Below are 72,089 nucleotides of genomic sequence, written 5' to 3'. Positions count from 1 at the left end.
TATGCCCAATGGTCAAAGAAATTACTGCCCATGTTCTCTTCTAGGAGTTTTATGGTTTCAGGCCTCAAATGTAGGTCTTTAATCCATTTGAGTTTATTTTTATGTATGGTGTTATAAAGTTGTCCAGTTTTATTCTTTCACACCTAACTGTCCAGTTTTCCCAGCACCATGCATTGAAGAAACAGTCTTTTCCTCATCGTATAATCTTACCTCCTTTGTCACAGATTAATTGATCATATATGTAAGGGTTTATTTCTGGGCTCTCTATTCTATTCCATTGATCTGTGTGTCTGTTTTTATGCCAGTACCATACTGTTTTGATTATTACAGCTTTGTCGTATATCTTAAAACCTGGGATTGTGATACTCTCAGTTTTGTTCTTCTTTCTCAAGATTGCTTTGGCTATTCAGATTTGGCTATTCAAATTTGTTGTTCCATACAAATTTTAGGATTATTTGTTCTAGTTCTGTGAAAATCAGGTCAGGATTTTTTATGCCTCTAAGAGGAGTTGCCTTTTAAACACCCCATTGCTCTTTTCCACAATTTGGCCTTTATCAAGGTCATCCTAATCCATCAGATATATTGCAATAACTTTCTTTGAATCTAAAGAAAGAGTTAGGTCCAATCTCTTTTCTCTAGAAGCTCTTCCTTCTCATGTAAATTAATAAATGCAAAGAAATTCAAGCAAGAGTGATATTGCCTAGTTTTACCCTGCAGAATTCAAGCTGCAAAAGTCAATAGATATTTGAGAAAACTGTTAAAGCAATCCTCTCTACCAACAATGTTTGGGCTCTAGGGCCTAGCCAAAATGTCTTCTCTCCCTCATTCTCTCTTTCTCTCTCTTCCCTTACCTCTCCCTCTCTCTCTCTCTCTCTCTCACACACACACTCACAGCTATCATCTACAGAAAACAATATTCAAAAAACTGTAGTGCTACTGAAAGTGTACCAAATGAAAATCTAGACTGAAAAATGGTATGAACAATATAGACATCAAATGAGCAAGTAGGCTACATAATGAGCTATTGGATAGAGCTTGGAAATTTAATGAGCAACTTGAAAAATAATTTAATATCTGGTTGGGAAAGAACTTAAAAGATCATTTGGTTCAACCCCTTTATTTTCTAGCTGAGGAAAATGGAGACATATAATGATGAAGTGACTTGCCCAAGGTCACACTGCTTCTCTGAGATAAATTTTGGCCTAGTTTTTCCATGATCCCCTAATCACCTTTGAGTCCTTTGTATGTCATATTTGCTTGAAATCATTTCCTTCTGCTGCTAATAGATAAAAGGGAAGGTATCATTTTCATTAAATCAATCAAATATTATGAATCATGATGCAGTTCTTTGGCTTAGAATATGCTGAAGGGGAAAAAAAATACACTGGAAAAAAGTTGTGTAGAAGACTCATTCCTCCCTATAGCATTAAACTGTTACTTGGAGCTTTCACAAGTAATAAAAGCAATACTAACAGTTATTACCAAGCACTGTCTATTTCCCACTCATCAAGCACCATGCCAAATATGTTAGTTTTTTTCCCATCAATCTTCATATTAAATATATGGAAATGAATTTAAAGGACTTAGTATTCACTTAATTTTGGACAAGTTACCTAAGGGGCAGACTAGGATTCAGGACTGGGCAGACTGATAGTATTCTGGAGGGAAAAGCAGATTGAAGCTAGTTATTCAGGGTATTAAACTGTTAAATAATGTTTGTATCCTTTAGACACCAGTTCTTTATTTGTCCTGTCACTGGTATCCATACCTTCTCTCTACCCCTTCCACCAATCTATACTGCCTCCTGCTACCACCTTCACCTTCTTGAAGACTAATTTCTTATCAATACATGCTCACTCCAAAACCTTAATAGTTCCGCATAGTCTATTTAATGCCTCCATAACCCATCCCAGTCTACTTTTCTAACATTAGATCCCACTTCTCTATCAAATCCTTGCTCCTGTCAAACTAGATAACCCTATCCTCAATATACACTTTGCAATTTATCCTTCATTCTTTAACACTTACTGAGTACCTACTATGTGCCTGATATCATGTTAAGCATTAAAAATGCAAATAAGAGGTACCTCTCCCCCATCTTCTTGAAAAAAATGTAGAGTGTTACAGACAGACAGGCAAACAACTGATTACAGTCAAGAAAAGTGGTTGCCATAACTCACGCTGGTCAAAGTGGAGTGAAAACCAAGACAAACTTTGAGTTTTCAGTAAGTACAGATTTCTTTCTTTTGGTTTTTGTGGGATTTTTTTGTTTGGTTGGGTTTTTTTTGCCTGATATGCCTTCCACAATCCACAATTCCATCATCATAGAAGTATATCCCATAGCATTAAGTTCAAATGCCTCATAACCATGTGGATATGTTTCTCCCCACTTTTTGTGAGTGCCCTCTCCCAAAAATGTAGTGAAAGGTCCTAATAAATTAACAAAACTTTACTTTTTGTAAACACCTTGAATATCCATACTTAGAAAAACAAGAGAAGCAGAAAACAAGTGTGCTGAATCCTGATGGTGATTATAGGGGCCCAGTGGTTGCAGGCAGAACACTGTCTAAATTTACTTCAAATCTTCTGACCTTTCTTCCTCTATATAGACTTAAGCATGATTAGGGTCCTTTACTGGGTCACAGATGGAATGAGAAGAAGGAAAAAAAGATAGATCCCCCCTGGCATAGCAGGAAGGAAGGAAGGTGGAGGGGAAGGAGGATGGGGGGGATGGAGGGCACAGAGGGAAAGCACTAAAAAGGATAGGGGTCTATTGTGGCAGCAAAAATGTGTGAAGTAAAGTAAATTAGATTTTAGCAATAAAAGGTACAGGAAAATGAAAGTACAAGTAAAATAGACTCTTGTCCTGAGATAGAGCCAGAGATGTATTGAAGAAATGAAAAACCAAGTAGTTCCCAAGACCAGCCCCTAGGCGTCCCAGCCTACTCATTCCCTCAGGTTTTCCTCTAGGGAACAAGCACATCCGGAAGCTATGTCTAGGCAGCCAATCATATTGCTGGTATCTGGATACACCCTAACATGAGGCTTCTTCAGCTCAGGGGCCTCATTAAAATCATTTTCATGTTCCACAATGTCTAATACACTCTTGGGCACATGGTAGGTCTCTGAAACATGTGCCAAGTACGTGTTAAATAAACAACCAGGCACTTACATGGTTGTAACGAGCAAACCTAAACCACTGTATTGATAATTTTCCAGGTTTTTTTCCTTAACATGCTATATAGGTCGTGTTCTGGGGGTTTCATCATCCCAGTCAACACTGCAATAAATCTCTGGGCATGTCTACCCTACGGCACACCCAAGAAATTTGCTCATACCTCTCCTCCATCCCTTTACATAGAAAAGGAACTAAAAGATGTTAACTCTGAGGGTTGATGCAGAAAGTCAAGAGGTAGAATGTGCCAAAAGTGTTCCTGGACTTGAACAAAATGTAAAATTTAACAACCACTCTAGACCAGGTTCCGAGTTCAGCCCAGTGACAGACAATCACTGCCCGAGGGCTCTGAGTGCCAATGAGACCACAGTGAAACCAATCCAGGGAGCCTTTGATCTCCTACTCACTCTCTAGTCATTGGCCCCCAGGGCTTTCTACCCTAAGCCATGAGAACATTTTGTAAAAGAGAATATGACCCTGGAAAATTAACTGGACTCTTCCCTGTGCCCAGATGGTAAATCATGAGCCTGGATAGCCTACCAAATCATCAGCCCTGGTTGGAGGCTGTGATGCAAAGAACAGTCATTTCTGTGCATAAAATAACAGCCCCACAGAGTAATAGATTTTTAGGATGGGAAATATCCGTACAGTAATCCGAGAACAGCAGTTTCCAAGCTGTTTTAGTCATAGAGTCCTGGTTTCAAATAAAAAATTGTTCAGACCTTCAGTATACATTTGTAGGTAAAAGTTAGTCCTGGGGAATGGGTATGGAAGACAATGAAAGCAGAATTTCTAGAGCTGCAGAAAATTGGGTTTGAGCACAATCATGCTAATCCACCCCCTGATTTTATAGATGCAGAATGTATGAGAAATCGATTTGCCTGTACTGTATAGATGAGGGTACTGAAGAACAATGCAATTTCTTTTTTTGTCAACATTATACAGCTAGTTCATCAGAGTCCCTTTAGAAACCAGATGGCACACCCAAATTCAAGATAATTTAAAGAGTTAACAAAGGGACTATTTACAAAGTTGTGGACAGGGTTTCCAAAACCAGTAAGGGATAGTGCGGTACCCTGGAGTTGGGGATTTGGGTCTGAAAAGAGGAGAGGGAACCATTACATGTAAGGAGAGAATCATGGGCCACCTTAAGGGGAGAGGAAATCTATAGTAGGAAGATAAAGGCCTCAACAAGCCCACAAGAAGGAAACAAGAGGAATACATATACTAGCCTCCTCCTCCTCCTCCTCCTTGATGTCCTGCCAGGGCTTCCACAGGCTAAACTAACTAGAAATCAGACAACAAAGTGACTATCAGTGTAATCCATGCAGATCAGCCTCCTGGAACGAAACAGTAGGATAGAAAAGAGCAGAGAGTGGACATGAAGCGGCAAACTGAAGTTATCTGCCATAGTCGGAGAGTCCCAGAGACAGAATTATTCAGATATCTAATGGCAAAATCTATATTCTTGACCACTGTGGTGTTTTAGGTTGCAGGAATTTTTTTTCACCCATATAGCTGTTAGATAACAAAGCCAATATTGAATAGGATTACCTCTTCTGTCGCTTACAAATATATGTCTTATCTCCTATTATTCTATAAATCTATTGAGAATGGTGCTTCCAAATATTCAGCAATATTTCCAACTTCTTAGGTAACTTAAATCATGTTCTTTTAATATAAAAATATAATTATATTTGTCCTAATGTACCATATAACATTAAAGTGGGAATCCGTGCTTTATTCAATACTAAACTATATTTCAATTCAGTGTGTGATATTCACCACATGAAGCATTCGCATTCACCACACAAAGTGTTTAACGTCCTAAAGAAAGTCTGGCAAACACACAAGACCCCACTTGTTCCACCCATGCCTGCAGCAGACATCACTATTTGATAATGGTCTTCTGTCTTGCTGAGAACATGTACAATACTGGATCCTTCTCAGTACAGTCAACGACTTCCAAATGATCAGTTAGCACATGAGAAGAAGTCCATATTTATCTCAATAGTGAAGAAGAAAAATACAGGAGTACAGAAAAAGTCTGTGAGACTATAAGAAAACAAAACTGAATGCCCCAAGACACTGAATGCCATTTTTAAAAAGCTCTCCTCCTAAGTGAGTTACTTTTAGAAAGGGCAAGAGAAAATAAATACATGTTGAAACAAATTACCTGTTTATCTAGAGAACAAATCTACCCTTAGTTAAGTCTGAGAATATACAACAAAGTGGGACAGATAGTTTTAAACTGTTACAATATGAATATAATTAATTCCACAATGGGGTAGTTTTAAACTGTTACAATTTCACAATGAAAAACATCTCCAAAAAGCTGTTGGATGGACTGTTTAACACTCTTAAGGTTATATAGGAATTCATTGTGGAGGAAACCTGTGAGAAGGATTTTGACACAAGAAGCTGTTCTTTCAGCAAAGAAAGGGAAAAAATGTAAACAGAGATGAAAGGAAGAGGAGGGCAGAGGGAAGAGGATAAAAATATGAACTTCGCTCAGGAAACAAAAAGTGATATGAAGTTTCTATAAAATACAGAACAGAAATCCTCCCTTTCTAATGCCTCACTTTATTAGATCAAGGGTGTTTAGAAATAATCTAATGTCTTTCCTTGATACTTGAAGAATAAAAAACAAATTCCTTACCATGAGTAACAAGATCCCGCAAGGTCAGCCCACTGCCTAGTTCTCCCATGTAATTCCTCCCTATCCCTCCCTTGTTCACCATACTCTAACTCATGTGGTCTACTTGGAGTTCCTTGAATATTCCAAGCTCTTTTCTACCTCAGGATCACTGCATGTTGCTCTCTGCCTGGAATGCTCCCACCCTTCCAACTTCGTGACTAGCTCCTACCCATTCTTTAGAAATCAGCTTAAATAAAGACCTTCTCTGAAAACTTTATTTAAAGTAGGTCCCTTCTGTTACTCTCTAACTCTGTTTCTTGTGGGCTTTTTTTTTCTTTGAACTTTATAGTTGAATCTATTTTATTTATACTCCTATTTGTCTGTCCTTTGCTTGGCTCCTACACTAGGATACAAGTTCTGTAAGGGTGAGAACTATCTCAATCTTAAAACCCACACTGCCTACTACAGTGGCAAATACACACTGAGCATTCTATAAATGTTTGTGAAATAAATGAATGGCAATGCTTGAGAAAGCCGTTTTGTTTCTAGCCTATAAATCATTCCAATCTTACCTCTAGGACTCACACATCAAGAATATATGAAATTTTGAAAAAAAATATGAAATTTTGTGGAGATCTGATTTGTAGGTAATAATCGCTGAAGTTTATTGAGCACTTATTTGCTACCTCTAGACACAATTCTAACCAAATATATACATATGCATATATGTATACATGGGTGAGTGTTTATAGGTCATTTTAAACCTCACAAAATCCCAACAGATTATTAATGGCACTATTTTACAAAGAAAATGAGGTTCTTATATTTAGCTATTAGAGTAGAAAAAAGTACATTAAAATGGCAAGTTTTAGAAACATCATGATAGAGGATCCTCAAATATATACCTTTAACATACCAAGCAACCAAATATATACTTTTAACATATCCAAGCAACCAAAGTGACCCAGGCACATTGTCTGGGTGTGCTCCTGAGAGACAACTACAACAAAATGAAAAGGAAATGAGCAGAGTTAAGGACACTGGAATCTGTTTCTCTTCTATTTACTGCTTGTATAGTGGTATTAAAATCCTTTCTCTTACCTGACCTCAGATTCTACATCTGTCTAAGGAGGAGCTGGGACTAGATACACAATGTCCTATTTATGTAACTTAGAGACCTCCTAAAAGGTCTAAGAGGTGGTTAATATGTTCTGGTATGATATCAATTGATATCATATATCAATTGCCAGGGCCCATGCTTCATGATAACTGCTCCTCAATAAGTAGTACGAGATCACAGGCTATGTTTTGACTGTAGGGAATTTAAAATTAATGCTAAGCAGGCAAGAGGAGTTGCTAGCTGGGATTAAAGTGGTGGTAGTAGAGTTGAGAATGGAAAGATTGAGGGATATGTTTGAGTCAACAGAGAATTGAATGAAAAGAAATTTAAATTCACTTTAAATATACCACAGAGGTATTTGTTTTGCATTTCAAACCACCTGAACTAGGGGAGAAAATGTAATATTACATCATCAAAAATAAAGATAACATACTAAAAATAAACTCTGGTATGTTTTTGTATTCAATAGCAAGCTATGGATATTTGAGAGAAAATACGGGAATGAGAGATTTCTCACCTCTAAAATATAGGATTAGGGCACCTGGGAGGCTCAGTCAGTTAAACAGCTGCCTTTGGCTCAGGTCATGATCCCAAGGTCCTGGGATCAAGCTCCATGTCAGGCTCCCTGCTCAGCAGAGAGACTGCTTCTCCCTGTCCCTCTGCCTGCTGCTTTGCCTACTTGCGCGCTCTCTCTCTCAAATAAATAAGTAAAATCTTTAAAAAATAAAATAAAATAAAGGAGCTAGAGAGTATAATGCTAAGTGAAATAAGTCAGTCAGAGAAGGACAAATACCATACGAATTCACCTATGTGTGGAATTTAAGAAACAAACAGATATAGGGGCGAAAAAAAAAAAAAAAACAGGCAAACCAGGAAACAAGATTCTTAAATATAGAGCACAAACTGATGGTTACCAGAGAGAAGGTGGGGAGAGGACATGGGGGAAAAGGAGATGAGGATTAGGGTGTGCACCTGTTGTGATGAGCACTGGGTGTTATACAGAAGTGATGAATCACTGAATTCTAAACCTGAAGCTAGTATTACACTGTATGTGAACTGGAATTCAAATAAAAACTCAGAAGAAAAGAAAAAAAAAGCAAATTCAAACTAGAAAAAAATTAAAAATAAAGTAAAATAAAAGAAGTTGAAGCAGATAATACTATAGACCTCCTCAGAACCTCTATAATTCTTTATTCAGAATATTTTAAGTGCTTATTAAGCATTTCACATGGAATCCACCTTATCATGGACAGAGTAAGTCATACAGAATAAGAAAATATCATCCAGAAAGGGGAACCCTCCTACACTGTTGGTGGGAATTCAAGCTGGTGCAACCACTCTGGAAAACAGCATGGAGGTTCCTCAAAGAGTTGAAAATAGAGCTACCCTACGACCCAGCAATCACACTACTGGGTATTTACCCTAAAGATACAAATGTAGTTACCCAAAGGGGCATGTGTATCTGAATGTTTATAGCAGCAATCTCCACAACAGCTAAACTATGGAAAGAACCTAGATGTCCATCAACAGATGAATGGATAAAGAAGATGTGGTATATATCTATAATGGAATACTATGCAGCCATCAAAAGAAATGAAATCTTGCCATTTGCAACGACATGGATGGAACTAGAGGGTATTATGCTGAGCGAAATAAGTCAATCAGAGAAAGACAATTATTGTATGATCTCCCTGATATGAGGAATTTTGAGAGGCAGAGTGGGGGCTTTGCAGGGTAGGGAAGGAAAAAATGAAACAAGATGAGATCAGGAGGAAGACAAACCATAAGAGACTCTTAATCTTACAAAACAGACTGAGGGTTTCTGGAGGGGGGTGCGGTGGAGAGGGTGGTTGGTTTATGGACATTGGGGAGGGTATGTGCTATGGTGAGTGCTGTGTAGTATGTAAGCCTGATGATTCACAGACCTGTACTCCTGGGGCAAATAATACATTATACGTTAATTAAAATAATTAATTATAAAAAAGAAAATATCATCTGTGTTTTCAAAGTAATGCTAATCTAATCATAAAATCACTATAGATCAAACTGATCTTCATCAAAATATATAATTGCAATATAATACATAATTTTAATTTATCCCTGTTTTATTATATAAATTGAAAGAACTAAAAGCCTCATTTTTTGAAATTATGGAAAGCTTTAGAATTAAGACATTAAAAATAGTAGCATATTTGGGGGTTAATAAAAAAGTGAGTAATTATTTTGTAATGTTGACCAGATAAATAGAAATACTGTATTTTAATAGGGGTGGGTTTAGAATGTGATTGGAAAGGTACATTTGCAGGAAGTAGAATTCTCTCATAATAGACATGACAACAATGAAAAGGGAACAAATGCCTCTGGTTTAGAAAAGGGGGAATAGATGTGTTACTAGCATTAAAACTTCAATCATTGCCACAATCAAAGTGATTGCCACAATACTGATACTGACCCGGGATAAGTATCAAATATGAGAGACAAATTGAAAGATAAATTTTTCCCAAATATATACATAGTAAGATGGATAGCAGTAACACAGAAGACATATTACCCTCATTAATTTCCTTTTTTAAGAACTTCTGTTTATAAAATAGAAAATTCTTGTAGAATTTTCTCTAGAATTCTATTTCTTTCTGTTAATGGGCTGCCCATAAAAATCAAGATTTTGAAAAATAGTTAAATTAACAAAAACAAAGATAAATATTAAAATGGTAAATATTCCTAGTATCTTAATGGAAATATAATGCACATTTTAAAATTAAATTAAGCTCTTAAACGATCAAATAGATGAATTATATTAATCAGATCTAACTTTCAAATGAGGGCAGAAAAAGATAATCCATTGTCACCATAGGACAGAAATTCTCGTACTGTGAATAAAAACAGTTTTTGAGAAAAACTTCCCAGATAACCTTTATAAGGCATTTTACCCTCACTGAGGAAAAAATATGTAAGATTTCAACAAAGTAAAAATAAGATTATATGTATAATGGAAACAAAAGCATAGAAAACTATTCATGTTCTCATTCTTCCAATACTTTGAGAGCATGTCTATGTGTTAGGTACTGTGTCCAGTGATCATTTAAGATATAATATGTATAGGACATGAATTTCAAAATCCCAAGGGACTTACAGTGAGGAATGGGTGCAGGTAGCGCAAATAAATATACAACAAACATTAAGAAGGTAATCCAACTGTATCCAATAACGATAATACAGGCCGTAAAGGTTATAGGAGATACAAGTTAATGATCAGTTCAGATGACTAAAGATGGCTACCAAAATATACCTATTTTGAGATATAAACTGACAGAAGAGACTGAAAAGGTATAAAGGGGTCAGGAATTAGAAAACCTTCACTGCTATAGTAGATATTTTATGCCTTAAATTTATAGGCAATCACAAGCCACTGTCATTTTTTTCCCGGCATATCTATGGCATAAAGTCGTAGAATCATAAAACTGTTAGAGACTGGTGGGGAGCAAGGTTGGGGGGGATAGGGAGTATTGAGAAGAGCAACATCATCCTTCTCTCCTCCCTTGTCCCTGGAAGAGTTCCATAATTGAGAGCAAGACCTCAGCAGGTAAAAGAAACAGTAAGAACAGCAACACGCGTATAAGGCCAAACCGTACGTGTATAGCAAAAGCCAACCATCTCCTGCAGCCCCCTAATTAATCCCTCACTAGGACCCTGGCTGATAGTCACGTATGCAGTTCCTCGCTGCCCCTCACGTGATTGCTTGCTTTTTCCTTGCTTCTGCATACTGCACATCCTACGATAATAAAACCAAGAGCCCACCAGGCACTTGGTGCCTGCAGTTCTTGGCGGTCCCTGGGGAGGCAGCCCCTTCCAGCTGCTCTTTGTTCCAAGTTATTGGACTCAGAATAATCATTTCATCTCTCAGCAAATGTGCTATGTGACAATTAACCACTACACTCTCCCATTAATTCTGTATGTAACTCCAAAATACCATCTCAACACAATATTCCAAGAAACCACTGCCGAGCTCACTAGGTTAAATGTGAAGTTTGAATCTTTATCCAGTATTTTGTTTTTATTTTTATATACTCTTCTACATTTCATATTCAGTCATTTGACCAGAACAAGTTATCAAACCAGACTCCATACCAGGCACTAGTGAAGAAGAAAATAGATCCAAACTTAATCAATTTAACTGTGCTTAGGAATGTTAGAGCAGTCTGTGTTCATTGAGACGGTGTAACTTTTGGGGTAAATAACCTTCACACTCTTTTATATAATGTCAGCTTTCCATGTGAATGTCTGAACTAAGATGATGGTAGTGGGCTAGAAAGGAAAGCAGAGATGAGGTTGAATAGACCTATATCCAAAAGACTCAATGAATTTCTATTATTCACCTTCACCTGCCCTATAATGCAGGCACCTCACAATTTCCCCTGACCAGGCCATCTTCCTCATGCCTTTTTATGGATTATTCCCTTTATCTGAACCCCCTTTGCCTTCTCCATTGCTTAGTTAACTGCCTACCCATCAAACCTCAAATCACATGTGCCATCTTCTAGGAATATTTATTGAACAGTCACTCCTTACTGCTTCCATGATATTGGATACCTTTATGTTAGCACCTGTCAACTATGTTCACTCATGTGTCTTTCTCTTCCTTGGGTCTAACATGATTCTTCAACTTCATACTACCAACGTTGAACAGTGTTCTCACCACCCAACAGGGTGTTCAAAAGTGTAATTTGATTGAATGAATGCTTAAGTTGAACATCAGGATATATCCTGAGTACAGGATATGGGGTTTTCACCAGATTGGTTTTATCATGCTTCCCAACGCTCACATTAAAAGCTCAAACACAAAGAGTTTATAGACAACCACTCGGTCACAGTTTCTGAAATACTGGATTGGCTAGGAGGAGCCCAGGTCAAAATGCCAGATTTCCCATGACTAATACCCAAAATGAATAATCCTAAAGGGTGATGTAGGAGTTTCTGTATTCAAAGGAAGCTTGGAAGGTTGGTGTCACTCTTGAAAGACAAGTCTCAAACCCATCTTTTAAAAGAACTCTGACCACAGAAATCTTGTGTGAATGTCTTTCAACAAATACTGTTTTATATCCTATTGTAATTATTGAAATAGCTTATCTCATATACCAGAAAAGCAGGGCCGAGGATGTTTTTGTATTGCCATACCACTTAAAACAGTGTCTTGAAAATAATAGGTACTTAATAAACAGAGGACTTCAGCTCTTGCTTGCTTTAAATTAGAAATACTAGCTACAGTAGGACCTATCCCAGTATTACTTTCTTTTCCTTACAGAATCAGGAACATCGACCTCATTTTGGAGAAATCAATCCCATGTTACTAAAACATTCTTAACCTCAGCCCTTTTTTGATACATGCAAATATGGTATGTCATATGCAATAGGATATCCTTTTACCTAACACTCACACTAGCACCCTAACACCTATTAGAAACAGAACATGTGGTCAAGCTTTACATCTATCAGCTTTACTTCTATGGTTTGTATCATGAGACGATAGTCAATTTTTTTCCAACTAAAGAAGTATTGTTTTCAATACTTTCTGAATGCCCCTTATGTTGAAAATCATTCTAGTATTTACATACAAATACTGAACTTTAGTGATGATTTTTGCCTTAACCTCAGATCGTACATGGCCTTACATGTTTTCATCTAGAACACTTACAGAAATGAGCTCTTAGCCTATTCATTTGGCCTGGCATAGGCTTCTGATTTTTATTTTCCTTTCATAACAGTGCAACAACAGCAGAATTTAACTAATCCACCCTTTGTGGATTTTATGATTTAGTGATAAAGTGGAACAAATCTGCAAAATAAAAGAAAATGCCTCATCAATTTTATTCATCTATTTTGTCAAGAGCAATTTTGTTTTAATTACTTATGATAGCATCTCAGTAAATATGATGTAGCATGTTTTCTCAAATTAATTAAGCCCCCTTTTCCCACCAAAGCACTCTGCTTATACAGGAAGAAGAAAAGGGAGGAAAAAGCACAGATCTCACTGAGACTGTCATTGGTTTTCTGATTTCTTTTTAGGAGAATACATGAACAGTTTTCAAAAGACATTTTCTGCCCCTTTTGAATATATATTCCATAAGTTCATTTAAAGAGAAAATTAGGTATTGCTTTTAAAAGACAATTTGGGTTGGAAATTGAATTTTGAACTGAATTTGCTTTTCTATCTGAAAAGTGTTTTGAAATAGGTCCTAAGGAAAAGAAAAATAGTTGCAACAAAACTGTTTTTACTAATTTGTAGACTTACAAGACTAAAAGCAATTTAAAAATTGCTGAATCTATTCATAGATGCCATATTTTGTATTTTATGCCACTCATGAAAGAAATGAATCACCTCATGAAAGAAATGTATCCCACCACAGTTTAAATGAAGATTTTTGGTTCTGTTAAAAACAGATATATTTTTGGCTGGTTCTAAATATTATTGGAGGAAGTATTAACATATTGTGTAACAGTATTAACATATTAACAATATTAACATATTGGTTAGAAGCAAGGACCCTGGAGGCAGACCAACTGGGGTCACATCCCATTTCAACCACTTCCCATCAAATGGCCTCGGACAAGTTCTGAACCTCATTTTGTACTCTCTTTAACAAAATGCAGATAATAATATATTTCATTATATCATTCTGGGAATAAAATGACACAATGCATATAAGATGCTTTACATTCTCTGGCATATAATAAAGACTAATATATGTAAACTATTTTTAGTAAGTTGATAACCACACACTATTGCCTTGAGGGACAGCTTCATGCAAGCACAGGATTTAGAACTGATTTTTTACTAACATGAATCCACTCCCTGACGTAGAGCAGATTAAGGAAATCTCCCAGTACACTGACTTTTCCCCCCACAAAATGGGGTTTGGTGGCTAACCAAGAAGAAAAGTCTATACTGGAAGAATTTAGGTCAACCATAAATTTCCAGGACTAAACTTACATCACATAATCACAGTATCCATTGTCTTTTTTTGTACAGAGAATAAAATACTGAGTCTTCCCTGGTGAATAGTAGCATACTTTAACTCAGTAAAGCCTTTCTTTGACCTTGGAAAAAGATGTTTAAACAACTGAGTTTAATGTTTCAATCAGTGCTATGGCACTGTTTCAAATCTCCTGCAAAAATTTTTTAAGTAGCACTTAAGGAAACTCTATTAAGATTCATGGCTAAAGTTCCACATTCTAATGTTATTTTCCCATCATTCTCTTGGAACAAACAGAAGACAATGATATCATGGGCTGACCATAGGCACCAATTATATATGCATAATAAACTGCCTGGCATCGAGTTACAGTGTGAAATATTTCCTCTTTATATAAAGTATTACATAAGGATACTTAAAACTCAAACTCCCTTTTGTTTCTCTTTAAAGCTAAAAACTCCCATTCTGTTCACAAGTGGTAATGACTTCTGATAACTGAAGGCTGACTCTATGAGTGGATAATCCGTTTGTTTCCACCCTAATTCTCAGGCTGCCTACGAAACAGTAAAGCTGAGCCCAGAGGAGTGACTCACAAAACAGGAAAAACGTAACTCGAAGAAATTGTGTAGCCGTATCTGACAAACTAAAAAAGAATGTAACTGTATTTATTCTTTAAAAGTAAGATGTAAAATTCTGAACAAATTCCGGTAACATTTTATTACAATAATTGATTTAGTATGTGTGTGGACTAAATTGATACTTTTCATTTTTTCTTTGCTCCTCCCCCACCAAAACTAACTTTTGGTTTCCATTTTCCCTTGAATTGTTTCATGTTTCAGACTCTGCTTATTGCCTTTGTCTGACTGTATGTCTGCTTATAGTCCAAAGACAAATAGACATGATTTGGGGATTCCTCAGTCAATATACTTGCTTGGCAGAGAGCCCAATGCAGGGTGGGCAAGGACAGAAATAGAAGACATGGTCCCTGCCCTCAAAGAGGATTATGCATCATGCTCTGAGCTCTTCTCCCCCATGCATTAGACAATGTGATTTATATAAAGCTTCATGAAAGCAAATACACAAACATAAGAATGTAAGCATAAGATTACAAGTAGCTCTGACACAAATTGCTCCATTTTTTATGCCTGATAATCTGAATTTTCATCTTTCCTAATACACAAATGAGAAAACAATATTCTGTATATGTATTTGAATTTGTTTTATTTTCTTCAAATGCAGTATTGTAATTATACAGCAACGGTCGCTGAATTTACAGTAGTACAGCTATGATAAATTTAGCATTCTTATATTACATAGCTATGATACATACCTTGTTATAGCAGTCAGAGCCAGCCATCTAAATTTACGAAGAGGTGGACACAAGAGTAGCCCAACAGATCAGATATACAACTTAGAAATGGAGGTTAGCTCAGCCAGCTTTCTCCTGACTTTCTATACCAAGTCAGAAAAGGTATAGAAAGTTTTTATATGGGGAACAAGAAAACAAAAGCCAAACAATATACACCACCACCAACACAAGAACATATACACAAGAATATCCACAAATCCCCGGGATATTTTATATCCCTCTTACAAAAAAAATTGTGGTTTATAGTTGAGTAAATCACTGGATAATTTGAATCTGTTCCCTCTGCCCCACTGGCATCCATATTTTGTTGAATCTTTTCTGTTTCAACAAAGCAAATGTAACACATAAAAGAAAGATCCTAATTGTTAATATTAATGCTTTATTACATATAATAAAATATGATATATAATTATATACTATATATAATTATAAGGAATATAATAAAATCATGATTCAGACTCAATTTAAAATTTTTGATTGGACTAAGGATTAGACTAAAGCTTAACTTTGTAACAAAGTGTAAAAGCAATTGCAGAAAATGTTTAACCTATTGAAAAGACTTTTCATAACTCCATCAATTGTTTACAAATAGAAGTTTTGAATTACAAATAAATCTCTATTAGGAAGAATTCGTTAGCAAGGAATCTGAGGAGTCATCAGTCCAAGCACTGAGAAGGGGCTTAAAGGAATAACATCGCACTTATTTTTAGCACAATCCAGATATTTCACTGGAATCTTGGCCAGTTACTCTGAGTACACAGCCTCAAAAGCAATTCTAGTACTAAAAAAATTAAATGGCATGCGAAGCAAATTATTTTTATAATCAATTTAGCCAATATTTAAGTATAGACAATGGATGCGAACCAAAGCACAGGGTGAAAAGACCATCTGCTGACAACATGGTGTCAGCATAACCTCATGTTTTATCAGGGATGACAAATAAGCAGCCCAGCTTCTGTGAGGGTATTTCCTTTCTCGCATCCAGCACAGAGAGCGCTAGCCATTTCTGTCACTTTTTCCCATCAGGCTCAATCCATAGCCTTGGAAACCTCTCTACAGATAACGCTTCGGACATCGAAGCACAAATAAATGGCGGTGGTAACCCAAGGACAAACCTTATCTTGTTATTTTAGCCTTAGATTAAATAATTAAAACCTCTTCTGGTAAACTTTGACGGGGACTCTGCCAAGTCTTTGGACTAGGCTGGTTGCATGAATGTTGAGATGTGTAAGGAGTTAAACGGATACGTCTAACTAAGGATTCTGGATGTGTATTTAACATTCAACGTTATTATTTACGGAACAGAGACTCAAGCTCTCCCACTAGGGACTTCTCAAAAAGCCATGGAATACTTCAGACACACACAGCAAGTGTGAATACAGATAGCTACTTGCTATTTTACTCTCAATTCATGAGTGAGTGTATGTGTGTGTGTGTGTGTGTGTGTGTGTGTGTGTGTGTGTGTGTGTACCCCTCCTAGCCAGGTAAAATTATAAAGAGAAATAAACAGAATAACTACTTACTCAGCTCCAACTCTCTATCCAGTAAGGAAAGGCCTCTCTAACCAGCTCCCTGCCAAACTCCAGGCAGCAGAAACTATTTAAGCATTTTTCACCTGGGAGTGCAAAGCGTGTTGCACTGGGAGCTTGTTAGAAATGCAAAATCACTGCCCCCACTGAGACCAACTGAATCAGATTCTGGATATGAACAGACTACCCAGCAAATTTGCAAGTACATTAAAGGTTTAGAAGCACTTATCTAGACTCTTCAAAATCCAGCTTTAAGAGATACATTACAGAATTTTAATAAAAATTGTCAAAAATTCTTTTGCAGGTTTCTATAAACTGTATTGACCAAATTCTGTTCTGTGAAACAAGAAATCAATGAGATGCTTTGCAAAAAAAGGGTAGAGGAAGAAAGTTTGTTTTAAAAATATCAGGAAGTCCATAGAATTTCACTATGCAGGGCAACTGGGTGACTCAGTAGGTTAAGTTATTGACTCTTGATTTTGGCTCGGGTCATGATCTCAGGGACCTAGTATCCAGCTCCGTATTGGCTCTGCACTCAGCAAGGAATCTGCTTCAGGATTCTCTCTCTTCCTCTGCCCCTCACCCCACTTGCTCACTCTGTCTCCCTCTCTCTAAATGAATAAATAAATCTTAAAAAATTTTCACCTGAAACATTAGCATATCGCAGGCTCTGAGAAATACCACCTTTTACTTAACTCAGTCTTTCAAAAATGACCTCATCTTTTTTCATTAATAACTATTAATTACTTATGAGGTGCTCTGGGAAAACTGCCAGCTATCTATCATTTCCTCCAGCCCACAAAAATACGCAGCATATGTAGGCTTCCTATTATTTCACCTTATATTATGCAAACACTGAGGTACAGTGAGGAACTTTTGGTATATCTGGTAAAAATTGAAAAAGTAAATGAAAAATAGAAATCTGGGCTAGGGCCCCCCAAAAACTTGCCTCAGAGTGAGTTTTGGCTACATTAAACTATATTTCTAAGGCTCCTGTATTTATTTGTATACAGGAACCTGTATATTTGTATATTTGCCTAAAGGCAAAGTAGATCAAGTTCTAAAGTTAGAAACGGACTTGTGTCAATAAAGCAGCACATCTAAAAGCTTGACAACAAAAGATTTTTGATGCTCTCAGCACCATGCTTTATTTTTTAAGTTTTTTTTTTGTTTTTGTTTTTTGTTTTTTTAGTAATTTCTACACCCAGTGTGGGACCCAAACTCACAACCCCAAGGTTAAGGAGCTACATGTTCTTTCAACGGAGCCAGCCAGGCATCAGCCCTATGCTTTAGAGAGAGAAGTTCTTAGAGTGAGTGATGTTGCTCAAGATGATTCACAAATCTGTCCTCACTTGGGAGCATACAGAAGTATACACTTATGGGTATAGATTCACAATATGAACATCACTGCTTCCTGAAAACTGTAATCAATAAGTCAGTCAAATATAAGCACTACCCAACATTCAACCAGACTAACATTTAGTGCCTAAATCCATATATTTAAATCCTAAATCCATATATTTAAAAAAGCAGATAGAGCTTAAGATGTACTGAAACAATAGCTGGGTGACAAAATAGGGTGACAACGGGGTGAAGAAAACTATTCCAGCTTTTTACACTCCCCCCAACCCTTCCATCCATACACATGTCAAAACCTGGTTACACAATGAACAGCTAAAGAAGATATTTTATACACACACACACATACACACATGATGGAACATTACTCAGCTATCAGAAAGAATGAAATCTTGCCATTTGCAACAATGTGGATGGAGCTAGAGTGTTATACTGAGCAAAATAAGTCAGTCAGAGGAAGACAAGTATTGTATGATTTCACTCAAATGTGGAATTTAAGAAACAAAGCAGATGAACACAGGGGAACGGAAGGAAACTAAAGTAAGATGAAAATCGAGAGGAAGATAAACCATAAGAGACAGTGAACTTGGAAAACAAACTGAGGGCTGCTGGAGGGGAGGTGGGGGTAGTGGGCTAAATGGATGATGGGCACTAAGGAGGGCACTCGCTGTGATGAGCACAGGGTCTTATATGTAAGGGATGAATCACTCGTTCTACTCCTGAAATCAATACTATACTATATGTTAATTTGAACTTAAGTAAAATCTTGGAAGAGAAAAAATACCTGGTTATATGGACCCATATATATATATATATATATATATATTTCTGTCAAGTTCTCAATTTCTGATCTCTTCCAAAAGATACATCAAATGGATCTAAAATATCACAAAGCCCCAATCTTTTGTTATGGTTTACTTTTATTTTCTGGACAGTTAGTCTAAGGCAAACTTCAGCCTATTGTTGGGAGTAGTGGGGTGGGGGAGGGGCAGCCAGGGACACTCTATACACTGTAATCCATGCATCACCAACCTTCCCACTCAGATGAGCAACACCTGATCATAGGATCAAGGGTAGAGAAACTTCTTTCCCCACAAATCCTTACTTGTTGGATCCTGAATGCAAAGACAGAAACAAAAACGATGCCACGGGCTCCTACCTGGGGAGGCACATATTGCCCTCTGACCTCATCACCAAGATCTCAGAGACTGTGATTTTTTTTAAGGGTGGAGGATGTCCAGATAACAACGGGAAACCAAGCCACATCAACAAAACAACTGTTTTGATCCCAAATCAAAATTAATCGAGCCCCCAGGCAGTTTATTATGAGCTAGGAATAAACAACCACACAATCACTTATCTGAACATTCCCCCAAACATAAACACAACCTCTTACATCATTAAGAGCTATTAATAATTAAGAACTCTTAGTATCTGTACACAGATTTGCCCACCTTAGGACCAACACTTCACTGCTACAATGTAAAGATATTAAACTTTTTTTGAAGCCCAAAGAGAAGGAAAGGGTCCATTTAATAGTAATAAAGGCACAGCAACCAATCAGGTTTGAGCTATATGCGTGTGCACACACACAACCACACAGGCACAGATAATTATATTATCCACTTATACATACATTAGGTACAATAGACCCCCAAATTGGACCCTATGACATACAATACATTCCAACTTCGGATCCGGAAAATGTGGTCACTCTAACATTAACAAGAGTAGGAGTATGGGAAATATCTTGAATCAAATTTGGTAAAGATTGCATGATTTAGGTGGTAAATAAGGAGGAAATGTTACATTTGGGGACTCTCAATCTAGTTCAAGTTTAAGCCGTTAGAAGGCAGCACCTCCAAACAGCTGCTCAGTAGTCTGTGCAAAATGAGTCGGTTTTCTAAATCAGGTCCTCAGTGAGCTGCAGAGCCCAGTGGAGGTTGTATTGCTTTCAAGAGGGGCTAAGATGCAGCATCACAGAGATGGAACCAGCTGTATGGGCAACTGTGGAAACAAAGCGTTTCCAGCATCACACACCTAAAAGAAAAACAAATCTGACCATTTCTTTTTTCTCTGAAAGAAAATCTTGATTCCATGGGTCATGAATAATTCCCATCAAGGACTTTCCCCAAAATGAGCCTAGATCTCTGCAAACCAACTGCATGAGATTACTCTAATTGGACCCATCTCACTACCAGAAGTTATTTCACGGGAAAAAAAAAATGACTTGCCTTTTAAAAAATTAACAAAGTTAGTCTATTTAAATTACATATAACTTTGAGAAGTATAAAAGCATCCAACCAGAGTGCCATTTGCAGGAAAGGATATTAATCCTTGATGATATATGAGCATAGCCAGAAGCTGGATTACAAGAGGCAAACCGAAAAACCCGGGCACTGGATAACGCACAGGTTACAGCACAGAAAGCAAGCCAGTGGGGAGATCATTCAGGAGCCAAGAGCACCGATCACAGGGGCCTATCTCCCTCCATGCCTAAATCCCGCTTCCTCTTTAAAGGGCCAGCTAACTATCATGAAAATGTTCCAAGAAGCCCTCTCTGATCCCCCTCACATATTTCCCCTCTGAACATCAACAGCTTCCCATCTGGACTCCTCTCCTGCCACTTGTGACTTTGCCCTCTACTACAGTTATTCACAGATACTTTTCTTACCAGACTGTGAGCTCTTTAAAAATGGAAACTAACATTTATAGAGCACCTTCTCCACACAAGACATTGCATTTGGTATTTTCACAGGCATTGTCTCGATTTAATCCTTACAACACCACACAAAATGTGTCTCATTTTCCTACTTTTGGAGGAAAGGTAACAGATTTAAAGCGGTTATGCATTTGCTCACAGTCTGACTTTTACTAAGGGCTGAAAAGGAAATAAAAACTGAAGTTGAATCTGAAGTCGATGGCTTTCCCGTTATAAAAAAGTTGTAGCCAATTCGTCTTAATACCCCAGCATGGTTCTTTGGACATAGAGATGCTCAATAAACCCTTGCTTGTTGGGTTAGATAATTCAGAGATATCTAGTAACTATAAATGACAAGATCAATTGTCTATATTTCAGGTCGTCTTCTGAAATGCAGCCCAGAAAATTTTTAAAACAGTATCAAAATGACCAAGTGTATCCTCTATAGACTGTAAAAAATTCAAACTGTAAAAAGAGTAAAAAAATAAAAAAAATTTTAAAAAAGGAAAAGAAAAAGGAAATAGAGACATCAAGTCAGTTTCTAATTTATCCTTGGGTGAGCTCCATAAAAACTACATACATTGTACAGAAGAACACACTGTTCTAATTCACTATAGCATACTGGTACACTATACAGATGCAACATGGGAAATTAGATGGTACCACGAGTTTTCTCAACAGACCATTAAACAGTCTATCAAAACAAGCAATGGCCCAGCTCTCATCATGCCCTCTGTTCATAAAAACCAAATGTTTGCCATTTTAGTATGGAAATGTCTTAATTGTGGCCTAAATGAGAAGTATCACAAGGATCATATTCCTTCCCTCTAAGAATTCTATGCTGCACAATTTCAACTGGAACCACATTTAGACATTTCATAAGCTTCTTGGGAAAGCCTTAAGGTATCTTTCCCTTTAAAAAAAAAAAAAAATGTTACAGAGCTAATTTTAAAGTATCCAGCTCTTTTGTAAGTGTGTCCACAAATGAAGTCCAAGAGGCTAGACTGCCTTCGGATTTCAAAGTGGCCTCAAATTCAGTTTAAAACTACTACTGGGAATTTTGTAATGTGGTCTCTAAACCACTAATCATTTGGCCAATGGACACAGTTTTAAGAAATGCTGCATGAAAACAGTGAAAAAGTCATCTGATTAGCAGTAGAGGACCTGGAGTTTAGTTACAGGTGGTATAAATCTCTCTGCTATATTTTATTTCCTCATCTCTAAAATGAGTGATCTAATGTACTTTTCAGATCCAAAGTTCTGTGATTCTACCCAACAAGTAAAGGCCATGGCTTCTACTGGACCTTCTTACAGGCACAATAATGGACCTCAAATATATTCACATCCTGATTCCTAGAACTTGTGGGGTGGAATTTGTAGATGTGATTTTGTTAAAGATCTTGAGAGAGGGAGATTATTATGGACTATCCCGATGGGCCCAAAGCAATTACGAGGATCTTTATAGGAAAGAGGCAGAAGGGTCAGAGACAGAGAAGGAAATGTGAAGTGGACGTTGGAATGATGCGACTGTTGACTTTGAAGATGGAAGAGGTTCAGGTGCCTAGGAATGTGGCAGTCCCTAAAAACTGAAAAAGGCAAGGAAACAGTCTACACTAGAGCCTCCAGAAGGAATGCAACTCTGGAGATATCTTGTTCTCTGATCAAAGACCTCTGATCTCCACAACTATAGGATAATAAATTTGTGTTGTTTCAAGCCACTCAGAAGGTGGTGGTTTTTTTAAGCAGCAATAGGAAACTAACACAGACCTGAACACATCATCAGATAGGCCACAAAAATATGGAGATATATTGTTATCTTGCTTATGTGTGTCAATTAGATATATTCAAAGGTGAAAATTTAGTGTTGCTAATGATTATGGGGAATGGTGCTGAAATACTTACACTATTTAATCTGACATAATCATGAGACATCCATGTAAAAATAAAGTGGAGTAATGAGAATAATCATGATAATAAATAAGAAGTGAGCATTTATTATACAGTAGGTGCCATTTTCGTCATGTTATATGTGTTATCTGTATTGTGGCATGCTCTGATGTCACTGTTTATATATCACTGCATTCTCACCTGCTCCACAAGACAGCATCTGATACCTGCAGGTGGGGAACCATGGAGTAGGAAGGCAAGGTAAGATTAGTAAGTATAGATAATTCTTCAGAAAGAAGAACTGAGCTCGTTTTTTTTCTGATTTAATTCAGAGAGAATACTCATGCTATAATCATGAAATATGAGGTCAGCTTTCTCATTAGACTCCACATTGGACGAGTCAGACACTACAGTATACCAGACAACCTCTCTTCCATTAGAGGCTCAGACAAACACCTTGTTCAAAAGCCGTCCCCTAAAAGTACAGAGCAGAAACTTAAAAATAACTGCCTACCTATGGAATGGGAGAAGATATTTGCAAATGTCTTATCAGATAAAGAGCTAATTTCCAAAATCTATAAAGAACTTATCAAACTCAACATCCAAAACAACCAAAAAAATCCAGTCAATAAATGGGCAGAAAACATGAACAGACATTTCTCCAAAGAAGACATACAGGTGGTCAACAGACACATGAAAAAATACTCAACATCACTCAGCAAATACAAATCAAAACTACAATGAGATTCAACCTCACATGGGTCAGAAAGGCTAAAACTAACAAGTTAGGAAACAATAGATGTTGGCGAGGATGTGGAGAAAGAACAATCCTTAAACTGTTGGTGGGAATGCAAACGGGTGCACCACTCTGGAAGACAGTATGGGGGTTTCTCAAGAAGTTAAAAATAGAGCTACATTATGAGCCAGCAATTGCACTATTAGGTATTTAACCAAAGGATACAAACATAGTGATATGAAGGGGCACCTGCACCCCAATGTTTATAGCAGCAATGTCCACAATAGCCAAAATATGGAAAGATCTGATAAGTCCATAGGCAGATGAATGATAAAGAAGATGCAGTATAGATATATAATGGAATATTACTCAGCCATCAAAAAGAATGAAGAATGTTATTTGCAACGATGTGGATGGAACTAGAGGATATTATGCTAAGTGAAATAAGTCAGTCAGAGAAAGAGAAATGTCATATAATTTCACTCATATGTGGAATTTAAGAAACAAAACAGATGAACATAGGGGAAGGGAAGGAAAAATAAGACAAAAACAGAGAGGGAGAAAAATCGTAAGAAACTCTTAACTCTAGGAAACAAACTGAGGGCTGCTGGAGGGGAAGTGGGAAGGGGGATGGGGAAACTGGATGATGGCATTAAGGAGGGCACTTGAGGGAATGACCAATGGGTGTCGTAAGCAAATGATGAATCACTAAACTCTACCTCTGAAACTAGTAATATACTATATGTTAATTAAATTGGGCTTAAATTTTAAAAATAAATAAATAAATGCTTAATTGAGCTTACCTGAAAATTCCTATGAAAAGAAGTATATTATCATTACCTAACTGGGGCCCATTATATTTTATTATATATTTTATAAAATATATATTTTATAATTATATTACATTTCTCTGTGTGTGTGTGTGTGTGTGTGTGAGAGAGAGAGAGAGAGAGAGAGAGAGTGTGTGTGTGTGTGTGTGTGAGAGAGAGAGAGAGAGAGAGAGAGAGAGAGAGAACACAGCAATGGGTTAGGTGCTTTCTCATTTAATTCAATTACCCAGTAGAGCAAAATGCCATAAGTAAAATCTCACTGTTGCAAGGGACAGATGCTGTATCTCTATGAACAACAATCAGCTGATGAAATAACAAGTTAGTGGTACATGAAGAAATCATGATAATTAACAAAGATAGACACCCCAGTTGTAAACTCCAGTATCCAATTTTAGAATCATATACAAAGAAAATATATACTTTTTTGCAAGAATACCCTCTTTCACCTGATTCTAAATAGTTTCTTCCAGTATTTCTCTACATTCTTTACATTCTCTACATTCTCTACATTCTTTCCAATAGGAAACATTATTTCAAAAATAAGTTACAAAATAAAATTAACGCTATTAAAGAATATGAAAACTGCAGTTCTAAATATATATTTGCAAGAGTTTAAGATAAAAATAACTATAAGATTAAAATTGTGTGTTTTCCTCTAAATAAGTCTTACTAAATCAATGGAATGGGTTTAGCTAACAAAATTAGTTTTCTTCCTCCCATAAGTTTTGCATAAAGGTCTGGCATAAAGAAATGCCAAGTCAACAGGAAATTTAAGATTCCCATGGCACTGGGTACGTGTTCCTCTTAGCAATAATTATTTGTTCCCACATCTGCCTCTCTCACAAGACTGGAACCTCAAGAGTGAGAATAAGAGTCTTATTGATTTGTATGCATCTCCATAACATCAGATTGTATTGGCTCATAAATGAGGACGTACATGTACTCACTAAGAGTTTTTTGAATTATAAATTAATAAATTAATGCCAAAGACTTTGACCTGAATATACAATGAAGTCTCATCTATGAGTATGCTTCATCTATACCATTGATACAGCACAGGATTATGCATATAATATAGGTTCACTAAATATTGGTTGAAGACTGAGTTAATGAACACATAACATATGCTATTAGTAGTATTTTTAAAATTTTAAGATCATTAACACTTACTAAACTATATTATAACACCATTAACTGTCCACTAGTCTAGTCTGATGTATTCTTTCCTACTGGAAAAGCCATTGCTAATAGGTTGCAAATAAAATAATAGAAGGCATTTTCTTTTATTAATGCTCAAAGACAACTCAACCCAGCCTATCAATACCTCTTCTCTCTACTTATCCCATTGTTCCACTGGCCCATTAACTTAGCCAATTGGCTCATAAAGCTTCCAGCCTGCATTTCAAAGCAGAGTAGAACCGCCTGATTGTTTTATCATCATGACAAAACTAAAGAATGCTGTGATTAGTTTACCATGAGATAGAATGAGTGAGGTAGAATCCCAGGAGCCCCATACAGTCAGTGCCGTCAACGAAACTATGGAGTAGGAGGAAGAAAATGTTTCCAGGGTAGAAGAGGAAGGTACCTCCACGGGATTACTTTAGAGATATGTGTATGTATGTATGTGTAGTTGTAAATAATGTATATATGTAAAAAATGTATATATACATATGTGTATACACACATATATTTAAGTATATTATACACACATATGTTTGTATTTTTATATACATAATCTTTACACTGATGAAGTGGTCAAGTACTTTGGCAAAACATTTTGAGGAGAGCATTTGGCTGAAATTCTTTTAGGAAAGCAAACGGAATGATGCTACAAAGATCTTAAGGCAGCTTCTAAAACAGAAATCCCACTGGGACTGGTTCTAGGAGCTTTGCCAGGGTATAGGATACAGAACTCGCTCCAGCAATATCATTGAGATTTCTGTGTTAGGAAAAGAAAATTTCATAGGCAAGATGGTCAAAGCAGAGCTGAAAGAATTTCTTTTGTGGCACTCAGTCCTTCCCTGGAGAATCTTTATGGCTAGAGGGAGAAAGGAAAAAAGAGAAATGTAAATGCAGATGGAAAATGAAGAAGGAAGCAACTCCAGAGGAGAGGAGAGGATAGACATGAAGAGGACCCCAGAGAACTTAAAAATGGGAATGTACTTGGACATTAATATTAGATTTAAGGAGCTACATCTAAAAGAGATTTAAAAGGAAAGATCTAAAAGAAAGATTTAAAAGAACAGGACTCCTAAACTCACATGGCTCTTAACTTCAGTAGCTATATTAAGTTTGACAGAGATAAAATTGTTCTTCATGAATCTGCCTCAGAAGAGAGGCTGCAGCTCCCCTGGTGAATGCAACTTCCGGTTAAAATGATTGTCACCTAAAAAAGGAAAAAAGGAAAGAGAGAAAAAGAAAAGGAGAACTGCTAAAGGTGTCAAAGAGCTTAATTTCAAATGGGGAATCTAGAAAATTCTACACTTCACTTATCAACTTTTATAACTAAAATCCATCTAAATGTCATGGACTGTTTCTCTGAAAAAGGAAGTGCTCTGTCAGCAAACTGCTGGTGTACTTGTATGTCAACATGTATTTCTACAGAAATCCTCATCATTGCTGCCATCGAAGTGACAAAATGGCCCAGAGATAAAAGTGACCTCTGGAGAATAAGACTGTGCATTCTTGACTAGAAGCAATTTCATTTGAGAAATAAATCAAGAACTGAATTTTTTAATACTAAGTAATTCCATTTAAAGATACATAACCTATATAAACTTTTAATCATATATTGGTTTCCTGTGGTATATAGAGAAAGTATATAACAAAGTAGTAGAGTAAGTGACAAAAAATGAAATTTAGCTTGAAGGACATGAAACAATTAGCAGGTGGCACTGAAAACAAGATGGTGAAAAACATCAAAACAAGGTTTAGAAAACCTTAATGTCCACCATCAGGTGAATGGATAAACAGAATGTGGCATATCCAGACAATGAAACAGTACTCAGTGATAAAAAGAAACCAACCACTGATACCTACCAAGAAATGAAAGACTTAAAGCATTATTCTGATTGTAAGTAGCCAGAAACTAAAGAGTCTATGGTGTATGGTTCTATTTATATAAAATTCTAGAAATTCCAAACTAGTCTGCCATGACAAAATGCAGATTTAATTGGTTTTGCTAGTATCAGGGATCAGATGTCTGTACCTTCATTGTAATGGTGGATTCATGGGTGTATACATTTGTCAAACTTCACTGACTTGTACATTTTAAGTGAATACTGTTTATCATACAAAACTTATCATTCAATAGAGATGATTTTAAAGAAAATGTAGTAAACAGAGAAAAATAGGGTATGCATCCAATCTTGCCATATTTTCCAAGATAAATTAGCAAAGGTTTTACATTTACCATAACAGCATCAGTGAGTTGGATTTGCACAATGGGACCTGTTTCCTCAGAGTTTTCAGTATCAGCTCAGCTACTTCACAACCACTTGGGAAGTGGGATGGTCAAAATTCAATGGTCTCCACCATCAGAAGAAAAGGGTTGAAGCATGGAAGACCTCATGAATAGGACAGCCCATGCAGATGAAGGCACTATGGCAAAACTGGCTCAAGAAAACAGTTTCCTGCTCCCCTCTTGCTTTTGGAATGTGATTTTTCACCTTTTACTGTAATACGAAGAGACGTCTCAAAGTACCATCAACATGGCAAAGGATACAGAAAATAAGTCTAAGGCTGTACAATTGTTTTTGACAACTATTCCACATTGCAAATTCTTCCAGATCCTTCAATACTGGTCCTTGTCACCTCTCTTTCCTGGACGTTTTTTATATGACTTTTTTTTTAATAGTAGCAACTGCAACACTAAATGAAGAATACATGAGAAGAGAACTATAAATATACCATGTGTTCCTTTTTGAGAAGCTAAATAAATATTCTAAAAGAAAACAGAAGGTAAATGTAGGAGGTAAATTTTGACTACTCCTGACTACTTTCATTAAATACACACATTTTTTATAAGAAACCCTTGAAAATAGAATAGTCAATGAAGCCACCCATATCAAGCAGTGGATATGCCTATGTCCTGGCTAACAAGTGTTTAGAAAACCCTACTTACTATCATTAATCAAAATTTAATCTATATGCATCCAGAGAATAATACTACAAGAGCTCTATTACATTGTATGTGTGAAGAAGTGATAGCTGCAAGAAATACAACTGATGGAGGTATCCACAAAAAAAAAAAAAAATTCTTCAGTTTAAAGAATCGTAACATTACCCAAAGCACTGACTTTGCCATCTAATAAATATTTGGAAATGAAAAGGCAATTTGTAGGTATGAAATCTAAACATGTCAAAGGAATCATTTAAAATCCCTTATGGATAGAAACAAAGACTTTGGAGCCAAAGGGGAAAAGACACAATCATGTACATGTCTACACAACCACAGCAAGGGAGAGAACTAAGCAACTATTATTGTATTACATGGGTAGCCATGATAATTTTCCTGAATAACAGATTTATCTGCTCCACTAATTATACTTTCCAAAATCCCGAAATATTAATGATTTGCTGATAGAGAAGACCATTACATGCATTTGGAAAGACATTTTTATACCATAATGTGGGCAAAGAGGATAGAAATTCTCAAAGTATTTCCTTACAGATACATTAGGAAAAAAAAATCAGCCTTGTTATGCAATGACAGCAAGACTTCTACTAAAAACAAAGCCAGAGAAATACCAAGTTCAATATAACCATTATTGATGTTAGTAATTAGCCAATATGAATGCTCTGAAATCACTTGAAAATTTGTTACAAGATTGATAATGCACTTGCCAGATATCAAATTGAGCACATTCCAATACCAGATGCTTCACTGACAGCTGACTAGAACTGATCTACTCTTAATGAAATTCATATGTGCCACATATAAAAAGGTCCAAAGTTGGACATGCACTTTCTAATCAAATCTCACAGTAGATAAGCTTTAAATTCACAATGGGAAACAATGTTCTTGGCTCAAAATTCATGGCACAAAGAAAGAGTTCACATTAATGCAAAGATTTTTTTTTTTTCAGATTGTTTTAAAGAACTGCTAAAAAGCACTGAGTCACAAGTAAACAAAATGATATAATCATGCTTCATGTGAAATTCTTGTCTCTGCCTATCCCGTGGAGTCTATAGATTAGCCAATCACACTATATGCAGACCAGTAGACTGGAAAAGAATACTGGAAGAAGCAAACAATCCTTTATCCTTTTAAACTTATAATTTTCTCAGGAAGGGATATTTTTTAAAAACCTAACAGAGACAAAAATAACTTTGAAGCACTTTTTACAAACTACTACCTTCGCAGACACACATAATCCAGAGTCCATCAATGTCCTGAGGTGCACCAGGCAGAAGAGAGTTTGATAAGTAGGCTAAACTAAAATATTCTTTTTTCATGCATTCTTTCCATGGACAGAGATGACTCTCTGAAATATCTGTTCTGGGGTAGGTTCTTTATCGGACCAAATCTGGCCACCTGCTGTTGTTTACTATTGTTTCAAGCCACAAAGCTTTGGAGTAGTTTGATACCTGGAAAATGCTAACCACGTACATGCTAACATATAAGTCAATTTATAATTAAAACTTTTAAGCACTTAGCAAATTCCGACCGGGATGTATTCACTATTCTTAGGAATCTGGCTTCGTCAGACACAGGGTGCAAATGAGTAGACTAAGATATAGAAAAAGTAAGTGGATGTATAAGATCTGAAGCTAAAGTTGGTGTCAAAACTAACTAGAAACAGAATCCAGAAATTCTAGAACTACGGATATCCCAAAGACTGGTACATATCGGGAAAAATATTTAAAATACACGTGCAACTGGTAAAGCGTGAACAATTAAGGTAAATCATAGCCCTAGCACTGGTACTAAGTTTTAGAGGTCCCCTCAAGTGCCAGAAGTTTACCTTTAATTCATGGATCCTGAAGACATCTAAGGTGAGGAGGCCAAGACCTTGAGACCCTTACTGAGCACCAGACCATCTGCTGATTACTAATCAGTACGAATGCATTTCAACAATGCCGTGCCAGTTCACAAAACTCAGCTCCAAACACAACCAATGAGTTTTCAAAACAGAAGCATTATTCATAACTTCACTGTCTCACTTAGCGAGTTAAAATGTTCTAATTTCTTTGTTTATTTGTTTTGGAAACTGAGATTTGGCTCCTGGCTTTATTGCCTCTTTATTGAAATGGCTGAACCTTAACACCCCATTGTTACAGTTTAAGTTACCAAGACCTCTCCCCTCCACCCCCCCTTCTCTCTCTCTCTCTCTGAAAAGCAAAGTACAATTAGAAAAAATGTACTTGGCAAACTCTCCACAAGATATTACAAATTGTTTCAAATTTTTAAAAGGAGAAGAAAAAAACCCTGTTTCTACAATTTCTTCCTAACACAAGAGGTGGTTGGTTCCGAGAGTATCTGGAAACATCTCTAATATAATTGGATTAATTCCCCCAAACTAGCATTCCCAAAGTTAAGCAGATAAGAAAACAGGAAAGAGTTATGGGCTCAAAGTTCAAAATAAAGCAAAGTTTTTCAAAGATTCCAGAAATCCTTTCCAGAAAAAAAAAAACTAAAAATATGCCTTTAGCTGCTAAGAAAAAATAAATAAATGAAAAGGTTATACACTCTCCCCACCCACCCTCACCCCCCCAGGCTCTTTTCACTGAAGCACTGAATTCAGGAAGTTAGGTAAAGAGAGATTATTCTTAGAGAGCAAGAACTAGTATTCCTAGGAATAACCTATTGCCAGAGACAACTGCCACAAGAATGTAAGATTTGTTCCCATAGGTTTATGTGTAACTCAACAGTCCATGTAGCTCAGTTTTCTTACCAGAAAATGGGCTGGTAGGCTTTGACCTAAACCATTTTAAGCTCTTCTAAGGGAACTTCCAATTTCACATAGGTGAGAAGAAAGAAGTGAGCAGAGGGTTTCTCACTTGTAATCTGCCCCTCATCATTGAAACATCATGTCAGTGAAAAGCTAGATATTCAATGCAAAAGAGAGAGCGAGAGAGAGAGAGAAGGAAACTGAAGGACAAGAAGAGAGAATGAAGAAGAGAAAGCAGAGAAAATGGAAATAAACCATACCCTGTTATTAAGTATCCTGTGATGAAATTAGCATAAGACCATACACAAGCCACACAAAGATTAGGTAGTTCAGGACAGTGTGTTGTCTTACGGGCAAATGAAGGGCTTGTGATGGCAGAGTTATGGGAGAGGAGAGCTGATGGCGGGCACTTCAGGTGAGACAGAGTCAGAGAGGGAAAGAATTAACCCGATCACCGTGAGCCCAAAGAAAATACCCAGGAGTCTGCTCACGACAGGAGAGCAGAGAACTAATGTGAACTACTTTGTCATGAACTGCTCAGGCAACATTTATCATCTCAAACAATTTGCCATATGAAATGAATAGGCAAACCTGAGGTCAACAAATAGCCGTTACATTATTGATATTTAAATGATTAATGCTTGCTACATGGCAGAGAACAGCAAATGAATTATTTTCCAAATTTATTTCTTGCCCCGCTAGATTCATTATTAATATATTGCATTATACTGGAAAAGAATGCAATATCATTTAAAATTAAAATCCCTTTATTTAAAAACAACTTCCTTTGGGAAAATAGCTTTAAAAAATAGTAAAAAGATACTTTAAAATATTATATTCATGAAAATATTCATCACAGTTTTATTTATAATGAGGAAAAAAGCAATTTAGAAAATATCCATCATACTGGAATGAACAGGAAAACTATGTGCATTGATTCGATAGAATATGGTGCAGACATAAAATCAAGACAAAAAAGTAAAAAATAAAAAACTATGTAGCAACACTAAGAAAAAGGTAGAGATATTACGTTCAAGGAAAAATACAACTCAAATTATAAATATGTTATAATAACAATGAGGTAGGATAAAAATGCTTAGGTGATAAAAGTATTACAGTTAGGATAACAAACACCTCCCCCCTCCCTTTTCTCTATGTACATATTAAGAACATAATAGAGTAATATCTTAGTAAAAAAAATTTTAAATAACTCCAATGGCCTTAATTACAACTCTCTTCATTATGATCACATGCCATCAGAGTCACATGTGATCATTTTATCACACTCTGAAATATTAGCATGAGATAAACACGCATTAATAGTGCTTTAAAAAAATACACAAAAGCACGTGCACAGCATCCTCAAAAGCCATGAGCAGAGCGTTTGGTCAGCCCCACCAATATAAAGGCACAATTCAAATGCTTCCAGACCCTCTTACGAACCGCTGAAATTCATGGAGCACACCGCACCAACCCTGAGTTTCCGATGTCATTATGTAGCAAGATAGCAAAAACGGGCTAAGTACAAAGCTGTCTTCCACCAGCATGAATACAAATGAAGACCCTTCTGTTAGCTGTGTAGGAGTCTCTTTGAAAACACTTCACACATATGCAAAGCGTATATTAGCCACTTTAACCCATCAAGAAAAAGCGCGTATATCTTGATTTAGGTATGCACAAACAGCCCAAGAAAAACATACTACTGCTTCTCCCAAACGCTGTTGCCATGTGATCCCTATTTCAAAGACGATTGGATACACTCTCCTAAAAAAATGAAAATGTCCTTGGGGCACCTGGGTGGCTCAGTGAGTTAAAGCCTCTGCCTTTGGCTCAGGTCATGATCCCAGGGTCCTGGGATCAAGCTCTGCCATCAGGCTCTCTGCTCTGCGGGGAGCCTGCGTCCCCCTCCTGCCTCTGCCTGCCTCTCTGCCTACTTGTGATCTCTATCAAATAAATAAACAACAACAACAAAAATGAAAATGACCTTAAATAAAATTAAATCCTCCTCTGAGAACCTAAGAAATAAATATATATATATATATGAAACAAGCTTTCAGCATAAATACGTTCATGGTTCTAGCAGCAATGGACAGTGGCAGATTCTATGACCACATCTCATCTGCTAACAGTAGCTTAGTTACTGCAAAACACACAAGCGGACTTCACCACCTAGTCTTCACTGGAAATGAACAAATCATCAAAATATGATGATATTAGCATGGCAGTGATAGAAATTATAAGACAACAGATTTGTGTTATAGCCACCAGCACACACACACAAAGGCAAATTTTGCCTCCTCTTGATGAATCTGACTGAAGTTCTTGCTCTTGTTATCTGTTAATTAAGAAAACCAAAACCAAGGACTTGCTGATAGGGGTAACAACAGTGTCAAAATAAAAATTAAATATTATGTTATTTAATGGCAAAACACTCCTGTACCTCTACACCTCACCTCCCCAATTTTTCATTTGTCCATTCACTAATAATTAACATTTCGCAACTAATGTGATTTAAATGATTAGAGCTATGGCAACATTCAACTTGTTAAGTACCTGAACTTTTTTTTTTTTTAATGAAATTAAATCACTTAAGTTGTCCATCCACACTTTCAATTAAATACCCTGTTGCTGCCTATCATACTGTCCTTGAGTATCTGCCAAAGAACTGTCTTTCTGATGAGAGTTTATTACAAGATGGTTTTAATACTATTCTACAGAGACCAAGAGGTTTACTCTTTATGCCAAATGGTCAGGTTTAGGTAAATACCATGACAAGGCTGCAATAAATACTTAGTGAATTCATGTGAGTTTGAAATTTTTAAAACGTAGAAAAAGAAGATTGGTAATTGGTTTGCATGACTAATATAAAAAGGAATATCTATTTTATGTGCTAATTCCCTAGGAGTCAATCGATACAAATTATTAGTCTCCTCCTATTTTTAAGATAAAGTTTTATTTTAATGGAAATAAATAATTAGTGATTATTTAATGGCATAGAAGCCATCCATCTGATACCAGAAAAAGTAAAACCTAGAACCAAACTGTAAGATCAAGATCCAAAATAAAACTTAAAGATAGGCTAACACAGTCATATTCAAATGTGTACATAAAGAGATCTTCTCTTCTGAACACATACTGCTTTTCTAGGGCAACAGGGCTTCAAACTGTCAAACTCTATTCTAAGAACATTCACACATAACCTGTTAGGCTATTTAGTATGTTTGTTTGTTTGTTCGTTTTAAATATGCCCTAAATAGAGGTGATGTTATAGGACATGAATTTATTTACAATCTCAGAAATGTAATCTACTTAATATAATATCACATTTCTCAATTATATCTCTGATTAGGTATAGAAAAAGTCTGATACATTTTAAATGCACTTGACTTCCATTAAAAGACTTGTAAATGAACCACACAGAAGGTTTTGACATCCATTATCTTCAGTCTCTTACAGAAATTGTAGAAAAATATATGTCCTTCCATTTCCGATTTCCAATGTGTAAAAATATATACGTATAATAGTCAGTTCCTCCTTTATGCTAAACTAATGAGCAATTAGAACTATTTGCCCCAAATTTTCAAATATTTGACCAAAAATCTTCACATATGTGCCTGCTAATTTAAGCTAAAATATACAGTTTCAGTTTGCAAATACTTTCATGAAAAATTGTGAAGGAAAAAAAATGTTAGTTTTAAGAAATCACAAATATCTAAGGCACAAGGATAGTTGCAGTTTGGTAAAGCAGGAATAAAAATCCCACAATACAATGATTTTACAATTAAAGGTATTTCCCTGACAGAATAGTTAGCAATTGAAAACTCCAATTTAAAGAGAATCCAGGATGCATCTGAGACTAATGGCTTTAATGAAGCAGAACTGAATCTATGACTTCACAGTGCCTTAGCTTCTTTCTTTCTTTTTTCCTTTCTTTCTTTCCCTTCACTGACTCGACCAACTGTTTTGGCTTCAAGCAGAAGCAGCTTCAATTAAAGATAATGGTTGTTTGGCTTGAATGAAGACTAAAAGCCAGTGTCTCCGATGTATATTCCAAAACACTCAGAAAACAAACAAGATAGTTAAGATATAATTCGTAAGAAAAGTCTGAATTGCTCTTAAGAAGTTAAAGCTAGTTAGAGACAGCTGAAAATGTTACTGCAACTGCATTTCAAACGTGAAAGCCTGAAATCCAAGAGAAAGAAATCAGACATCATCTTGAAAGTAAATGGAAACCTGAGCGAACACCTATAGGATCTGATCAGTGTAGATGGAGGCACCTCAGGAAAATCCCAAAAAGTCTGCCTCAGTTGCCCGTACTTAACCATGTAACTGATGCAATTTCATTTGGCTTGCCTAGTTGGAAATGTGCACCGCCCCCCTAAAAAAAAAATCCTTTTCACACTTGTCCAAAAAAGAAACTCAGGTCTTTATTCAAGTCAAAACTTTCAAATGCACTGTCAATGGTGCACATACCTTTCCCAAGGAGAAAAATATAGGTGGGTTAAAAAAAAAAAAAAAAATTGGAGGTGGGGTAAGGGTAGAGGCAGAAGAACCATGGTCCTGGAAAAAACCTACCTTAGAATAAAAAATGATTTTTGTTTACTGTTTCATAGATGTTTATTATTTCAGCCAAATCCACTCTCTCTCCCTTTTTGTTGTAATTCAATCATATGCTATTAAATATTAGAAATATAAATTCTGGGGATTAAAAAAAGTAGATACTCTGTACAATCACCTCTACTATTTGAAAGCACTGACTTGTTACTGTTCATGCAAGAATCATAAAAAATTGGCAAGTTGAATTCAGTCCCATTTACTATGCAGTTTATACAGAAGCTATTATAGAAAATGAAGCACATTACTGAACATAAGATACAATTTATAAAAATTATTATCAAAGCATGATAGTCTGAGAATTCACTCTCCGAGGAGAAACTAGACCCAGTCACACATACAGATTCGGCAGTGGGGGTGCGGTAAGTACTTGTAATAATAAATAAGAATCCTGCTTTTAGAAAAATGAATCTTATCATAACTCAAAAATCCTTCTACATGGACTACGATTCTCTGAAGTGTTAGTACATTTAGAGATTGGGAACATGGGCACAGCCCAGTCATCCAGCATGAGCTTAACAAACATCTGTTGAAAAAATAATTGGTGAAGGAAAAGAAGTCTGTGCCCCCTTTTTATTCTAATTTTAGCCCTGGGTGAGGAACTGATGAACAGCACCTGAATTGAATTTGTCCCCTTCACAATACCGAACAGTTCTATAAACATGCAAATCGTCACAATAAAAGATTGCATTGTCTTTAAATTTCAACCCCTCTAGTCAGAGTTGAAGCTAGTCACAAAGGGACCAACCTAAAAATAGATCTGGTGAGTGAGAGGACTAGAGTCTGCCTGCTCTGTCAGCTCCTCTTGCCAGCAGTGAGTGGAAAACTCAGGTGATGTCTCAGCGTGTGTAGACATTTCCCCTTAAGCAAATAAATGTAACAGCCAAAGCGTAGCTTCGGTAGCCTAAGGAATATCCCAAGAGGCGTTTTAAAAGTTGGTAAATCAACTGTTTTGCCTAAGAGTGGAAATGAGTACGCCGTATCTAACAACATGTTTGGAAAGCAAACAATAGTCAAAACTGTTTGCCCTTAATTTTCTTGATTAAATTCTAATAACAACAGTTGCATAGAGCAAGATTTTCGCTATTATACTCCCAGCTCATTCTACACTGAGGATGTTTCTACACAGTAATAAAGCATCTGAGTGAAAAATGTAAAATACACAACTAATCATCCAGCTGTTTCTAAAAGCCCAGCTGTTCAGTAATAGGCAAAAAATACCCAACATAATAACAGAATATAATAGACTCACATTGCAGGTGATTGTAGAAGCTTTCTGGGTTTGCACTGGCATGACCTGATTTATAAAGCGGGAAAACATCTACCTGTATCATACAAAAAACCTCCCCCTGAGAAATCTGTGAACTTGGGATACAGCAGCCTTCGCTGAAATAAAGGTGAATGGGATGCAGTGGGGTATGGGGAAGTCGGGGGTGACAAGTATTTTAATATCCACCTCTGCAGTTAAAAAAAACAAAACAAAACAAAACAAAAAACCAGGTTTAATAACTGAGGGAAAAGACTGAAACAGAAAAACTTGAAATGAGACCTTCGAATACTTTATTTTGAACAAGTTTATATTTGGTCAGAACTTCTACTAGAACCTTCTATTTCAATTTCCTTTCCAAATCCTTTCAGGGGTGCAGTAAAATTTTTAAAAGTTGAGTGACTTTCTAATCTCTCTTACAAAGCTTATAACACAACAACAGCTTTTCACAACTGAAATGAAAACATGTTTCCAGCATGTAATCTTCAGCTTATTTTAACAATGATGGCAGTATTTATTTCATGCTAGACTGATTTCCAACAGTGCTACCACAGACAAACAAAAAGAGGATGGTAATTCCTAAACGGAGCCTCTCCCATCCAAAGATTCAACTCAGTCCCTTAAGTGAGTAAAAATAGTCTGGTGTCACAAGATGATTCACACCTTAAAATTCTGTAAGTTGCTTCCCCCTTATCTGTCTAATCTAACCCTTTCTTTCCCCAGTTTCTCACACTGCCTTGCAGCCTGGGAAGTATGTGGATTCTAGTAGTGAAATGACACCTTTTCTCTGGATGAGCAGCAGCAGCAGCTAAATCAGCAAGGAGCATATGATGGCAGTAAGGAGTTCTAATTATGTTGCACAGATTTTGTGATTTTTCCATTCCTCTAAGAATTGCACACCAGCAATAACCAACATAATCACACCACTCAGCTGTGTTAGTGACATGCACTCCCAGGGCTTTGATTGGTTGCTTAATTCTGTCGTAGTTTTAATACACTTACCACATTAACATTCTGCATTAGATTAAAGGGGGGGAGGGATTATCCCCTATGAAATATAAGTGCCCACAAGGTAATCTTCTAAAAATGTGACTCTCTTGCTCTGAAGGGAAAGGTGAGTTTTTTCCCTAAGACAGAGCTTTAATTCTCAGGAACCATTTTACAGTATGTGAGTGCTCTCAAAATACCAGCAAAGGGAGTCAGGATATCTATACATGTACACATGCATGCTTACTATATCTGGTACCAATACTAAGTGAACACTTTGATTTCCTGAATTAACAAAAATTAATAGCATTACCAAATGAAACAGTTTTAGACTGATCTGCCTATTTTCACCATTAAATTAATGAGTTTATTTAGGCATAACCTCTCACCCCTTGCCTACATCCCTCCCATTCCCCTACTCCCCATGTAGCTATGGTCCTCCTTACATCCTGTTGCCAGGAAAAAAGCAGTTTACTGGCTTCACATTGGCTGGATCAGATCTGGAGGAAGCAGGTCAAGAACTCTGAGAACACATCTAGGAACCCAGAAGGAAAATGTATTCCTAGTATTCCTTCTCTCTCATCTAGATTCTAATATGGTATATATGCATCTCCCTATGTTGTTTTCCATATATACTGGAATCTGCTGCTAGACTGCTTAATGGCAAATGTTGCAAAAAAGATCATCAGACAATCTTGCCATTCTTTAATCACTTTGTAACCGGGCCTTTCACGAAGTTTGCTAGAAGATAAAATATTCGCATCTGCCAATTTAAATATAATCCATAAATTTAAGTATAATGTCCAAAAGTCAGGAGACAGGGAAGAAAAACAAAAAGATTCCATTAACCTCTCAAGATAGCTGAAAAAAATGAATCATTATGTATGGGATAAATCTCCCTCCAAATAAATGGCCCTAAATATGAATGCAATCTCCAAATCTCATATTAATATCTTAATATATTTAACTAGAGTTACTCCTCAAGCTAGTAAGGATAGTGTGGATCTTATGATCTCTATTTTCTTATCAAAAACCATTTTAATATTAGGTAAATCATTCTAAAAGTAAAATCTATTCCCCAGCAGTAATGTCAACAGTAACACCAACAATGAATGGCAAATAAACAAATAAATAAAAATCCTACTATATTCCCTAGAGATTCCATCACCTCTTGATAGATTTCAGTCTAGTGGGAGCTTCATTAATTATTTCCTACCCTGCCTGATCGCAAATAAAAGCCCCATTTGGATCATGATCCCTACTAATTGAAGGAGAAAAAAAAAGACTCGTTCAGGTGCTATCAACACATTAGTGTCCTCTAGGGGAATCATCAATCTATTCAGGTATGAGGGAAGTTAAGTTTATAAATGGAATAACATACCACCTCCATGTTAACTAATGTGGCCCTATCATTGAAAGAGTTCAGATAATACAGCCCTGGTCTCCAAGAGATATTGAAGATATTGAAGATATTGAAGATTTTCTAATTATTTTATAGTTTTGTATGTGAGCACCCTCAGAGGTTGAGATATACTGAAATGTTCACCGAAGACACAAACAACCTAATACTGTAATTGAACCTAAGAGAATGAAGGAAGTCCCATCAAACAACAGCTACAACAAAAATGCAGAACAATCGTGGCTTCCAGTAAATTGGTTTCTAGAGAGTACAAAGGAGGTCTATGGGGCTAAATAGTCTAGTTTCCATGCTATATGCATCCTCTATACAATGGAAATAATGACCATGAAAAATAAGGTGAACATTTTGCAATGTTTCATAAGACAAAAAAATGAACCCTTCCTGGGAATGAAACCCCATGTATCCTATTCCATACAATGTCTCAGAGCTGAGCCCTAATACCACTAAGGCTATATGGTGCAAAAATCCAATCCAGAGTGAAAGAAAGGTTTTTCAATCCTTAGGTCTCACTATTTCCCTAAAACACACAAGAATTATACACTTTTATTTCATTTCAAGAAGTCTCTTTCCATGCCGCAGACAATTCATTTTGCTTATATATTTTTGACCAGAATAAAGGCAGAATATTAAATGTATGATATATATAAACATATTAATCCAATCGTTTTGAAACAAATATGATTATTTGGCTCAGCATCCATACAACTTTAGTCAATATCCACAGGGGCTATTTATTTAACTGATTTAAGAGGTGAATGACTGATCTTCCAATATCCACAAGCTTAAGCAGCTGTGTATAAAAATGCCTTCATGCTCTGTGGCTTTAAAAATATGCTAGGAATCATGAAAAATCTTACAGAATCATGAAAAATTAATCCAATATACATAATGCCAATAACTGGAAAAAAGCATCATATTTTCCAGATTTAGTAGTTATTCCTAATAATTACTATTAAGACCACTTCTAAGGTAAGCTGGCATTTCTATCATTTTCACAGAAAATGTTAACTTGTACAATCCTTCAGTAACTTATTCTGCTTTACGGCATTCACTGCAATAGTCACCTCCTGGTTAACTATGCTAATGGTGAGGAGATATGGCAAAGGTCATTCCTAAATCCTTCCTAGTTCGTTCTGATATACATGACACATTGATCTGGACAACAGACATGGCTTTCCAATTAAGTTTTGCTTGGCTCTCTACTTTCAGTATATTTGTTTCTTTGTACTATATTACTTTCTGTTTACAATTTTGCATTTTTCTAGATGGGCTGTTGAAAGGGAGACAATGGTTTTGAGCCTGAGTAAAGTCAGCTCAGATGAGAAACTAGTTGTGGAAAATCTATACAACAGATAATTTGCAAGTCGGGAAGCAAAAGTTGACTATTTGGGGATCGGCTACCAAAATCATTTTAGCTCCTGGTACTCTGGATACAAATTCTCCTCCCAAGACACCAATGATGGCAAATAGATCAAAAACTTAACTGCGGGTCAGCAACACCATGACCAGTGAATGTGGGAATCTCCTGTCCTAGACAATAGCAAGACACCTTATTTAGCACATCATTGGCCTGATCCCTCTATTCTGATACCACTTAGTATTGCCAACGGGCCTAAAAGGGGATATGTTTGAGACTCTCCTCACTTAGAGCCAGAGCTCATTAAATATGTGCTATGTTTTTCAAAGCACCCAACTCGTGCCCTGGGATTAATTTATTTACCCATAAATAAAGTAACCATATTTTCTGTACCCCAGATTGGGCCATATGGTCTGATATGTATTAGCATATTTTTTTATGAAGATACTGTAAGAAATTGGGACTGCTATGGAAACAGAGAACCAAGTCAGAAATAAAACTCATATCACAGTCCTAATCTTAATTTACATTTCAGAAGTACACATTCCCATTTACTGCAAAAATAGCTCTGCTTCCTTCAATCTTGAACACAAACCATTCCATCAACCTTTCAAATAGAAATACTGATCCCCATACTAGAAAGTAGGATTGTCTTCTAACCTGTAACGGTTACATTGGCTTGGAAGACCCTGTGCTTTGAGTCAAACTTCTTTGCAGGCAGGAAAACCAAGAAGTACCTTTTGTCCACACCAAATGTCCCTTGCAGAATTCAGAATGACTTTTGGGTCAGGAAGATTTCCTGGAACAGGCCCCTTTGTCACTGAATGACAACCCGTAATCATTCTATACTGTATCAATAAAAAAAAAAATATAAAGAGGGATGTTACAGTCTGCATCGTGCACATGCGCACATCAAATGTTCACTGAAAAAGGTAAACTGAACCTAGGTGTATTTTCCACTTTGCCTAGGAATGGCGGCAATGTTATGGCTGAAAACGCATCAAAAACCTCAAAATCAACAACGGAGAACACCATTACTGAGTCTGTTGGGCTGTGGGGATACTACTGCTTATGATTTGAATGTAATCAAAAATAGCTTTCTGCTGGTTCATGTTGACTTTCTAGAAAATGGATATATATATATATACATATATATGTGTGTGTGTGTGTGTATATATATATATATCTATCTCATAGTACTTTCCATAGAAATGTCTTATTCATATAGAGGATTCTATTTCAACACATGCTTAATGAAAAGATTTTCACAAAGCTTCAGCGATCCTGTTTAAAACAAATTTGACAAGGAAAGCAGTAGCACTTGTGAAATACTACATGTGTTTGAGCATAAAATGAGTTCCCCAGCACAGGTCGGAACACTCTATTTACTGACAAGACTGTACTATAACAAAGCAAGAAATCAAAATGTTTACTTACCAACTTTCACCATATGTATTCAACTGGAGACTGAGTTATTTTTTTATTAAGGGAATCCCTTCCCTTTGGTTGTTAGAATAAAGAGCTTCAAAAGACACCCTATCCATTCAGCTTACATTCTAAAACCTCAATCTCAAACACCTGATTCTTGCATTTAACCCAACGGTGAGATTTTAAAGCTATTCTGCTCTTACAACTTAACTATAAAATCAAGGCTGGTATGACTTGAATTATCTAGAGAATATCAAGCTAGCCTGATACTTCCTTCAACATCGGAGAATTTTCGTGCTGGAAGGAATCAAGTGATAATGTAGCTCAACAGCCTGTTTTCACACTTAAAAAAAAAAACAAAAACAAAAACAAAACTAACTGGGAATCAAGAAGATGAAATGATGTGCCAATGTCGACGAGCTCGCTCTCCACTCCAAGACCAGCTATCATTCCTCTGGCACACACTAGCTCTCTTTCACAGAAGTTAAAAGGAAGAGTTCTCTCTTCTCCATAACTGTTATGTTTCCTTTTCAAACATTTGCAAAGAGAGAACAATATATCCACCCTTGAAAAGACTCTGATTAGGATGACCTTCAAATACTGTACTTTTGGTAACATGATCATCTGAAACGTAACTATAGCATCCCAGACCCCTGAAATTCAGTTTCTAAATGGGGCCACTTCTTTTTTTATCTTACAGCCAAATGTGCATGGTGGTCTCTGAGAAGATAGTTCCCTAAATCAGTTACAAATAGTCTCTGCAAGCATATTTCTCAGCATAAAATTTTACAAATGGTACTAAAGCACTTTGCCTGGCTTTGACTTAAAAAAAATGTTATCCACATTTTTCATCCACAGCTGCATTTCACACATTCTCTACCTTCACACATTCTCTACAAGAGAAGTGTTCCATACAAAAGTACCCTATACAAATCCTGAGGGCTTAAATGCTTTCTTCTTAGTGTGGAATCAAGATCCAGACATCCTAAAATAAATGCATCTTGAAAAAAAATACAAACAAACAAACACACATTAAGTGATAGCCTAACAATATTTGGTTCGGAAGCCCATGGTGATCATTTCTTGACCATGTGACTCTTTTAAGAAAACTATGTAAGATAAAGGAAAACCCCAGGATCTCAAAATGACTATATTTCTTGAATTCACAGAATTATCAGATCTAATACATCTCAGCCAAATTTATCATAACTTTCAGATTTAAAAAAGAGACGTTGTGGGACTATAATACCTTTTCCTTTCTAAACACAGCCAAATTGTCACTATTGCTATTATAGAATGTTCAATAAACATCCAATGCTGGAAAGCATTTAAACTATTTTAAGATAGAATCTGACCTAGTTGGGTACAGCCAAAGACACATGGTACCTTATTCACAGAGTCAACTTTTTACACCATGACACACCTGGGATCTTTCTCCCAAATGAAAAAACTGCAGTAATTATTCAATGATAGGCTGGCTATCTTAGATCTACATATATCCACTTCTTGTAAGGAGCTCAAAATTAAAAAAATTACCCATGATTTTTACAAGATCCTAATAAAGCAGATGTAACTCATGGGTTCTAAATCTCTTTCTCCCAAAGGAAGATTAAGCAATTTAGACACAACATCAGGCATTTATATGGAACTCGGCATTTCAGAGTTTTCACATGTTCGTATGTGCTTTCCATAACAACTCTGTGATGTAACAAAAGCTTCACTAGTGAGAAAATTGGGGTGCAGAGATTTATAGTGACTTTTTCAAATGAATAGTGACCCAACCCAGAGAGCCTACCTCCTAGTCTAATGCTTATCACATTTTTGCTCCATATCCAAAATATATTAAAATGCCATCTTTGAAGTCTTATTACAAGACTGCATCTCCTTGTTTTGTCACGTTCTATTGTCCACTAGAGATCTTTGGTCAGAGCATTCAATCAACTCCCCAGCTGGCTGCTTTCCATTCTCCAAATGGTATTCTTGAGAGGTGTTTTCCTTTAAGTGGTGGGGAAGGGGTAGGGAAAAGGGTGTAACTTTGCTTTTAAACCTAACATTAGATTTACTTGGAATTTCAAATATCATTGAAGAAGATTTATGTTATTATCAAATGATGACCAGGGACTTAAAAGCTTGAGAAAAGCTATTCTAGATCTTTTTTTTTTTTTTTAATATTCACAGTTGTCAGAGTTCATTATGTGCTACATAGTATACTTTTCCCAAACTTCAGGATAACCATTTTATAAAAAATAAATGTTGAAGAAACACTGGAGAATAAGGCCTCTTATATTAAATTTGCTCATTTATATCTCATTATGACTTAACAGTGCAGGTCTAATTGCTAGCTGTTACCTCACATTCTAGAACACCTTGTCATGAATTAAACACAGTTATGTGTGTCATAAGATCCGTTAACAAAAATGAAAATGATGGTGATATCGAAACCAAATGTTCTGACACAATTATTCCTTATACCAGTTTTAGCAAACAGAGTGCTAAGTTCTGAGGTGACTCCCCACACTATGCCTTTAGGTAGCTGCACAAAGAAATAAACTTAATAAATCTAGCATTTATGTTGCACATTTAATAGAAAGCTCTTAAGCCATAATCACTGTAGCTGCTGGCATCTTATTTCTTCAAGAATTCTTTCAGTGCATGCATTAACTTTGGTTAAATTATTCTGGATTTAAAAGGCAGAAGAATAATTAAAATAGGATGGTTTCAGAAGCATCATTGTAACAGTCCAATTTCAACAGATTCAGTTGCTAAATTTTACTTCATATTCCCTTTGCAAATCAGTTATTTAGATTTTAAAAACAGGGAATCATGTGCTGTTATCTGCGTGGCCATTAGTCTCACACAAAGAAAACAACTATAAAATAAGACTAAGAAATCATTCTTCCAATGATTGTCATTGAACTGTTACATTAGTAAACATTCACAGTAGGAAGTCTCTCTCAATCTCCAGCATATAAAGTAGTGCAAAGGAAAAAAAAAAAAAAAAAATTCCAGTCCTGTTATCTGTGAACAAAACTTGTTACATTTTCTCTAATTTCACTTCTTCCATATTGTTAGACATTTGCTGTCATATCTTCCCAAAATTAATAATAAAATATAATCAATTTCTAAAGGCCCCCGCAGCCTTTTTAAAAGTTAATTTCTAGTTAAAAATAAACTTTAATTAAATCCAAGATAAAATTGTGACCTATATTCTATTAAATAATTCACTTTCTTTTTTTTTCTACACAGTAATTCTTACAACTTTTTAAAAAAACAACCATGGAATCCAAAGACATGAGATGCTATCAAAGCACTAATAAATGACGGTTTGAATTCATTAGTTCTTACATAGTAAATACTTCAAAATGCCAACTTTTCCCATCATTACACAATTACTAACAATGCTGACAATTTACTTACACACACACACACACACACACACACACACAAATACACACATACACATTCTCTCCGTGGAACCATCTTTACTTTTAACATCTTTTTTCCAGTTAATGTGCAAAATTCTTGCATTCTAATAAAAAATATAAAGATAGATCTGCTCCTATTTTAGCCTCCCTCTTCTCCAAGATGTATCATTTATTTGATATGTAATACAAGGTAACAATTATGCCACGTATAACCATTAAATGGTGTACTACTATATGCATTAGGTTCGTTTGCATATTTCATTTTCGTAACTGCACTCTCTATGCATAAATATATTTGGAGTTACTGGGATTGGGGAGGGGGGGTAGTGGCGGGTGGAGAACAAGATTCACACATCGGTCTCCACAGCCTTTGCATTAGAACAGTTGTTTTTATCTGTCTCACTGTCATCCCCCTTTCCCTGACACTTCCCCTCCTTTGCACAGAGAGATTCCTTAACTCCTTCTTCCATCTCTAGATACTCTGACTTGTCCCCCAGGGAAGAAGAAGTAGAGCTCCGAAATTTCTTCAGCAAATTAGAAGGGAGGTATGGGCAACTGACTGCATTCTGTGTCAGCTGTGTCTGTTCCTCATTTTCAGTCTCTCTGTGGTAGAAATAGTTAAAGTTAGAGACAATCACTGGCACTGGCAAAGCAATGGTTAACACACCTGCAATGGCACACAGGGACCCCACGATCTTGCCCCCCACAGTGATGGGCTTCATGTCCCCATAGCCCACAGTTGTCATGGTCACCACAGCCCACCAAAATGCATCTGGGATGCTTTGGAAATGGGTAGTAGGTTCATCCGCCTCCGCAAAATACACAGCGCTGGAAAACAGGATGACCCCAATGAAGAGGAAGAAGATCAGAAGGCCCAGTTCCCGCATGCTGGCTCTGAGGGTGTGACCCAGGATCTGCAGGCCCTTGGAGTGCCTGGAGAGTTTGAAGATTCGGAATACTCGGACCAGACGAATGATCCTGAGAATGGCAAAGGACATGGCCTGCTGCTGCTGCCCGTTGCCACCCCCCTGTTGCTGGGCCAGATCGGTGCCCAGTGTGATGAAGTAAGGCAAAATGGAGACAATGTCAATGATGTTCATGATGTTTTTGAAGAAGAGCGCTTGGCTGGGACAAGCAAAGCAGCGAACCACAAACTCGAAGGAAAACCAAACAATACAGACTGTCTCCACGATGAAGAAGGGGTCGTTGAATATGGTGTGCCCTGAGTTCTCTAGGTGGGGTGCTGAAGTGTCATTCAACAACCCACTGTGTCCGCCTGCACTCAGTGCCATGATGAGATCCCTGTCGTCCCTAAACTCAGGTAAAGTTTCCAGGCAGAAAATGACAATGGAGATTAAGATGACCAGGACGGAGACGATGGCTATGCCCCTTGCTGGACTGGAGCTCTCTGGATACTCAAAGAGAAGCCAAATCTGCTTTTTGAATTCATTCTCTGGCAAGGCCCTGTCCTCCTCCTCTCTCACAAAGCCCTCATCCTCCCGAAACTTGAGCAGGGCCTCTTCTCCCAACTGGTAGAACTTCACCTCCTCCGTGAAGATATCAAAGGGGACATTGACTGGCCTCTTGAGGCGGCCTCCTGATTGGTAGTAATATAAGATGGCATCAAAGCTAGGCCTGTTCCTGTCAAAAAAATACTCATTACGCAAAGGGTCAAAGTACTGAGTCCTCTTCTCAGGGTCTCCCAACAAAGTCTCTGGAAACTGGGCCAGAGTCTTCATCTGGGTTTCAAAGCGCAGGCCTGATACATTTATCACCACACGTTCACAGCAGTCGCTGTAGCGGACTGAACTATAGCCACCACCGCCCCCGTCATCCTGAGGCAGCAGGTCCGTGTAGGAACATTCGTCACCATGGTCATCTTCACTATAGTAAAACCTTCCCTCCTCTTCCTCCTCCTCCTCCTCTTCTTCCTCTTCCTCTTCCTCGCTCAGCTCCCTCAGGATCTTCTCCTCAGAGCCACTGGGCATCAGGTCAGAGCAATGAGGAAAGCTGCTCTGACGGTGGTGGGCTTTCTTCTTCTCAGGCCACTGGCGCCTCCTCCTCCGACTCCCCCGGCCACCCTGAGGGTCATGGGAGGTGCAGGCCCCACGCGACTGGTGGTGGTGGTGAGAGCCACCTCCGGAACCCCCGCTGCCTTCCACAGCAGCTGTGGCAGCTGCCACAGCGGCAGCCGCGGCGGCCCTCGAGTGAGCGAGCCTCTCCCGCTCCCGGGCCCGGGCCTGGGCTGCGTAACCATAAGGCATGTGACTGTTACACCCTGAGCTCTCTGCACTCACCATTGCAACCTCCATGGTGGTGGTTTTTGGAAATGGCTGGTTCCAGTTGTAGAAGAAGAAGAAAGAAAAATAGGGCAGCTTCTTTTCTCACCAAATTAAGGTAAGTTTGGAACCCTTAAGCAGATTGCTTGGAAGACTAAGGATATTTTCAGTCCAACTTTGCATTTTCTGTTTTTAAATCAGTACGCCCCATGCTCTCTGTTCCCAGGGATTCAACATTGCTCTCCAGAGCTTGGCTGGTCTAGATAAACAACCTAGCACTCTCAAGCCCAAGTCAAAAAATGCTGGGGTCTCCCAAACACCTGTTTTCGGGTGGCTGTTTGAATTTGGAAATACGTCTAGGATGTGGTTGGTGGTGATGCCGCAAGATTCAAAGGCGACAAGTATCTGACAGCCAGCAGTTGTGCCTAGAAAATGGAATATATTTTTCTGCCATGGAAATTGTCCAAAGCTCAGTCCATCAGATTTAAATAAAATGCAAATAAGCCTTTAGTCTTAGCACTTGCCTTCTAGTGACGGCTTGACCCATGTTAACGCGTGGCTCGAAGTACGTCTAGCCATGGCTGCTCAAAGCCTATCAGGGTGATTCTCCAGGTGCTCCCCTCAAGTTCATCACAGGCTTCCTGGACCCAGGGCCAATGCCAAGCTATCGACAGGGGCAAAGACCTTGGGAGGTAGAGAAGTTACAAGATGAGGTGTCAGCAGGGGCAAACCCAGCTCTGAGGTCTCCATAGAAATCAAGGAAATGCAGAGCATCCTTCAGCTAAAATCATGCAGAGGAAGCACTTCACCTGAAAAAGGAAAGGAAACAAGCATAGGAGAAAAATAAAAGGAATCAAATCATAAAGAGCAAACAGTGTTTCCGTCCCATACACCTTCTTTCTCTTGTCCTCAAGCAAACCACATAAAGCACCAAGTGACCACAAATTTCCAAGGAGTGTGAGGCAGGTGGTTAAATCTCCTCACTAAATCATCCTTCTGTCCTTCTTCTTCGGTTATTATTTCAGCTCAGTCTATTTTCATGGCAACTCAGTTATTTTTCCTCTCTCCACTCTCGACCCACATGGCTCTTCCTTCGGCTCTCCCTTTCACTCATGCCAGGTCTTAATTCTCGGTGTCACTTTCTTCATTCCACAATAATAATGCTGTCACTTTACAGCTGCTTCCATCTTTCATTGATCTCAAGGCATTTTTTTTTTTTTAATTTCCACTCATCAGATATTTCTGAATTTAGTGCCTTTCCACCCCTCTCTGTCTTGATTCAGGATCAGAGCAGTTGGAAAAACCAGTTTTTTTTTTTTTTAAATCCAGTCTCCACCACTTCAACAAGCTTCAATCACCTCATCTACAAAGTGTAGGTAATAATACAACCTCCCCCATCCCCATCCCGATTACTGAGGACCAGAACGAGGCTCTGAATGTTAACAGAATAACACAAACGTAACGAATGTCAATAAATGCTGGCAGTTCTGAATAACGTTGACTGTAACCTAAGATTTTATTGTCAATCTACTCACGCCCAAATGTATATGTCCTTAAACCACAGTCTCAGTTACGGGGAGGACAGAATGTGAGGACATCTAGGACACTTTGAGACACACCAATGGCCTATATTAGGTTGGCACCTCCTGACTCCCTAAAGCATGTCCTTGTTGTTGTTTTTCTGTTCCCCAGACTCCAGAACACTCCCTACCACCCACAGCCTAGGAGCTAATCCCAGTTTCCACTTCTCTGATAATCATCTTTTCTCCTTGCGGTTCCTCCATGTTCCCCTCAATGCTTCCTCCTACACTCCTCTCAAGGGAATATTTCCTTATATATTAAATCCCAGTTTGTGTGGATTTTATTTTCAGCCTCTCATACCCCCCCCCATAATATAATCCATTATCTCCAGTCTCCCAAACCCCGCTGCCTCCCCTGCCTCTCTCTGCCCACTTTTAGTTCCAATCTGCCACTTGCTGATCACTTCTTCCTTGGAGCCCGGATCTGTCTCCGCTGTCACTTGGTATTCCTGGCCTTTCTTCTTAGTTGGCTCTCTCTAGGTCCAACTAATTCATCTCCTCAGCCAGGACCTAAAAGAACTGCCCTAATCTTCTGTCTCCTGTGCTTTTGCATTCACTCTGTCCAACAGGACTTCCAAGAATGCAGAGTAGCCCAGAGAATTGGGGAGGATAATGACAGTCAGAATTCAGGGCATCTACCAGTTTCTATTACTGGAAGCACTTGGGGAGCACAAGAGAAATGGCTTTCTGGAGCCATTAAAGGGATTCAGCCCTTGACCACCTGCTGCTGCTCCTTGCTGAATCCTGTCAGCCTAGAAGGCTAAACCCACCCAAGTTTTATGAAGTGACAAAGCAGGGAAGTGGTAAACAGAGCACTTTCCAGTTATCATCACACGTTCTCCTAAGGCAAGAGGTGAGCTTGATTAGGACACAAAATACACCTCTGAAGGTATCTCAAATGACAAGCCCCTTCCTTTGCCTGACTCCTAATGACAGGAAATACATTGAAACGTTTACCTTCAGGATGTCTCCAAATCTCTATTTATCAAACCACCCTGGGGTTACATTTATTCTAGAAGGTCAGGCCACCACCACCTTTAAAAGACTTTCACAGGCCGAAGAGCCTGAGAGTTTGCCCAGTTTCTTCCCCCAATTCCCTCAAAGCAGCTAGAATACACTATTTAAATAAAACCCTAGAACCAAAGTATCTGTATTTTTGTATACTATGCACACCCCTCTCCCAACTAAGTGCTCCCAGAAGGTCACGAATTAGCAGGTCTTCTAATTCACCATCAACTCTGCAGGAGATGGAGACCTGCCTTCACTTCTCTCTGCGCCAATTATTTATTTATTTATTTATTTATTTATTTATTTGGGTTTGGTCATTTTTGTTTATCTCCCTCCCCCACCTTACAAAAAGCAGATTACCTTCCTTTTAATTGGCTACCAGTTACCTCACTATCCCCAACCAAGAAGAAGATGATGATGATGATGAAGTAGAAGAGGAGGAGGAGGTGGTGGAGGGAGCAGGGGGGAGAAGAAAGAAAAGAATAAGAAAAAAAGGAAAGAGAAGGAAAAACCTTCCACACAGCAAGACTGGCTTAAAAATCTCTCTTCCTACCCTAGGTATTCATGCTTAGGGGAATCTGTTCAAGCCTGGAAGTACTAGGAGCCTTGATGGGGGAGACCTTTGCATAGAAATTTCCCTTCCTCTTTAACACCATTAAACTAATCGGATTTTGCAGACTACCTATTCCCCCAATCCTTGTGCCCCCCAAACAACAGCCAACCTGCCAACCCTGCCTTCCTCCCCTGCCCCCCAACAACAAGGCTGTTTTCATCCCTCAGTGCTAATTCCTGCAACTGTCTTAGGGTGGTACCTGCACCTATCAGAGAGAGAAAGAGAGAGATTGAAAAAAATCAAAAAGCCAACACCGTGAGAAATGGACACTTCAATGCACGCCATTTACACAGTCCCTATGTTCTACTGAAATGCTCGGAAAATGCACGCAAATCCAAATGCTGGGAGAGGCAGCAATTCAAACCCGTTCGCCAGCTGTTCCCAAAGGAACGGAACCGGTGAGTCTGGGATGAGGCAAAACGATGCTAAATCTGAACCCCATGTCGTTGGAAAACGACATCTTTAATCGCACCCTCCCCTCCAGACCTAGGTTCCCGCTCGGGCACATTAAGCAGGGCGCACGCACCCCATCCCTGGGGTTAGGAAAATAACAACTGTTGGCCCCCCGGAGCGCCGCGCAGCATCTGCACATCCCTTCTTCCACCTCCTGGTTTATTTTTAACCGCCTTCCATTCATGCCCTTCTGTCACATTCCCGATATTATTTATCCCTCAAATGTCCACTGTTTCTTAACAACCAAAAGAGGACAGTGGGGAAAAGGTAAGAGAGGTATCATACTTACCGTTCCCGGGCGGAGTGAAAAATAAATATAAAGAAAATCCCCCGCTCGGTTTGTCTTTCCCCCTCAAGCTGCAACAGCTGGAGGAGGGGAAGAATGTTCTTGGGGGGTAGAAGGAATCACTCCGGTGTGGCAGGTGGAAGCTCCAAAATATCCACGAAACAAGTTCTGTTGCCTGGCCGGGGGGCACAGAGTCCTCGCTGCTGGAGCCAGGGGTGGGGAGCAGGGCTACCCCGGGGAAGACCCCAAGACTTCTGGTTCCTCTGGAGTTCAGCAGAGGAGGGCTCAATCGGAAAAGGAAGTCAAGGTTCCCCCAGAAAAAGAAACAAAATCCTAGACAGCAGCGATCACTTGTTAAGCCCGAATGCCTCCTCCAATATCCATCCCTCTCCCTCTCTCGCTGGCTGCAGAAGCAGCACACGCCTCCCCTGGCCGGGAGCGCGCGCCGGCCGGGGGCGGGGCCAGGGCTGTGCCGAGGGTGTGGCGAGCGGGCTGTAGCCTGGGGCACCTCCCCGCGCCGCGAGGCGGGCACAGTCACGACGCCGCCACTGCCCGCCCCCCTGGCCGACCCCCCGACGCTGGGGAGCAACAGGGAACGATTCGGGGAGCCTCTGGCCGCCGTCCCCAGAGGCGAAGCCCTAATTCCGGAGGAAGAGGCGTCCCGGTTGGCGCTGAAATGGGGTCCGCACCGCAGAGCGGGAGCTCAAGAGAGAGGTTGGCAGGGAAGACCTCGACGGAAGGTCCAGTCTCGCCAACAGGGTGCTTCTGCGCGTCTCTCCCTGACCCGCTTTCTCTACAGCTCAGCGCGCGCGCGCGCGCACACACATACAGACACACACGCGCGCGCGCGCGCACACACACACACACACACACACACACACACTCTCTCTCTCTCTCTCTCTCTCTCTCTCTCTCTCTCTCTCTCTCTCACAGCCCCGCTTAACGGGTTTGTAGGGTTGGGAGCCTGGGTGCATCTCTGGCGAGGCTGCTAATTGGGAGCCCCCCAGTCTCCTACGAACGGGCCGATTCCCCTTGGTCTCCGCCTCCCTTGTACAATTTGTCCGCCTCCACTCAGGGGTCGGGCCTCTGGGCGCAGAGGAGGCCGACTTTCAAAGTGTGCTGGATTCGGGTGAGGAGCGGGCTGCAGAAATGGGAATCAGGCCCAAGTTAGGGGTTGCGCATGGGAGGCACAAGTGCAAGAGGGAGAGAGCCCGAGGACTCTGAGCAGGTTATAAGTCCCGCCCGGGGCCGGAGGATTTTAGAAGGGGTGAAGGAGCCCTCCCCGAACCTGTTGCTGCAAGAATACAACTCAGCTAGGGGTCTGACTCCAGGGAGGTCTTTATCATAAGAGTCGGATCTCTAATACCACGCACCCCCTTCAAATAGCAAAAACAAACAAACAAAACCCACAGTACCCCGCGGGGCAGGCGAGTGCGCCTGCCTTGGCGTCCACCCTGGGATGGACTCCCACATTGCTTCTTAGGTGGCAGGCGTATGAAATGCCCATAGACATGGATGTAAAATTGCAATTCCCACACATCCACTCAAAGAAAGATAGCGGTGGGAAGTGCGATTTTTTACACACACGCACACACAGACAAGGCCAGGTAACGACCCGGGCTCCAGGCACCTCTTCCAGCTCCCTCTGATGGACCAAGCAAGCAGTGGCGACGCGCACCCGGACTGCTGGAGTAAATCCGACCTTGGGCGGGTCAGCTGGCGCTGAGGCGGCCACTGTCGGCCTCAGCTGGCATCTTTGTTCGATGGCCCTATTGGGCCTCCTCCTTTTGTGGCGCTCGATTAATTATTAAGAGAAATATTCCTGAGCTGAATTATAGATATGCTCTGGTCTCACCTAACTGCTGCTGGCTCAGCGAAGGGCACCTGGAGGACTCCTTTTCGTTGTTGTTTGATTTTTCTTTTTTAAAAAAACTTTTAAAATAACTAAAACATTTACATTGTAATCAGTGGGAAGGAAGGGAGGGAGGGAGGGAGGGAGGAAAGAAAGGAAACAAGAAACAAAAAGGAAGAAACAAGGAAGAAAAAAGAAGGAAACAAGGAAGGAGGAAAAGGAGGGGGGAGGAGGGAGACAAGGAAGAAGGGAGGAAGAAAAAAGAAAAGAAAGAAGGAAGGAAGGAAAGAAAGAAGCTGAAGTGGGACCTAGTTGTCCTAACTTCTTCTAGCTAGTGCAGCTTGAATTTTTGTCCTGAATAAATTTACCTGTGATCTTCTGGGCTCAGCCAAGGGGTGGAGGAATTGAGAAAAAGGTACCTCCACCCTGGGTCAAGAGAGGCTCTTTGCAGCAATTCATTCCCCATTATAGTTCATTCCAGCAAGCAGGGAAGGTGGATTTCTTCAAAAATAAAAATGGTCCCATGCACTGGCCTAAAACCCTCTTTCTGTACCTCCATTGTGTGAGGTAGACAGTGTGCAGTTTCATACATACCAAAAGTAGATATTTGAGTTTATTGTTGTCTTCCCAGAACCATGTTTCTTGGGATGGTAGAAAGCAGGTCTGAGAGCTCTAGATCTTGGGACTAGCTTCCTGGAAGCAATTTGTGAGATCTCCAGACCAACTGTGGAAAACTTTCAGAGAGATGAAAACTGAGATTGCATGAAGTACAAAAGGACAGTTATTTTGAATCTTGGACATTTTCATTGGATCATGTTAAGAATTTATGAATTATGCCTCCATGTGCCATTTATTGTTTGTTCCTTTCATGGCCCAGAGAATTTTAAAGTTTAAAAATGCCTGAGGACTTTATAAATACTTGTACTTCTTAGGTATCAGGAATTACTGAAGTACCATGAGAGAACGCACCTGAGGAAAAACCACTCTTGCCAAGATAGTCCTTCAGGTCATACAAGCAGGACTTATTGAGCACTTGATCAAGGCAAGTAACACTCACTGAGTGCCCACTTAGGCCCTGGGTCTGTGCTAAATTCTTTGCATGCATACTGTCTAAATTTCATCTGCATAAGTGAACAATTTATGTGGTTGGTACTATTTTATTTACAATTTACAGAGAAGGAATTGGGGCTTACGATGGTTAACAAACGTACCATAAGTTAAATAGCTGACTATGTAACAGAACTGGGCCTGTAACATCTGACTGCAAGGAGAATGGACCCCATGCTAGTGATGATAAGGCCATGTGCTCTATACCCATTCGTCCTCACAAATGAGTGGCTGTTATGGATACATAGACAGATGAGGAAACAAGGGGGTGTGCAATGATGAAGGTATGAGAGTGGTGTTTCAAGGATGCAAAGAACGGAGTAGCATCTAATTTGGGGGAAGCAAGCAAGGATTGACAAGGAAAGGGGAGATGTGTTTGAACAACGGGAAGAATAAAGTTTATGCAGACATGTGGGATTGGCGTGGACTAAGAGGAGCTGGAACCTGAAAGATAGGTGGTGTCCAACTGGGAAGAACAGTGCGCTCCCCAGCCTTCTCCCCATCCCCCCATATCACACACAGACACACACACACACACCTCTTCACCCTTTTAAATAATTTCTTTAGAAAGCAAACAAGAAACATTCCATTTCTCTCCCTGAAACTCTCTTAAAAATTCCTAGAAATTCACATAAACAGTTGCAGGAAGATTCTTTGTTTGTGACCAACAAAAAAATCTACCTTGTCTCAGTCCCCAAACTCTATTTTCTTTGGAGAAAAAGAAATTATTTTCTTGCCTTTCTTAGTCATCGACTAGTCAACATTCCTTAAGCTCCTCACCTCCATATACATTTATTACCACAAATAATTTCTCCCTGGCTTTGAATTCTCTCAGTGGTGGTACAAGACCACACTATGGAGTTCCAGACCACACTATGAAGTCTTTGTTTATATAGAAAGGGGCAAAGGGCAGTAGATCCTCCTTTGTACAAAGCAGATAGGAGGCCCTGAGGGATACAAACTAAGCCCATTATAAATGTTTTTGTTCTCTTTGGGGAGTACAGTACCCAATGAATTGCATTGTTCTATTTACTTCTCTCTCTCCCTGAGAAGCCTGCAACACCTCCCTGAAAACAGGCGCTGTATCCCAAGCAACTAGCGCAACACCTGACCCAGAGTAGGCACTGGACAAGAAAGTGATAAAATGAATGAATAATGGAAGAGGCTTGCTTCCATTTACCAAGAAAGTTCAGTGTGTGCGTTGGGAGGAAAAAAAGAAAAAAAGAAAGAAAGAAGAAAAAAAGATGTTTCTTTTTTTTTGCCTGCTTACTCTCAGCCTCTCAACTATCTGACTTTTAAAGTTCTGAAGGATGTGAAAATGAGAAAGTCCTGGGAAACTTGATGCCATTCCTCCCATTCCCAGATTTTATGTATACCAATGTTCTAAGCTACCCATTATTCCTTATAAAAATGTGGATCCTTCAGACAGTTCATCCCTCATGAATTGTTCAATGACTGTACATTACTATTCCCTATTCCATCTTATGTGTACCAGTACTGGTCAGGTCTTAACACTTTTTTTTTTTTTTAAACGGTGAGGAAACATCACCCCTGCAGAGTAAGATGGACCCCTTTCTTCCTGACTTCCTGATCACAGCACTGTGCCCAGCATGTTGGGCAACAAGACAACACTACCTGCCTCAGGGTAGACAACTGTAGTTTAGAGGGGTATGAGATGAGGGATCTGGGAGAAGACACACAACGGGCAGAGAGAAGCAGAACTTAAGTGAGGCTAGAAAGAAAAGTCCATGGGGCAGGAGAAGCCCCCTGATAGAGGCTAACTGAACAAGAATGGCACCTGTGAGGATAAGCAGAGAAAGGTAAGCAGAGGTCCAATATGGTTTAGGAAAGGGAAGTAAAGGTGGACATGGATGTGCCATGCTCAAGACTTTGAACATGGGGGGGGCACCTGGGTGGCTCAGTGGGTTAAAGCCTCTGCCTTTGGCTCAGGTCATGATCCCAGGTCCTGGGATCGAGCCCCACATCGGGCTCTCTGCTCGACAGGAAGCCGGCTTCCTCCTCTCTCTCAATGCCTGCCTCTCTGCCTACTTGTGATCTCTGTCTGTCAAATAAATAAATAAAAATCTTTTAAAAAAAAAAAGTTTGAACATGGGGCTGTGACAAAACACTGCATAAAAGCATTTACAACCCTTCTTCCATCTCCGCACACAGGACAGATGTAGTTCATGTGCACAACCCACTCCCCTGGGCAAACCAGAACAGCAGTGGAGGCATCTCCTAGACTGAGTTGCAGGCATCTCCGCTTCCTGGCTGCAATGGCAGCCCTTTCTCGCCATCTATGATTGCATCTCAGAGGCCAAGTGAGTGAAATTGAGTTAGCATAAGCTTAAATCATCTCTGATTTAGTTTTCTAAGTGCAAATAGATCAAAAATGTCCTTCTTTAATTGAAGTAACCAAGAATTTGCAAAGCACCCCACCTGATGTGGGGTGACACTGCTGTGACACTGCTACTGAGATCCACTGTCAGTTCTACTCCACCAACGGAGAGTCATCCTTTTAGCTCTTTAGTCTGCTTTCCTTTTATATAATTGGAAAATAGGGCAATCGTGGAGGCTCACTTAAAATGAACCTGGGTGCAAATAAGAATCACCTACAACCTTGTCTTGGCACAATCAGGAGCAAACTTGGGGCAGAGGTGAATCAAGCAAGGTTTAGGCATAAAATGGTATTTCATTTCCCACAGACACGACCAGCACCTTGCCCTCTGTAGTAACTCCTAATAGTTTATATCAAGGAACTTTTCCATATACCTACATATGAACCTTTTCATAAAAATGAGAGGTCGTGCCATACTTCCTGGCAAAACTGTATTCCAAACTCTCTGAAAGCCCCTTTAAATTTAGTCGGTAACCATAGGGCAGGCTACATTCTGTTATCATGAAAGTTGACTCCTTCCACCAACTCCCCACTTTGATTTTGTTCTATACCATTCACTCCCTGGGACAGGTATCATCAAAGCCTATAATAGGCCTCTGTTGTGTAGCACAAGAATGTTTATACACTTTCTCCAAGATCACCTCACCCACTGGAGCCCTGACTACTTCTCCTGATTTGGTTGACTGTTAGAAAGCCCTTGTCTAGTACATGCTTCCCCAAACAAGCGTCATAGTTTTAGGAAGGATGTTCTCATGTAGAAGAAATTTCTATTGGGTACAGATCAGTTCACAAATACACCTCAAATTTTCTGCTCTTTGCTCAGTTTTCTCCACTCCTGGCTGAAGATAAAAACACAATTCTGGGGATGAGCCAACTGATTATATTTTAGAATGAAAAGCCAAAACGAACAAGACTGAGAGTATGAGTGTGATAGGATGCTAACTTATGGTTTCTCAGCAGCAGCTACTGAGAACAGGGTACCACATATCAGGTTTTACATATGCTAGAAGCAACTCTAATTTATTTCTTAGTCAATCTCACAAGCTAGCTCTTACCCTGAAGAAGCACAGAGATCATAGGTCATGTAAGACTGCAAAAACTAACAGTTTCCTTCGGATGCTTTTTAGAATGAGTCCTTTTTCAAATTCATACATAGATTCGAACTTGAAGGTAAATTTAATAATTTAATAATTAAACTTAATAATATTTACAGTGAAATTCTAATGATTTACAGCAGCTCTTGGGGGGGGATTAACATTTGACTAAAGAAATTACTCTTAGACTGCTTAAGGGGCTAAAGCAGGGATCAGACACTGGGTTACAGGATTGTCCTCCAAACACCTGGCTGTGGAACCTCCAGAAAGGCTCCTAACCTTTGTGAACATCATTTTTTTTGTGTGTAAAAATGGAAACTATACTATCAGTCCTGGGTCTCAAAGTCATGAGTGTGGATCATACAGGAAATGTATGTAGTAAAACTACTGCATAAACAGAGGATAATGTTGCTTTAAAATAATAACCGTCTGTTATGAACTGAATCCTTTGTCCCCACAAGGAGGAATCTGATTGATTTAGCTCATCTTTTTGAACCAGGCTGCTCAAGTCACAAGTTACCAGCTTAACTGGTCAAGTCACCTATGCCCCCAAGACTCATTCATCTGAGTTTGTGGGTGGGATGAAATTTTCTGAACAGGGGCCAACACAAGTCTAGCCAACTCATTCTAACAGCAACATTCCAGATCATTTTTACAATCTTGGGAAATCTTTGGTACTCTTACTTTTAGAGGACCTTACTGGCATCATATCTAGCATATTTAAAGTGCTTACACATTCCACTTTAAAGGTTATGTCAACTATTGTACAATTGAGTTGCAACTCTAGTAGACACTATTATGCTGACATTTTGCAGTATTTTATGCTCTTTTTCCTGTGTTTCAGAGCTAATAATTTTATTTTCAGAGAATAAACATTCCTCAACCTTGTGAAAAGCTTACAGGCACAAGGCACAGCCCAGAAAAAAACCATAATCCCTGAACAAAGAAGTAGCTCCTTGATTCTTGGTTTTTAAGGAATTATTAAATAATCTCATTGGCTGATAAAGTGTGGGTTAAAGGTATCCTCACTCACCTGTTAATTTGCGCACGAGTATGTGTTGATGTATGTGAATGCATCCTGTGTTTATGTTGTCTTCCATGTTGTGTGTAAGCTATAATGGGAAAGCTAATTATTAAACTCGGCAAACGCACCCAGAGGCTACTGTGAGCGATGCATCCAAAAAAAAAAAAAAAAAAGAAAGTCTAAAAATAACTAAGTAATAAATAACCATTTGCAGATGGGAATTGTTCATGCAGTTTTCTAAACAACAGCAGATTTCTTTAGGATATTATTATGGTGTTTTTTAGAATTTTACTAAGTATACTAAATCTTCTGTACGTAAAGGCAGATAATTTGAATAAGAGTGACATAAAATTGACTGGATCCAAATTAAAGTTATTTTTAAGACCATATTGAACCACTGCTTTGATCTTAGAATAGCTTTACACATGCATATTCTTCTATCAGTTAAAAGAGAGAGTCATTTCTGAGAGGCAGAGCACTTTAAAAAAAGATTATTTTAGCAATTATTTTAGAATACTACATTGCTAAAAATGTAAAGGCCACTCTTCAAAATAACATCATGATTGTTTAGTGTTTTATTTGTTCAGGTTCACACGGAAGAAAAAAATAAAACTAAAAAAGGAGACTAAATTAGAGCTACAAAGTTCATTCTGGCCTGGGAATATGTTGCAGAAATATTTAGTGAGGAAGTTGAGGAACTTGTAGCAAAGGACTTCCTAAAAACTGCAAGGGAATTCGGGATTCTTAGGAAGGGTAACATTCCAAACTTTAGAAACAATTAAAATTGTATTAAATAATACTATAATAATAATAATAATAATATAATTATTATATAATACAATAATAATACTATTATTATAATTAAATTTAAAATCACCATACAGAGAAGTGGGCTTGATATGTGATAATCTAAAATAGTTTCTTCCATCCAGTATTGAGCACAATCTTTCAAAAGAACTCCAGTTCACCTGACTTTCTGCCACAACTAAGGTATATGTAGTTAGTGGTCTAGTCACACACTTCAAACTTAGTTTAACAGAGTCCCTGCACTAATAACATATTTTTTAATTTTATTTTTTAAAGATTTTATTTATTTATTTGATACAGAGAGAGATAGAGAGAGAAGGAATACAAGCGGGGGGAGTGGGAGAGGGAGAAGCAGGCTTCCCGCTGAGCAGGGAGCCTGATATGGGGCTCCATCCCAGGACCCTGAGCTGAAGGCAGATGCTTAACAACTGAGCCACCCAGGCGCCCCTAATAACATATTTAATAACATAATTAATTTTCCCATTTTCAAGGCAGTGTACATCCATCAAGTGATGAACTTTGGCTCTGGTTTTAAGCTTAAAGAAAAGTATAATATACTCTCTTTCACTTGGGAAAATTATTGAATATTTCATTCCTAAGTTGAATGTGATGTATGCAAAGAATAACCTGGCTTGTTTACAGTGATATATAGATTATAGGCTAAAAGCACAGCCTCTAAAATCAGCAAATATCCATCCATTACTAGATGTATAAACTTGATTAAGTTTAAGTTTTCTAAATGTAATGTTCTCATCTACAAAGTGAGAATGGTACCTGCTGTTTATTATACTTAACACTGATGAGAAAACATAGCTATTTTTATTAAACTAAAAATATTATGTAACTGTCATTTGTCAAAGATTTGCCTAAATTATGTGAACTTGAAATAATGAAACATATTTGATTTGCTTTCTGTAAGGATATTTTTTAAATCCAGCACATTGAGAGTCTTAGTAATCCCATTTCCTTAATTTCTGGGAACTTTAGGAATATTCAATTTATATACTCAATAATTTACCACTAAGCCCATCAAAATAGAACTCAGTAAAGAGATCTTGTAATCAAATTCTGTAATTCCATCTGAAAGAGGGCAATACTACATTATATGAGAGGTAGAAGTCTTTCTGAATGACCGACATAAATATCCAAAGAGAGAAAGGAAACATAGTTTCAATTTTAAAATTTCAGTCATAGGTCAAACAGAAATACAGAAATACAAAACTCACTGATCCACATTAAAGAGCTGTTCCTTTCCCAGTGGGTATAAGTTCTTAATTTGAACTCAAACAAACAAGACAAACAAAAGACTAACACTCCAGTGTCTCTGTTGTCTTTCACGTGAAAGAGACAAGATCTCTATAAATGATCAATTCCTTTACAGAGACCAGCAAAAGACCACAAAACCCAAAGACTGACCCCAGAAATCAAGCTGGCACCTTACCATGCTACTCATGGACATGAGTCCATAGCACAGGACCAGGAGTCAGACTCTCCATTGGGTCACTAATCATTTGTCAGGAGCAGAGCACAAAGGTTTCTTTACCTGGGTAAGTAAAGAGGGACCCCAAAGCAAGAGCTCATTCTGAGCTGATCCTCTCAGCCCTATCTGAGTTACAGCACCAAACTGTGAAAGACAAATGCACCAGGCAAGGAGATTATTTTATCTAAACTATTGCAATAGGGAGAGTGCTCATTGATAAGGGATGTCTCAAAAAACAGAAGGGGACCTGGGGCTTTTTAATGGCAAGTAACACAGTTATCCCAGAGTTTATGGGAGTCCTGAGGGAGGATAGAAATGGGTCTTATCTTAAAACAGTCTGGTGAAGGGTGGTCCATAAAGGGTGGGAGGATTTCCAAACCAGTTTTTTTTTTTTTTTTTTTTTTGGACCAAAGGGCTCAGATACAGTTTAGCATTGTCAAATGATCAGTTTTATAAAATGTTTACTCATAAAGGAAAAAGTATTAGCAGCTATTACTGGAGACAGCGATACACTTGGTAGCACAATTATATATTCTGCATAAAGTCAAATACTGACTATCCTTTACTAACTGTATGATTCTAGAGAAATTACATAATTTCTCTGATTTTTTATTTTGAGTTCATAAAAATAGTGGTCTCTTCATAAAGCTGTTGTGAAGATCAAATATGATAAAGATGAAAAATTCTAAGACCAGGTTTTCATCTCTTACATTCCCATAGACAATGGTTAACTATTATTTTCATCACCACATAGGACTGAGTGAATGCTGTTAAAAAATAGAGGTCACTGTTTTATTCCTAAAATCCACTTGATGAAGTAAACATTTCTATAGCACAAGGATTCGCTTTTTTAATTGTCTGATTGGTTTGGTAATTTTAACAGAAAGTTTGATACTTCTTAATGTAATATTTAAATGTGATTATCATTTCATTGAGAAAGAGAGAAATTTTGGATTTATTTCTTTAAAAAATGATGTTATTGTAGAGGAAACAGGAGGTAAGTTGTTCCCTAAAAACTTAACTGAATATTAACAAATTAAACCAAAACCAAAGTTGGAGCAAACTAAATGATGCTGTACTTTTAAAAATTCATAATTCTGCTGTTTTCCAGCTGAACTGATGTAAACTAGCAAACTATATGTGGTTTGAGGAAGAAAATGTTTAAAATCTCGTCATCTTCTCTTCCTTTTAATGAGTGAAATTAATGGCAAGGAAATTTTACCATATGACTGTCTATGGAAGGACAAAGTATTTGTTGCTGAAGAACAGCAAACAAAGCAGTCCTAGAAATTCTTGAATGACCAAGCAATTCTGTTCCTCTACTTAGAGCTTGGAGAGCTTTGTCACAGGATTCAAAGTCTGTATCTCTTTCAGTTCTCAGCCTCCTACTGATGCTTTTAATGTTACCTAATTTAATGACCTTTACAATATCAAGAAGGAAAATAATTTATGCTGATTTCCTGGACTCCCTACCTGTGATGAGGAGAGACTTAAAAGGGTGAGGAGATGGTGAGATGAGGGAGCATTTTTTCTCATTCTGAGCTGATCCTCTCAACCACTTCACATCCACGTCACAAAGGAGTTTAGGGATATTACCGGCTTGCAAAGCAGACCAAACTTACAGCTTTTGGCTAAAGAACTTTTTAAATTATGCAGTACATTTGGTGCCTTCAAAAACACGACAAAATTTTCATTCCAAGAACTCAGCGTCCTAATAGATGATTATGGAAAGCAGACATATGGCCTTAAGAAGCTTCAAATCTACCTAAATGCTTGAGAAGACAAAGCCAACACTTCATGGATTTGTAGCATATATATATATATATATATATATATATATAGTCTTTGAAGTTACCTGGCTTTGGCTCAAATTCTGATTCTATCACTGATAGACCAGGGGTAATTGACAATAAACTTCTTTTTCTTCATCAGAAAAGTGAGAATACAGGAAATACCTACATTGCAGAATTGCTTCTCAAATTCTGATTCTATCACTGATAGACCAGGGGTAATTGACAATAAACTTCTTTTTCTTCATCAGAAAAGTGAGAATACAGGAAATACCTACATTGCAGAATTGCTTTGAGGATTGAAAGAGAAAATTTAATTGCTGAGCTCAGTTCTTGGCCTATATTAAGGACTCCAATGAATGTTAGCCATAGTAGTAGTGGTAATAGTAAAATAGTACCTACGGAATATACATTATACAAAAAATTTTATGTAGGCTACTTGCATAGCCTACATTAGTAGATGTGACAGTATGTAATTAAATAATATTTATGGAGGCACAGATATAAATGCAATGGCAAGTCAAAGCAAGGCAGAACAGTGGGGATATCAATAGGGAAATTAGTGTTCTTTGTACCAGGCCTGGCAAGTAGTAAGTTCTTGATAAATGCTAGGTGATTTTATTATCACTGCTATTAGATTGTAGCAGGCTCTGTAGAGGAGGTTAAACTTGAGTTGAACCTTAAAGAATGGATAAGACAAGGGTAGCAAAAGGGCTCCCAAATGAAGCCAATTCCTGGACTGATGTCTCTGACATTTGAATTAGGATGATACAGTCCACTAAGGTGAGACTCTGTTCTGAAGAGAACCAGGGGGGATACGCTTCAGTTTCTCCATCAATAAGTCATTTTCATTATTAGCCTCAATATTAATCCTTATAGTGTGTTTAGGTTCCAGTTACAATATGTCGTAGGCTGAAGGATGGTCTGCAAAGAGCTATCTATGTCTCCTGTGTCCTATCCCCAGATCTATAAATATTACCTCATTTGGAAATAAGGTCTTTGCAGATAAAATCATGTCAAGGATCTTGAGATGAGGAGATCATCCCAGATTACCCAGGTGGGCCCTAAATCCAGCAAGTATTTGGATAAGAGAAACAGAAGAGAGGCCCACAGAGAACAGGAGAAGGCAACATGGCCATGGAGGCATCACTGGAGTGATGCAGTCACAAGCTGAGGTTTACCAACAGCCACCAGAAGCTGGGAGAGGAAAGGCACAGAAACTCCCCTAAAGACACACTGGTTTTGAAATCCTGCCCTCCAGAACTGTGAACCTTCTGTTTACTGGTGTGACAAAGCTGAAAACAAAACAAAACAAAACAAAACAAAAAAGCAAAAAACAAACAAATGAAAAACAGTCACAGGTAATGAGTACACTATGCCACACCTTCTCTTTGTTCAACCTAAGCTTTCTACGGTCTTCTAAAATACAATACAAGCGTTATTATCACCACGTACAGGAGCTACAGAAATATTTAACAGGCACATCCAACCTAGTATAAAGAACGATCAAGAAAAGCTTCTCAAAGGAAGAAATGTCTAAGGTACAATCATTTAGATGGGGAGGAGTTAACTGACCCAAGAACAGAGAGGCACGACAAGCAGGTGGAGGGCCTAGATGAAAGGAGAAGGGACTGAGCAAAGTTTGGAAAGTCAGGCAGCATGAGGAAGATCATGCCTGGGCCTGGGTAGGGTTCCCAAAAACAGAAAGAGGCCGGCCATAGGAGAGGCAGCATCTAGGAGACTCTAATAACAAGGAGAGAACAGAATCTCTTTGCTTTATCAGCCAATCCAGTAGCCTTTTGATAAATAATAGATAGCCCTGGATTATTTTAAAGCCACGCAGGTATGGAAGGGATAGTGGGGGAGGGGAGAGGGGACAAAATACACATGGAAATTGGCCTATGCTCTCCAGGGTTTTTCAGAAACCAGTTGGTAGCTCCAAAAGAAAATCAATAACCACCGCTTCTAAATGTGGCTCTGTTTCCACAGAAACATGTTTGCGGGTGAATTTGGAAGGCAGATTTGCAATGCCAAAACCACCAGTCCAAAAAAGAGAAAAATTCAGTTCAAATAAACTTTTCACTATAGTAACAAATGTTTTATTTCACTAACATTTTCCATTTAATTAACTGAATTTGGAGAAGATTATCAAATAAATTCAGCCATGTTCCTGTAGGCACAATAATAATGAAATCTGGGAGCAATATTAGCTTCAATATAAGCAGAGTTATGTGAAAGCTGGTAGGAAGATGTTTGGCTAGCTTTGTCAAGTTGAACCTATTTGCAAAAATAATGAATATACTCGAACGTTAAAGCACTATGTTAGTGAGGTTAATACTGATCAAAAGAAAAAAAAATCTCCCTTTTGCTTTTGTGCATTTCTAAATCTTAAATGTTGCATGGTGGATATTGTAGGCACATGGTAAAAATGTTCTTGAAATTATCTGCCAGGAGTAATTTCTACATGACCTCTTACCTTAGACAAGATAAAATTCTTCCTATTTGTCCTTTTGTAGAATGAGTATACTTTAGTATTTTTATTCATATCAAACCCAAGATACTAAAAGAGATCACAACTTTTATCATTTAAAAAATACAGTTATGAAATTCTAGAACCCAGCAGATTCCCTCCTACCATCTCCCGTTAATATAAATGGAACCATATGTTATTTTTTGTGTGTGTTTCTGGCTGCTTTTGCTCAGCATTTTATCTGTGAGATTCATTCATGTTGTTGTATATGCAGTAGATTTTTTTTCCATTGCTGTGTGTTATTCCACTGTATAATGATATCACTATTTATTCATTTCACTTTGATGCATATTTGGGTTATTTTAAGTTTTGTGCTCTTATGGACAAAGCATCTTTAAATATTCTTGTAAATATGTTTTATAAGCACTTACTTTTGGGGGCTGTGAACCCATAAATGGAACAGCTGTGTCATAATGTATACAATTTCCTAAAGTAATTCAACCAATTAACAGTCCCACTAATGTATGAGAATGTATACAGTTGCCCCATATCCTCCCTTCATGATATTTTGGAATTTTCCATTCTTTTAGCTTTCGTAGTTATGGTGGAATAACAGCGTCTCATTGTAACTTTAATCTACATTTCCCTAATAATTAATGATGGTTAATGAAGTTGAACTTCTCCGGCATGCTCAAAAAATATATAGTTATGATAGTTCATTTCTAATACTTCATTTTTTTAGAGTACTTTTACATTTACTACAAAATTGAGAGGTGGGTAGGGAGATTTCCCATATGTCCTCTGCCCCACACATGCATAGCCTCCCTTATTGACATCACTCACTAGAATGGTACATTTTTTACCAAGAATAAAGCTACATTGACATGTCATAATCATCCAAAGTCCATAGTTCACCTTAGTATTCATTCTTGGTGTTGTACAGTCTATGAGTCAGGAAAATAGATAATGACATACATATAGCCATTGTTATAATATCATACAGAGGACTGTTGCTACCCTAAAAATCTTCTGTGCTTTGTCAGTTCATCTCTCTTTTTCTCCATCCACCCCTGGCAACCACTAACATGTTTATTGTCTCCATAGTTTTGTCTCTGTCATAGAGTTGGAATTGTATAGTATGTAGCCTTTTCAGACTGGCTTCTTTCATTCAGAAATATGCACTTAAGCTTTCTCCATGTCTTTTCACAGCTTGAGAGCTTATTTCTTGTTAGCGCTGAAGAATATTCCATTGCTTGGATGATTTTTTTTTTTTTTTTTTTGGTCAGCCGTGAGAATCTTATATTTGGACAATTAGCAAAAAATAGTACAGGTATTGAGAAGTCAAAAAGGATTAAAAGGGAACTTCTGGAGCAGATTTCCTTACATGATTCCCACAAGAAACCCCTCAGAAACCAAGATGCAATGCAATTTCTTTTTAACAGTTAATCTTTCCTTTTAGATATATTTGTAGACTTCTGGAAGAGTTTCAAAGATAGTATGGAGAGTTCCCATATAGCTTTCACTCAGCTTCCCCTATCCTTAACATCTTATGTAACCAATAGTGATCTTTATCAAAACTAAGAAATTCACTAGCATAATACTGTTAGCAAAAGCACAAAACTTACTCAGATTTCACCAGTTTTCTCACTAATGTCCTTTTGTTGGCGTTGTTGTTCCAGGATCCCATCCACGACTCAACATTGCATTAAACCGTCGTATCTCCTTAGTCTCTTCCGATTTGTGAGAGTTCCTCTTTCTTTCCAGACCTTGACACTTGCAAAGAGTACTGGTTGCTTATTTTGTAGAATGCCCATCAATTTGGGTTGTTTGAGGTTTTCTCATGATTAGACTGAGGTTATGAATTTGGGGCAAGACTAAGAGACTGCAGAAGTGATGAGCCCTTCTTGCTGTAACATATCTTGGGGGCATAAGGTGTCCATATGTATTCCTGGTGATATTAACTTTGATCACCTGGCTAAGGTGGTATCTACCAGAATGATCATTTTTAAACATGGAAATTTCCTGGCCTCTACAGGAAATATGAACCTCATTTATTGAAAGTTTGCTTTAGCATTGAGTCTCAGATTTAGACTTCACTAAGTCCTCCTAACTTCCAAGTTGTCTAGAAGAGAGGTAAGAGAGAGGGCAGGAGGAGGAAAATCATGCTACCTGGGATTATCTGTGGGGGACTTGAAGGAAAAGGAAATAAGTTTTGAAGTAGACTGGGATATCCACAGGGAACTTTCTTTCTTGTCATAATAAACAGTAATCCATAAATGATACAGAATGAGCCAGCTTAATTAGTTTCTCACTTCTTAAATATGATTCTTTCCTTTTTCTCACCATCTCTTATTTTGTCTGAAGTGAACACTGTTGGTTCCTTACCTACCATCCTTTAGTCCTTTCCCTCTTAGAAACTATATCACAGACTGAGTGGCCTTGTACCTGTCCACCCCCATCCTTATTCTAAAAGTCTCCTAATGTGTCCCCTCACTTCTACTCTTATCCCTCTAAGTTCTTTCTTCTCATAGGAGTTAACCGTTTAAACTTAAATCGGATCATGTTGCCACCCTATTTAGCTGAATTTACCAGGTATTGGGAACAGTGTCAAAACTCTGTGCAAGGACACACGAGGTTCTAAGGACCAGACAATGCCTCCGTCTCTGAGCTGAGTCTCATCTATTGCTCTCTTTCACTCTTATCATGAACCAATCATATTTGTCTTTTGATTCTTTTAATACATCAAGCTCATTCCATCCCCGGGGCCTTAGTCTTTGCAGTTTCTTCTGCCTGGGACACCTGACCTCAGTTCTTTGGGTGACTAACTCCTATTTATCATTTAGGTCATCAGCCAAATGTCACAGGCCCTTCCTTCCCACCCAATCTAGAGGAAGCCCACCACACAGTCACCATCACAGTGTATTGTTTTATGATCTCCATGCCATTGATCATTATCTGAAAGACCTGTATTTATTTGTTGTTTAATTTTTTAGAATGAAAGCTTTTTAAATGCAAGAAAATTTTCATTGCCCTATCCCCAAAGCTTAGTAAGAGTGCAATAAGTGCTTGTTAAATTAAAAAAAGAAGAAAGGAAGGAAAGGAGAGAAGGAGGAGGCAAGGAAGGGAGGGAAGAAAAGGATCAAATATAATTCTGATTGCACTCGATTTATAAGTAATCAAAATACATTTTAGACTTCCAAGGCCTACTAGATGAGAAACATGAAACTGCATTAGTACCTTAAAATATGATAAAATAAATACCTGAAATAAATTTTTTAAAACACATGATTTAATAAACTTACAAATGACATAACCTCTTTCTAATGGTTGCACTGGCTTCCTACAATGTTTTAGCCTAGTTGGATAGAATTGCCCATAAGTAATCAGAAACTTAAAAAGTAGAGTGAACTTTTTAGCAGAATGATTGGGCATAGTCTTTGGTGCCAATGGACTTTGGTTTAAAAACTGGCTCTGGTATTTACCAAATATAAACTTTGGGGGGGGCATTTTTCTCACCTATAGGTGGGACTAAGGCTAGCCAGCCTCTCCGTCACAAAGCTATAGCTAGGACTAGACAAAGGAACATTAACAAAGTAAGGATCTTTCGAATCTCAACAGTTATTAAAGTGTTTTATATTATACCTTGTTATCAACAGATTTTCTAAATGGGCACTTGGCTTTCCCATGTACAGAAAGACCAAATGAATGAGTCACTCAGCTTGGGTCCACAGGCAATACTTGATACTATGTTCTCAGAGCTTTGGCAGTATATTCATTTCCCTTTAATAATGACAGTAACACTTCCTTCAGCTGCCAGACAGGCATGCCTGCTAGGTCTTTCTTCTCTTTCTGTAAAGTTCTATTTTATCACAGCTTTACATATGCATCTGATTTGCTCTCTGCTCTATGTTGCTGCTGCTATGGAGAATCTGTTTGATCTTGATGAAGCTATAGGGGAAAGGATAGAAGTTTAACAGGATCTTACAATATTCTTTTTCTCCCCTTCCAGCTGGGTTGGGTATCTTGAAGATAAAAATAAGAAGCATTATTTTCAGGCTGATTCCTAGAGAAGATTTAAAGTGAATTCAACAGCCAATAAAAGGTATACAAGGGGCCACAAAACATCTCAATTATAAATAGGTGTTTAAGAAAAGCTTATGAATAAAATGTAACAAAAAGCAGATGCTGACAGAGGCAGAGAATAAGTTATCTAATCACTCCTAAACTCTTAGAGCAAACCACTTTTATGTACCCTCCAATATGAAATTTCCATAGAGAAAAGATATAAAGCTTCCCTAAACCAGAGTTATGAATTTGAAGTCTAGTTCTTTAATTACACATTTTCCTGATATTTTAGTGGTTTGTGTTTATATGCTCATGACTGCCTATCATGAAATGAGGCATAAGCAAGGGAAAAAATGTTTTCCATGATACACTAAGGCCAAGACAAGGGGGGAAAAAGGAACAGGAAATGAAACTTAGGGGAAAGTTAATTCTCTTGGAATATGAAAAACATACTTTTCATTGTGATAAATAGCTCTTCCCCAGTAAACGTGCTATAATTGTAAATCTTTCAGCTGTAGACCAAAGTTACAGATGAATCATGTCACCACAGGGTAACTCGTTTGGCAGTTCAGGCTTAGATTCAAAGAATATTCACTATATGCCAAGTGCTGTGCTAGACACTGCCTCGTGGTATCTTGCTTATTTCTCACAATTACCGTATGGAGAAAACATAATTGTCAGCTTTTGTCGTATGAGAAAACTGATGCTCAGAGAGGTGCATTCACTTGTGCGTAGCTGCCCAGCTTAATATGGCAGCTCTGGGACTTACACACCCCAGATTCCAAGTGATTTGACAAACATACTGAGATCTATGATAGAGGCAGAAATGAATACTGGAGAGCTAATGGCCAGAATGTGTGGTTGAAGAAAAAAGGTTACAGATGGAAGTTAGGCTGTGAAGTTTGAAACAAAATTCTCAGGGATTAAATGGGTTCCTACTCCTGAGAAAACTAGTAAACATTTCACCCTTTATCCTGCTTTGCTGCTTCAACATACTGTCCCGTGGCTAAATGTGGGTGATCCTCAAGGTTCCATCCTCAGCTCCTCTCTTTACTTCCTTTCTCAGGGATATCGTCCACTTTGCATGCCACCTCCTTGCAGACAATTCTTAGTTCAATACCTCTAGCTCTGACCTCTTTCAAGAGCTCCAGTCACATCTCTGTTATCATTTCTTATATTTATAGCTTTGCCTCTTACTTTGTTTTGCTAATTCAGACTCTTTCCAGCTGCCTAGAATAGATTCTTAGTGTCTCCTGCTCTTCTGTCTATTCCAAATACACTGTCTCTCTTGTTTCCTACCTTTATCTTCAGCCATTAAATTCTACTTGAGACTCAGCATCCAGTGCATGCGCTGCCTCCTTCAGGAAGTTTTCCCTAACTACAGTCCCAGTTAGATCTACACTTTTATTCAGTGATACTTATTGTCTGTCCAACTTCCTACAGCATGCACAACCCCTCCAGAGCAGGATTGTTCTTATTTATCTGTACACCTACCCTGTCTTTCACACACTCAGCTTCCTAAAACATTGTGGTTGAATGTGATTGGATTCAACTGTGTCAGCTCTTCCCAACAAAATTGTTAGAGCCAAGGGTTAAGGTCAGACTTTAAACCTTCTCTTAATCTCTGTACTCCCTGGTCCAAGTTCTTCTATGTAATGCAAAATTGGTAAATGAAAAAATTAAGCTACTTATAAGATCTTAGCCAAGAAAGGATCAGAGATTTGTTGAAGGGATTCTAGGCTCAAAATTGATAGAACCAAGAAACTAATTGGTGTTTTCATGTAGTTTCAGATGAGTAACTTTACTCTATACTGAATTTATTGTATAATTCTAATTTTCCTGTTCCAAAAGTAAAATGATTTCAATAAAAGTACATATGAATATAGAAAGAAATAACAGGGCCAGACCACAATCTGAAACCTGAAACCTAAAGAGGAAACCACCCTTTAAACCCTTAATTGTAAAGTGTAGATTGCTTACAGTGGCATCCTTCTATAGGGGAACATCTTTAAGTAATTTTTTTTTTAGTGACTTAAGACGTAACAGATGTATTATCTCACAGTTTCTTTGGGCCTAG

General features: G+C 38.2%; 1 protein-coding gene across 1 annotated transcript; it reads right to left on the bottom strand.

The window, feature by feature from the left end:
• Window positions 1-45,525: 45,525 nt before the first annotated feature.
• On the bottom strand, window positions 45,526-48,316 carry LOC111149992 (potassium voltage-gated channel subfamily A member 4). The gene has a single exon (XM_022507293.1). It carries the CDS (start codon window positions 48,016-48,018, stop codon window positions 46,054-46,056), a length of 1,965 nt encoding a protein of 654 aa, XP_022363001.1. The 5' UTR covers window positions 48,019-48,316; the 3' UTR covers window positions 45,526-46,053.
• Window positions 48,317-72,089: the final 23,773 nt, after the last annotated feature.

This window comes from Enhydra lutris, unplaced genomic scaffold (genome assembly GCF_002288905.1).
Source record: "Enhydra lutris kenyoni isolate GAN:26980312 unplaced genomic scaffold, ASM228890v2 scaffoldscaffold22, whole genome shotgun sequence".
NCBI classification, from domain to species: domain Eukaryota; kingdom Metazoa; phylum Chordata; class Mammalia; order Carnivora; family Mustelidae; genus Enhydra; species Enhydra lutris.
Note: the sequence above shows the minus strand (reverse complement) of the source record. Positions and strands in the feature narration are given on the sequence as shown.

Bases quoted from the DNA above. Each gene is read 5' to 3' on its own strand.
- LOC111149992 (XM_022507293.1), bottom strand. From the start codon at position 48,018: ATGGAGGTTGCAATGGTGAGTGCAGAGAGCTCAGGGTGTAACAGTCAC.